The sequence below is a fragment of the Saccopteryx leptura genome, chromosome 2 (genome assembly GCF_036850995.1).
Source record: "Saccopteryx leptura isolate mSacLep1 chromosome 2, mSacLep1_pri_phased_curated, whole genome shotgun sequence".
Classification (NCBI taxonomy): Eukaryota; Metazoa; Chordata; class Mammalia; order Chiroptera; family Emballonuridae; genus Saccopteryx; species Saccopteryx leptura.
In genome coordinates, this window is record NC_089504.1 from 286,095,202 (window position 1) to 286,164,030 (window position 68,829).

The 68,829-nt window shown below is 48.6% G+C and overlaps 4 protein-coding genes, 1 long non-coding RNA gene and 1 other non-coding gene across 7 annotated transcripts; 3 read left to right on the plus strand and 3 right to left on the minus strand.

Moving 5' to 3' along the window:
* Window positions 1-1,235: 1,235 nt before the first annotated feature.
* LOC136390985 (uncharacterized) lies at window positions 1,236-8,465 on the minus strand. The gene is made up of 3 exons (XR_010748797.1): window positions 8,261-8,465; window positions 7,061-7,139; window positions 1,236-1,356 (listed from the first exon to the last, which is right to left on the minus strand). It is a non-coding gene; the product is annotated as an uncharacterized lncRNA (long non-coding RNA).
* A 918-nt stretch (window positions 8,466-9,383) lies between these two features.
* MEX3A (mex-3 RNA binding family member A) lies at window positions 9,384-18,516 on the plus strand. The gene is made up of 2 exons (XM_066362216.1): window positions 9,384-9,898; window positions 13,440-18,516. The coding sequence occupies exons 1-2, from the start codon at window positions 9,445-9,447 to the stop codon at window positions 14,540-14,542; spliced, it is 1,557 nt and encodes a 518-aa protein (XP_066218313.1). The 5' UTR covers window positions 9,384-9,444; the 3' UTR covers window positions 14,543-18,516.
* A 1,175-nt stretch (window positions 18,517-19,691) lies between these two features.
* RAB25 (RAB25, member RAS oncogene family) lies at window positions 19,692-28,010 on the minus strand. Its single transcript, XM_066362217.1, has 5 exons — window positions 27,728-28,010; window positions 22,558-22,753; window positions 21,092-21,285; window positions 20,440-20,520; window positions 19,692-20,039 (listed from the first exon to the last, which is right to left on the minus strand). Exons 1-5 carry the CDS (start codon window positions 27,768-27,770, stop codon window positions 19,912-19,914), a joined length of 642 nt encoding a protein of 213 aa, XP_066218314.1. The 5' UTR covers window positions 27,771-28,010; the 3' UTR covers window positions 19,692-19,911.
* Window positions 28,011-29,462: 1,452 nt separating this feature from the next.
* LAMTOR2 (late endosomal/lysosomal adaptor, MAPK and MTOR activator 2) lies at window positions 29,463-33,187 on the minus strand. Its single transcript, XM_066366100.1, has 4 exons — window positions 33,023-33,187; window positions 32,574-32,736; window positions 29,875-29,964; window positions 29,463-29,658 (listed from the first exon to the last, which is right to left on the minus strand). Exons 1-4 carry the CDS (start codon window positions 33,088-33,090, stop codon window positions 29,602-29,604), a joined length of 378 nt encoding a protein of 125 aa, XP_066222197.1. The 5' UTR covers window positions 33,091-33,187; the 3' UTR covers window positions 29,463-29,601.
* Window positions 33,188-34,221: 1,034 nt separating this feature from the next.
* On the plus strand, window positions 34,222-50,136 carry UBQLN4 (ubiquilin 4). Of its 2 annotated transcripts, none has more exons than XM_066362218.1 (11): window positions 34,222-34,354; window positions 35,845-35,996; window positions 36,387-36,604; window positions 37,120-37,382; window positions 39,298-39,456; window positions 43,376-43,601; window positions 44,619-44,758; window positions 45,803-45,886; window positions 46,055-46,170; window positions 46,369-46,549; window positions 48,291-50,136. In XM_066362218.1, exons 1-11 carry the CDS (start codon window positions 34,247-34,249, stop codon window positions 48,441-48,443), a joined length of 1,800 nt encoding a protein of 599 aa, XP_066218315.1. In that variant the 5' UTR covers window positions 34,222-34,246; the 3' UTR covers window positions 48,444-50,136. The 2 variants fall into 2 exon arrangements, with proteins under 2 accessions (XP_066218315.1, XP_066218316.1); XM_066362219.1 differs by having other exon boundaries at window positions 46,106-46,170.
* A 16,000-nt stretch (window positions 50,137-66,136) lies between these two features.
* On the plus strand, window positions 66,137-66,352 carry LOC136396329 (small nucleolar RNA U3). The gene has a single exon (XR_010749668.1). It is a non-coding gene; the product is annotated as a small nucleolar RNA U3 (small nucleolar RNA).
* Window positions 66,353-68,829: the final 2,477 nt, after the last annotated feature.

Consider the following 68,829-nt stretch of genomic DNA (forward strand, 5'->3'; position numbering starts at 1 on the left):
AGGATATGGAGAAAAGGGAACCTTTGTGCACTGTTAGTTAGAATGCGGACTGGTGCAGCCACTGTGGAAAACAGTATGGAGTTTTCTCAAAAAATTAAAAATGAAACTGCCTTTTGGCCCTGGCCAATTGGCTCAATGGTAGAATGTCAGCCCACCATGTGGAAGTCCCAGGTTCGGTTCTTTTCCTGGTTGGGACACATAGGAGAGGTGACCATCTGCTTCTCCATCCCTCCCCCTTCCCCCCCCCCCCCACACTTATGGTTCATTCAAGCAAGTTGGCCCTGGGGGCTGGGGATGGCACCATGGCCTCGCCCCTGGCACTATAAAAGCTCAGTTGCTGAGCAACAGAGGAATGGCCCTAGAGGCAGAGCACTGCCCCCTAGTGGGCTTGCCGGGTGGATCTCTGTCAGGATGCATGCCGGAATCTGTCTCTCTACCTCCCTACCTCTCATTTAATAATTTTTTAAAAAGAAAAAGAGGCCTGACCTGTGGTGGTGCAGTGGATAAAGCGTCAACCTGGAATGCTGAGGTCGCCGGTTCAAAACCCTGGGCTTGCCTGGTCAAGGCACATATGGGAGTTGATGCTTCCTGCTCCTCCCCCTGTTCTCTCTCTATCTATCCCCTCCCTCTCTCTCCCCTCTCTCTCTAATAAAAATGAATAAATAAAATCTAAAAAAAGTAAAAAAAAGAAAAGAAACTGCCTTTTAATCCAGCAATCCCTCTTCTGGGAACATATCCTAAGAATCCTGAAACATTAATTTAAAAGAATATATGTGGCCCTGGCTGGTTGGCTCAGTGGTGGAGTGTCAGCCTGGTGTGTGGATGTCCCAGGTTCGATTCCCAGTCAGGGTACACAGGAGAAGTGACCATCTGCTTCTCCATCCCTCCTCCTTCTTTTCTTTTTCTCTCTCTACGTCTCCCACAGCCATGGCTCTAATGATTCGAGCGCATCAGCCTTGGGCACTGAGGATGGCTCCGAGGAGCTTCTACTTCAGGTGCTAAAATATTTTGGCTCCACGATTGTGAGCCAGATGGGCAGAGCATAGGCCCCAGATGGGTTGCAGTGGATCCCATGGTTGGTGTGCATGCAGAAGTCTATCTCTCTAACTCCCTTCCTCTCACTTGGAAAAGAAGGGAAAAAATAAGAAAGAATATATGTACCCCAATGTTCACTGCAGTATCATTTTCAATTGCCAAGATCTTTAAACAGCCCAAGTAGCCATCAGTAGATGAGTGGATAAAAAAGCTGTGGTACATTTACACAATGGAATACTACATGACAATAAAAAAGAAGAAAATCTTACCTTTTGTGATGGCATGGATGGACTTGGAGATTATCATGCTAAGTGAAATAAGCTAGTCAGAAAAAGACAAGTACCATATGACATCACTTATATGTGGAATCTAATGAACAAATTAAACTGACAAACAAAATAGAAACAGACATGGATATGTGAACAGACTGACAGCTGTCAGTGGACAGGGGGTTAGAGCAGTGGCCTCCAACCCCCGGGCCGCGGACCAGTACCGGTCCGTGGGCCATTTGGTACCAGTCTGCAGAGAAAGTATAAATAACTTACATTATTTTCATTTTATTTATATTTAAGTCTGAACGATGTTTTATTTTTAAAAAATGACCAGATTCCCTCTGTTACACCCGTCTAAGACTCACTCTTGACGTTTGTCTCGAAAGTTCGACAATTATATTTAAAAATACCACAGTTTTTACGCTGGTCGCATAATTTTATTTTGTGCATTTATCCATCCCACCCTAAAGGCCGGTCCATGAAAATATTTTCTGACATTAAACCGGTCTGTGGCCCAAAAAAGGTTGGGGACCACTGGGTTAGAGGACTAGATGACTAAAGGTGAGGGGATAAAACAAAACAAAACAAAACAAAAAATATATAACACATAGGCACAGACAACAGTGTGGTGACAGCCAGAGGAAAGGAGGGTGTGGGGAGGTGGAGGTGGGAAAAAGCGGGGACAATGGGGACTAAAGAGACTCTGCATGGGGCAATGGGTCATGATGCAGTGTGCAGATGATACTTTATTGAGTTGCATACCTGAAACCTGTACCCCAATAAGATCAATGAAAAAAAAGAAGCCAAGGGTACAAAATAATAGTGACAAGAGCCAACACAGTGCCAAGCACTGTGCTTTATGTATGTCTAGTTAAATCTCACATAACCATCCTTTCTAAATCCACCACTTCACACCTTTCTACCCCCGTATCCTGCTTTTCTTTCTTTTTTCCTTCCTTCCTTCCTTTCTCCCTCCCCCCTCCCTCCTCTCTTCTCCCCTTCCTTCCTCCCTTCCTCCCTCCCTCCCTCCTCTCCTCTCCCCTCCCTCCCTCCCTCCCTCCCTCCCTCCTCTCCTCTCCCCTCCCTCCCTCCCTCCCTCCCTCCCTCCCTCCCTTCCTTCTTCCTTCCTTTCTCTCTCTCTCTTTTTCTTTCTTTTTTTCTTTTTCTTTCTTTCTTTCTTTCTTTCTTTCTTTCTTTCTTTCTTTCTTTCTTTCTTTCTTTCTTTCTTTCTTTCTTTCTTTCTTTTTAGCAGAAGGGTGGGACAGACAGCAACAGAGAGGCTGGGAGAGAGAAAAGAAGCATCAATTTTTCATTGTGGCATTTTAGTTGTTCATTGATTGCTTTCTCATATGCACCTTGACTGGGGGGCTCTAGCAGAGCCAGTGACCCTTGCTGAAGCCAGCAACTTCGGACTCAAGCCAGCAACCTTGGGCTTCAAGCCAGCGACCATGGGGTCATGTCTATGATCTCACGCTCAAGCCAACGACCCCCCACTCAACCCAGCGACCCCATGTTCAAGCTGGTGAGCCTGTGCTCAAGCTCGCAACCTCAGGGTCTCGAACCTGGGTACTTGGCATCCCAGTCCAACACTCTATCCACTGCGCTACTGCCTGGTCAGACTCCTGTTTTTATTTTTCTTAACAGCAATGATCACTTCCAGAAATTACATGTCCTACTTCTTTACTGTCTATCTCCCATCTCCTGCAGACTATCGATTCTGGGAGAGTACAGACTTTGTCTGTCTTGCTCAGTGGTGTTATCTCCAGTGCTTAGAACAGTGCCTGATGCAGTAAATGATCAATACATATTTATTTTAATTGCTTATTAGGTAGGTATTATTATCATTCCCCTCAGACCCAGGTCAGTTAGACTCAGTGCTTGTTTCCTTAGCCTGTCCCCTAAACAGTGTCTCCCCTGGAAACAAAGCCAGTCTTAAGCAGCTGGAGGGCACTAACGATAATCTGGGGAGTGGCTCAGACCATGGGGACATCCAGATCTCAGCCATCTGGTTTGTGGTCCTGAGTTGGAATAGACTGGTAGTCTCTTGTTGTCTCCCATGTGTTGGATGCCCTGCTAGAAAAGGGGAAGGTGGGAGCTTGAAATGACACCTGAGGATGAAAGGCTGGGCATGGAGACCTACCTGATTAGGAAAGAAACTGTGGTCCCTCATATAGGAGCCCAGACTGGAGCCACCTCCAGTAGTTGGCCTGCAATGCCACCTCGTGGCCAAGGTTCAAAGGTGCTTTTCCTCCAACTGTCCTCTGCCCCTCAGGCTCCAGGCAAGCTGGCCACCTGCCCAACCAAGCAAGTTTCCCTAGAAACCTCGGACACCAACTTCTAGTCATCCCTCCAATCCTTTCCCTTTGAATAAAGTTCATTCATCCTTCAGGGACTCCCGATCTACTTCACCCAGCAAGCCTCTCCAAACCACTCCAGCTTTAGTGATCACTCTCTTCTCAGCCTCCAGAAACTCACTAGGTGTCACTGTTTACCTCTGGAGTCCTAGGCTCTAGGGTCAGACAGATCTGGCTTTGAACACTGGAGTGTCCACTTACCAGCTGTGTGACCTGAGCAAGTTACTTAATCTTTTGAGCTGTAAGTCCCTGATGTTAAGCAGAGATGGCAATGCCAGCCTCACAGAGTTGTGAAGAGGATCAAATGAAATCAAGTCTGTAAAGCCCAAGAGAGCCTGGCAATAAACAGGCATTCAGGAAGTGGTAAGTCCCTTCCCACTCTTCTCTCTGACTTCCTCTCTCTTTTCCTGAAAAAGTAAGCAATATGGAAAAAAAGGCACAAGAGAGTCAGGGGACATATTTCTCTGGGCTTCACTCTCTGTAAAACAAGACCATTAGATAATTGATGAACCCATTCATTCATTCATTCATTCATTCAACTTCAATTCCACCTATAACATTCTATACTTAATTCATCTGTGCAGATTGTGCCATATCTCTTGCTTTAGTATCCCCTGTTAGTATCTAGCACAGTGCCTGGCCCAGAAAGGCTCCACAACAACCTACCAACGTGATGTTTATTGCCTCCCCCTCCCTGCCCCAAGAGAGCACCCAGCCCAGGCTGGAACTCCTCCCCCTCCCCCACCTCAGCCCGAAACCAGAGCTGGCGCCACTGGGTGAGGAATCTGGGGACCAACTGTCACAGCTCCAGTATCACCTGCCTCCCGGATGCCTGGGTCTAGCTCTGGGTCCCAGAGGGGCTCTGTTAGCCAGCTGTCCTGGGGGACCCCCGCTCTGCCCCAACCCCTCTGAGCTGATCTCCCTGGAGAAATCAGAGAGTGCAGAAGACCTGGTAAGGGGAGTGTTGGAGTGGTGGTCCCAGAGGAGGAGCAGAGGTGTTTGTCCAAGTCCAAACCTTAGGCTGGGCTTCAAAGTCCTTGGAGATCAGGTCCATAACAACAGAAGGGCCCAAAGTGATCTCATCTCTCTTCCAATCTATAGCCCTCAAAGTCCCACAGACTGTTTTGCCCTCACATTTACTCCTATTTGTACATGTTAACTGCGTCATGTAGACTAGTTTCTGTGTCCTGCTGAGGGCAGAGATCAAGTTTGATGTTTCTTTTGTGTGTACTTAAGAATTTTCCCAAATACATTCTCATTGATTGAAATCAATGAGTTGAACGTCTATTCCGACAACAGAGAGAAAACTGGCTGCACTCTCAGCAGGAAGGATGGTGTTCAGATAGCAAGGTGTACTTCCCATAAGGGAGGGGTATTTAAAAAAATAGAAGCCCCATAAAGCATAGGAGAAGAGGGCCACCTGACTAGGACAGATGGAGAAGGCATCCTGAGCGGAATAGGGAGATGGTGAGATAACCTCTAGAAGGGCCAGCCAGACAGATAAGGCAGCCTTGGTGGGTGTCTCCCTCCTTCCCTAGGGGCTCTAAGAATAGGGCAGGGAGGGGCAGGTGTTAGGTGTGTGCCCCTTCCTTTGGGAATTCATGTGTAGACAGTGATAACAGGTGCCCAGGTTTATTCAGAAAAGAAATCCACACACAGATCCACAAGCAGAAAAACAGTCTGGATTGCCCACCCAACTCCTGTCCTCCAGCTTCCACATGAACCCTAGGCCACTCACTCTCAATTGGGTCACCTTTCCTGCCCTGCAGCCAGGCCTGTCTACACACACACACACACACACACACGCACATGAACACACACTGCACATACAACCAACTCAACAACTCCACAGGGCCCTTTGTTCCTCAGGCTTGAGGCCAGGAGCTTGGTGTGTGTGTGTGTGTGTGTGTGTGTGTGTGTGTGTGTGTGTGTGTTAGATAGTTTGCCTGCATTCCAGTGCTTAACAGGAATTATTTTTGGAATTATATGCTCTTTGTTTGGGATGATCTTATTTCTAGATCTAGAACTGACTTCAAGTGACTTACAGTGGATTAGGATCTCCTCCAGTGCCTGGCACATTCTAAGAGTTTGATAGGAAGTAGTTAGCTGAATAAATTAATTAAAATTATTTAATGAAGACCACAGTCTAGCCAAAGTCAACTGCAAGGGTAGAACAACCAGTGCCAGGAAACTAACATTGACTGAACACCTAAGAGGAACCAGGCACTGTGCTAAACTTAGCTTATTATTTTCATTTTAGTAATAAGAAAATTGAAGTTCAGCAGCAAATAAATGGCCAAGGGGCAGAACTAACAGGCAGCAGTTTGGCTCCAGAGGCCTGCTCCTTCCTCTTACACCATGAAGCTTCAAATCTATAGTTATACTCAAGTCGTCCCTACTGAGCTTCCGGTCTGGGCAGGACCATGTGCTGGCTGGGCACTGTTGGTGGGGGGGGTGAGGGTGAGGGATGGTAACAAAGATGAGAAACACAGTCATGTTCTCCTAGGTACTGACAGGGAGAGCTATGCCCCCTACACAACTTTCTGTTCATAAGGCAGAGTGAGGGGTGGGCTGGGATGGGCAAAGCCATCTATTTCCAAGGAAAATTAAGTAAGGCCTTGGGCCCTTTTGTTATAATTCTAGATTGGGCAGGCAGGGGGAGGGAGGAAAAGGAGGGCCAACACAAGTGTCAGTGGAGGAGGGGAGTCCCCTGAACAAAGCACGCCACTAGCCTCTGGGAGCAAGAGAAGGACTAATCAAAACCCCACCCTAGAACTTGGCTTCTCAAGGTGCCCACCCTTGGGCTTCTTGGCTGTATTGTCAATCTGGTGGTCCTCAGTGTGGATAGACATGCCTCACACAGTCTGCAGGCCCATGCTCCTGAGTGTACACCCATGCCTCAGACCTAAATGCACTCATACATGTCCTGCCCTCCAGGGGCCGGGTCCATAGTTGCCTCTCCCACCTTGGATATCTGTCTGGAGCCTCTGCAGGACACCTGAGGGTGAATGTATGGAGCATTAACTAACCCAGGGGGCTGACTGGTTCTATTGGACCAAGGAGGTGGGTCCAACAGGGACCACTGCCTTCCCGGCCCCACCCCTTTGTCTACCCTTTCCCATCCAGCAGCTGTCTCCCTCCTCACTCATACACACAAGTTTCTGTCCTCTGTTTTCCTTCCTGGCCAAATCCCCAAGGCTTCTTTGGTCATTAACCTCCTGCTTTAATTAGCTTAGTGGGGAGGAAAGTGGAAGCAGAGCCAATTCAGTGGTGAGTATCAAGGGGGAAATCTCATTTGGGTGGGGACAGGAGGGGTCAGACCAGCTGGTGACAAAAATGCCTGGCACACAGTAAGTCCTATGCACTGTTTGCTATTCTATTAATGTGAAAAACAGTCACCTGGTCCACAGAGCAGGAACCTTCCTGCCAATGAAAGCCGCATGGTCCCCAGTACCACAGCTCCCCCAAATCCAGGATCCTAGAGCAGAAAGAGAGGGGATAAGAGTAGAGAATAGCTCACTACCACAGGGCCTTGTCTCTGCATTTCTTCCTCTCCCACTCTTGCTTAGAGGCCGTAGCACCCAATCCCACAATAAGATTGTTGTTAATCTTATGTTAAGTCCCGTCCCTGGTCCAGGGGGCACTCCTCCTCAAATGCAGGGTTTTCCAGGGGTTCCTCTGTTATTTCTCCCCTTCCCTAAATCTTTTGCCTAACAAAGGAGCAAGAGTGCTGCAGAGTGCCAATCCCTAACCTCTCCTGAGATTCTCCACTGGCTCCCAACCTCCACTGGTGTACAAATTCACTCTTTCCAAGAATCAATTTAGAGAACTGGGCTTGGCAGATCAGCCCTCCCTCACGTCCTCACCATGCCAGGTCTATGAAGTCATCTGATCTGTCCCTCTGCCTAAAAACAGGACTTTACCTCACAAACTAGTTTGGAGTTTTTGGTTTCCAAGGCACTCCAGAAAAGGACATCTTACTGCTGTAGCTCACCCACCCATTCTTATAAAACTCTTTGGGGAAGTTCTAATTAAAGTCTGACCTCAAGCCTTCATGCTGCAGCACTATCCTTTCTCGGGAACAACCCAAGCACAAATAGGTGACAAAAGAAATGCTGAAGAGGGTAGGGGAGAAGAAAAAATTGCGTTATACTTCAACTTCCACAAACTCTAAAAGTACCCAGGTAAAAACTTATTTTTACTTTCACCAAATTTCCAGAGTCAAAGTAACTGAGTTAATGGGTTTTCAATGGAGGAGAGGTGGGTGAGTGGAATGATGGTAGAGGATATGGAACAGATCGTCTCCAAGCTGTATGCGTAGCCCAGACCTGAAGGAAGTCTGGGTCCCCAGTCGATTGCATCTCTGTTTCCCTTCTGTGGCACCCAAAACTCATGGCCCTCACCAGAAACTATTCAGTCACATCATGCTTTTAGATTAGACCCCTGCCTTTTAGATTAGACCCCTGCCTCCCCACTCTGCCCCGCGCATCTCTCTTCTCCCCCCCACCCCCTCACTCCACAGCCCTGTAGGCTCCCCTCCAATGACCAGACAATAAGTTCTATGCACTGTTTGCTATTCTATTAATGTGAAAAACTCACCTCCCAGTCGGTGTCTCTCAGATCTCCGTAACTGGGGGGCGGTTGGGGATACGGGGTGATGGCATGCTGCTTGGGTATGAGGGACCCCATCTTTTGTCTGGGGGTCCCACACTCCAGCCCGGCATCCCATCCTGGCCCCCACTGCGCGTAGAGCCGGGTTCTCCCCGCATCCCGGCTGCGGGCTTTGTCTGCTCTGCGGAGAACCTCTCCCCGCGGCCCAGAGCCGGATCGACTCTGGAAGAACGGGAGGGGGAGCGGAGAGCGAGAGCGGCAGGGAGGAGTAGAGAGGAGGAGGAGAGGGCGGGGGGGGGGGGGGGAGAAAGAGAGAGAGAGGGAGCCGCAGTGACCCAGCCGGGACCGCTCCCCGCCTTCACGTCCCTCCTTATTACCATAAGAAAGAGGGACCTGAGACCCGCCGCGACCGCGTGGGAGCCAGTCTTGGGAAGAGGGGGCGGTGCTCCATTAGCCTTTTTTCAAACGTTCCGTTTCTGTATACTGCCTCCTCTTCCTTTGCCCCGAAAAATTAGGGACCTCGACTTTCATCCCACCCCCAGCTTTGCCTCTGAGCCGCGGGTAAAATCCCGATCCTCCCGGGGTCAAAGAATTTGTCCCCGCGCCCCCAAGGGCGGGAAACTACAACTCCCGGCATGCCCCGGGCGCCCCCGGCGCGCCCCCCTCCCGTCAGTTCCATGCTGCTCCATCCAGTTCATTTAAAACAAAAGAGTTTGAGCGCTGGAAGGGGTTGGGCTCTATTGGGGGCCACTGAGCTCTACTCCTGGACTGGGGCTTGGTGCAGGAGCCTAAGGGGGGCGTCTGGACCGCGGAGTCTAGAGACTCCCGGGTCCGAGGAGGGAGGGGTGGGGGCAGAGATCCCGCAGCCCCCCGCCCCTCATTATCCCCGGAGAGGAGAGAAGAGCTGCTTTCTTGGTTTTGTTTCTCTTTTTCCCCACCCCCACCCCGGGGGCTGGGGCAAGGGGAGTCGGGTTACAGGGTGTTTGGGGAGGGGGGCTTAGGGGGAGGGTCTATCTTTCTATCTCGCCGTCTTTCCCCCTCCCCAGTTCTTTGTTCCCCCCTCCCCACACACCCCCTCCTCTCCTCTCCCCTCCCCTCCTCTCTCCTTTTTTCCCTTCCACCACCTCTCTCTCTCTCTCTCCCTCTCTCTCTCCCCCAGCTTTTGTTTCGCCATGCCTAGTCTAGTGGTATCTGGAATAATGGAAAGAAATGGGGGCTTTGGAGAACTAGGATGTTTCGGGGGAAGCGCTAAGGACCGAGGGCTGCTGGAAGACGAGCGCGCCCTTCAGCTGGCTCTCGATCAACTCTGCCTCCTGGGTTTGGGGGAGCCCCCCGCCCCCACGGCGGGCGAGGACGGGGGAGGTGGGGGGGGCGGTGCCCCTGCGCAGCCGTCCGCTCCCCCGCAGCCGGCCCAGCCGCCGCCAACCGCGGCTCCCCCGGCCGCCCCGACGGCGGCCCCCGCGGCGCAGACGCCTCAGCCCCCCACCGCCCCCAAAGGGGCCAGCGACGCCAAGCTCTGCGCTCTCTACAAAGAGGCCGAGCTGCGCCTGAAGGGCAGCAGCAACACTACCGAGTGTGTACCCGTGCCCACCTCCGAGCACGTGGCCGAGATCGTGGGCAGGCAAGGTAAGCGGGTGCCCGGATCGCTGAGACTAGATGGGGGCACCCCATCCCTAGCGCGGAAAGTTCATTTCCTCTGTCGTCCACCTCTGGCTCTGTCCTTTCCCCACAAAGGGGGGCCCTCCTCCTCCCCTGATTTCCAAGTGCCACAAAGTTCCCTGCTACCCCCAGTCCGGACTGTTCTCCAGATCCTTCCTCCCCCACGGCCCTTCCCTTACACAAAGAAATATCCTGTCTTAGAGAGAGGGAAAAGGGAGGGGGATCGGTTTCCCAGTCTAGAGAGGCTGTCCTGAGGGGGGTGTCCACTCTAAACCAGAAAAACTGGCAGAATGTGCAAAGAGTTACTTAGAAGCCCCTTCTCTGGTATCTTCTAGTGGATTGGGGAGGGGTTACCCCTGGGACCCCCAACTGCCTGGAATTACAGACTTTGGGGGAGACCTGGCCTGGGGAGCCAGTCTGAGTATCTGTCTCTTTGTTGGGCTGAGTGTTGGAATGGAAGGGGGTGTGGCTCATGGGAGGGTCCCAGCCTGGGGAGAGATGGGGAGGGGGGGGGGCTCCTGGGAGAAGGGAAGCCTGTGGTTACCCACACACCAAAGTTGAAAGGTCTGTAGGGTTTTGGAAGAGGGTCCTCCAAGGAAGTGCCACATCCCGATGTGGACCACTCCTCCTCCCTCTCAGGCTTTTGTTCTGGGCTGGCCAAGGCCAGGGGCCAGAGGCCTGGACAGGGGTCTCTGGTAGTGAGAGAGTAAGATGGGGGTGGGGGGCATGTTGGGGGTGGTGAGAAACCTTCACCTGGAAATTTGGTGCAGGGTTTGTGTCTGGGTGTGTTGGAGGGGAGGGATGATTAATCCAGTATAGTCTGTCTGATACCACACCCTCCTCTGCTCCAGCATCCCTGGGAGAGTGGGGGTGGGAGTGTTGGTGAATATCCAGATTGAGCAGACGGGATATTGGGGACCCTTTCCTCTCCTGGTTTCCCAAAGGGGAGTTGGGGGGTGGGATTTGGAAATTGCAAGGGGGCTGGGCTGGGGAGGTGGGGGTGGGGAAGGAGCAGGGGAGGAGCTGTCCCACAGTAGGGAACAATAGAGGAGCTGCATTCCGGCTGGGGAGTGAAGGAGGAGGCCCGCGGTTGGCCCAGGAAGAGCGGACGCTAAGCCAGGGGTCCCTACTTTTTAATCCCACACCATCCCCCTTTAGTGCTGGGGGTTGGGGGGATTTTGCTGAGAGATTCAGAATAGAGGAGGGGAAGATGCCACTGGCCTGCACAGCCCTCATCCCCTCCCACCCCCACACTCCATCTCTTGAGATTTCTAGCTTAAAAAGTTGGATTTACTCTTGCTAGAAACTAGGGACCCAGAGCCCTGGAATTGGAATGGGACATTACTATCTTTTCTTGGGTGTGGGGGTGGTCTTGGGAGGCCCTGGAATTTCATAGAGTCATTCTTTCCTCTTCTGCCTCCGCATCAAATGATGCTGTCTTTCATAAAAGTAGGGGGAATTTCTTTCTTTCTTCTTATTCCTTAAGTATTTGGAAGTCCTCCCTCTTGTCTAACCTCCTTTCTCCTGCTCCTATACTTGACCTCTAGGAAGGTGAAGCCCAGTGGCTCTTCCTTTCAAGAGTTGTTCCTTCAGGCTTGCAAAACCTAGGGTCAAGTCCACTATCAGTTCTGTACCTCCAGACCATGAGCTTTTTTCTTTATTCTTATACCATAGCCTGTCCTCCTCACCCCATCCTCAACCCCCAGAGGTACTTAGCTCTCACTTAAGTTTATGGACCCAAAAGTTAGAGCCAGAACCCAGGTGCCTATCAAACACCATAGGGATGTCTCTGTTCCTCCTCACTCCATGCCTCACAAATGGAATAATCAATTTACTGGCATTAAAGCAGCAAGAATGTGAGTTTGACAACAGGTAGGACTCTCAACTGCCAAGAGGTCTAAAGACAAAAAGGGAGGGCCAAATTCCCCCTTCTAAGGTCTCTTGAAGGTGAGAAGAGCTGCCCACAACACACTCTATCCTCTCATATGCCAATCTGCTGGAGTTGGGGAAGAAGCCATATGGAGTGGAGGAAGGAGATAAAATAAAATAAAATTAATAATAATAATAATAATAATAATAACCAGCTCACCTCAGGTCTGTGGTTGGAGATTTGGGGCAGAGTCAGAAAACTAGAACTACTAGTGTTGGTTTTTGGGGGGGGGATAGGTAGTGTGGTGGGGAGTGAGAAAGGGCATGGTGTGAGTGTGTCCATATGTGGATAGGGTAAAAGTTGTGGGCATGTATAGGAATGTGCTGTTTGTGTGCTGGGATGACAGGGTTGGAGGAGTGGGGTGGAGGAAAGGTTGGGACAGGGAACCCATGTGAGTTTGCAGGGTGTATGAAAGTGCCCCACAAGTATTATTTAGGGAAAGGCACATAGTGTATCATGGCTCTCAGGTCCCAGTGTGTGCAGACTCACGCACATGTGGCATATGTGCTTCAGGAAAGGATGTGAGCCTCTGTGAAACTCAGGGCAGAGAGAGGGAATGTGGGAGAGGAGAGAGAAGCTTGTCTCGTCAGCCATTGAGGTCTAACCGCCTTTAGAGATGGTGTTGCCATCCTATCCTTCCTTCTTTTTTCTCTTTTCCCTTCTCCCTCTTTGTCTCTTTGTCTCAGCTTTCTTCTTTCTCTTCCCTGCCTTTCTCCTCAACCTCCCAGCTTTAACCCACTCCTACTTCAAAGTGGGAGTAGGGGTCTAGAATACCTTTTCCCTCACCCTACTCAGCCCCTAGCCCATCACAGTTCTGCTCCCAAGAGACAGGGTGACAGGCATGTGTCCATGGGGTTCAGTGCTGTCCCTCAAAGATCATTATATTTATCTTCATACTCCTCTTTTCCTCCTTGAAACTGATTCTCAGGCCCTTCCCAGTCTCCCACACTCCACTAGTTGCTGCAAACTTGTTATGAATTGGAGACACAGAGATACTAATGGGTGGAAGGCATGGGGGAGGGGATCATAGAACAGATGGGGATCAGTGGTCCCTGAGTAGGTTGGAGGACACTTTTAACTAGTGGAAGTCAAGTGAGGAGTAGATTATGGGGCTACTGAATGCACTGGGGTTCTGTGCAAAGATCAGAGCGAGTGACAGATTTTTGGGGAGGGGTGTGATGAAGTGATTTGAAAGTTTGTGAGTAGCCAGGAGTCAGTAGAGAAATTGAGGGAACAGCACATGGTTGGGGAAGAATTCGTATGTAGATTTGAGGTTAGCAGCTTCTGTGGGAGGGTCAGTGATTAATTCAGGGTTTCAACTAGTAAATGAATTTGGAGGGTCCTGAATGGAATTTGATGGAAAGTTCTTACATTTTAAAAAATGTGGTTGACAGAGACATTGGGCAGATCTGAGATGAGCGGATTGTTCCAGTCAGGGTGGTTTAGGGAGTGGGGTTCAAAGCGTCAATTGAGAGGTTCCTGGGGGTGAGGTATTTGAATAAGGATTGGAGCTTATTGGTTCATGCACAAACCTTGTCCGTTGAGTTTCTTTCTTCTCTCTTTACGTATCTATCCCAGGCTGCAAGATTAAGGCTCTGAGGGCCAAGACCAACACCTACATCAAGACCCCAGTGAGGGGAGAAGAGCCAGTGTTCATGGTGACTGGGCGGCGGGAGGACGTGGCCACAGCCCGAAGGGAAATCATCTCAGCAGCCGAACACTTCTCCATGATCCGAGCATCACGCAACAAGTCGGGTGCCGCCTTTGGCGTGGCGTCTGCCCTGCCTGGCCAGGTGACTATTCGCGTGCGGGTGCCCTACCGAGTAGTGGGGCTGGTGGTGGGCCCCAAGGGGGCAACCATCAAGCGTATCCAGCAGCAGACCAACACGTATATTATCACGCCAAGCCGTGACCGTGACCCCGTGTTCGAGATTACGGGTGCCCCAGGCAACGTGGAGCGTGCACGGGAGGAGATAGAGACGCACATCGCAGTGCGCACCGGCAAGATCCTTGAGTACAACAATGAAAATGACTTCCTGGCAGGGAGCCCCGATGCCGCACTGGACAGCCGCTATTCTGAGGCTTGGCGGGTGCACCCTCCCACCTGCAAGCCCCTTTCTACCTTCCGGCAGAACAGCCTGGGCTGCATTGGCGAGTGTGCAGTGGACTCTGGCTTTGAGACCCCACGCCTGGGTGAGCAGGGTGGGGACTTTGGCTATGGCGGGTACCTGTTTCCTGGCTATGGTGTGGGCAAGCAGGATGTGTACTATGGGGTGGCAGAGACCAGCCCCCCACTCTGGGCAGGCCAGGAGAATGCCACGCCCACCTCAGTGCTCTTCTCTTCTGCCTCCTCCTCCTCCTCCTCTTCCGCCAAGACACGAGCTGGGCCCCCTGGAGTGCACCGCTCTCTTGCCACCTCCTCGGAGCTGGCAGGACTCCCAAGACGCCCACCTGGAGAGCCTCTTCAGGGCTTCTCCAAACTTGGGGGGGGAGGCCTGCGGAGCCCTGGTGGTGGGCGGGATTGCATGGTGTGCTTCGAGAGTGAGGTGACTGCCGCCCTGGTGCCCTGCGGACACAACCTGTTCTGCATGGAGTGTGCAGTGCGCATCTGCGAGAGGACAGACCCTGAGTGTCCTGTCTGCCACATCACAGCCACGCAAGCCATCAGAATATTCTCCTAAACCTCCTGGGGCTGCTCCCCAGGAACCTGCTCCTGGAGCTGTTTTCCACCAGAGCCTTTTGGAAATCAGTAATTGGAGGGGCAAGGTGCTTAGAGATACTCACTGGCTGGGGAGAGGGGAAGGGAGGTGATGGTGGCTGGAGGGTGGGCCATTTTCAGACCCTCTGGTCACCCTATCCTTGAAAGGTTGGGAGGGGGCCAGAGCAGAAATTTTACTAGAGTTACAACTCTGATACCTCAACACACCCTTCAATCTAGAAGCAGCTAAGAGAAACTTTTGTTTTGCTAGAAGTGGCAGCTAAGGCATCCTGACCCCCTTTGTCCACCTCCCCATGTGTGTCACACTATCCCTTCCTCTATGGAGGGGAGGAGAAGGGAGAGGGAGAATTACCATCTGTATATAGAGGTTCTCTCTTTGATCCCCAAGTCCTCTGGTCCTGACCTCCAACCTCCTGACATGACCCTTTGGACCCTCCGCTGCCATATCCTGTCTGGGAATCTGTTTCTGGGTTTCCAGCAGTGGGAGGGGCTTGGGGTCCTTTCAGAAGCCTGTATAGATTGTGTGTGTGTTGGGGGGAAAGCATGTCAATCAATTAAGGGCTCAGAGCTGTCTTACCACAAAGCTGGGCTAGAAGAATCTGGATGGGGCTCCCTCTGCCCCCTTTAGCTTTCCCCTCTACTCTCCTCCCATGTTTCCTCCCTTTGGACTCCCTTCTGCTCTTTCCCAAGCGCCCCTCTTTACTTCCTCTTGGTGGCTGTCACTCCCATCCTGTCTTGCTCTTTCTGTTTCTCCCCTTCTCTCCTCTCCTTCCTGCCCCTTCTAGCCCAGCTTTGGGGACACCATCCTCCTGGGGATAAGTAGTGGGGAGGATATTTTGGTGGTCCTCCCTAATTCCTCTTCTGGCATCTAGAGGCCCTCTTTCCCCACTCCTCCAAAGAAACACCTCAAATTCTTGATGGAATGTATCCCCGTTCTCAGTAAATATTTGAGGAGAGGACTAATACTGGGGTACATAAAGAGCCAACCCTTCACCTTTATTATCTTTGGGCATTACAATTAGGGAGCAGTTCTTGGGCTGGATTTGATGGCAGTGGGAGGAGCAAAGCTAAGTAGTGAGGTCTGCTGTTTCAAGGAGCAGTAGAGGCTGCTCCTGCCCTACAGCGCCCCATTCCCTGCGCCCCTCGCTGGACCTGACACCAACCCTTATTAGAGAGCAAATTATGAAGCCTCTGTCCTACCCATTGTGTTGGTAGAGAGAGTCCAGGTCTTCAGAGGGGTCAGTCCAGGGCTAAGCAGGACTGGGGAGCGGCTGTTTTGAGAATCATATTACAGGCCTCACACCCCCTTTGCTGCTTTCCTACTGCTCACTTGGGGCTGCCACCAGTCTCCCACCCTCCTGGTTCCGCTGGCCGGGCCAGGAGAGGATGGAGGATTGGAGACCCTGGGGGTTCCAGGAGATTCTTGTATATAATGGGGTGGGACTATTGTAAGTAATCTCTGAGCACTTAAGCTCTGGAGTCCCATTCCTGGATGGAGAGAGGGTGCAGGGATGGGGGTACAGAGGGGGTTTCTCCCTCTCCCTCCTGTTGTGAATTAACTCACCTCTCCTTAACCTTCCCCTCCAGACCACCAGCCAGGGAGGGGAGAGGAAGGAGGTCACAGCCAGGAAAACTGGCCTGTGACAACTTCCCTCCTTCCCACCAATGTGAGCCATCCTAACATGTCTGTACAATAGAAACCAAACCAAATGGGCACCCTCGGTTGCTCGAGGGAGGTGGGGGGTAGATGAGATGTCTGTCTGTCGATCCTTCTCCCCCTCTCCACTCCTTACCCACAAAGGCAGAAGACTGTTACACTAGGAGGCTCGGAAAATTCAATCCCACCCTTACTAATTGAGCCAAACCTAGAACAAACGCAAAACACACATAGTGAGAGACAAAATAGAGGTGAGAAAGAGAGCGTGAGAGGGAGCGAGATAGGCGACCAACACAGAGAGAACAAAAATAGCAAAAAAAATAAAAAAAGCAGTTCTTTATAATTTAATATTCTATTTTAATAAAGGCGTTTATTACCGTATAAATGTAGCAAAGAACCTGGGCTAATATGAAAAAAAAAAAAAGACTTTTTATTAGGTAATTTATTATATGAAAAGGATATTTTATTTTATGATAAAGTGATCCTTAAAAAAAAATAAAAAAACTTTAGAAGGTTTAGAATATATGTAGGGAAAGAAGAAGAAAATAAATTTGTATTCAGAGTTAAATCTTAAAAAAGTGTTTTTAATATATGTTGAGGTTTACGTTCCTTTTTCCCCCACTTTTTTTTGGGGAGGAATGTCACTTGCTTTTGGGGAGGGGGAAGCATCCTGGGATGGATAGTGGAGACAGGCTAAGGGGAACCTGGTCCCTCTGGGGCCCTGCAAGTGGATTGGATTTCATTCCATGGGCTCCCTTCTCCTCTCCTCCTCCCCCTTGGGGGAGCTGGCTGAGCCAAACAAAGAAAAGAATTAACAAGAAAGGAAGAAGCTGGAGGACTGAGGATCCTGGGGTGCCTCCCCTCCCCCTGCCCTGTCCCAGGGGCAAGTGAGGAGGAAAAGTCCAGAACAGGCCTAGCAGGCATAAGGGACCCTCAGAGAGGTGTGAGATTTAAGAGAAATAGTTTTTGTTTTTGTTTTTAACCAAAAATGAGAGAGAAGAAAAAAGAAACCGAGAGGTTTAAAAGAAAATACTACAAAATAATAATTATTAATAATAATTCAAATTTATTTCATATAATCCTAGAGAAAAAGAGAATTACTAGTTACTTAGTAGATGGTATTCAAGATAGTTTAAAGTTTAGTAGCATTGCGGGCCCCTGGGTCCAGTAGAATGTATAAAAAGGAAAATAGAGGAGGGAAGTGGCTGAGTCACCCATCTGCAGATATCAGGGTGGAGGCAGATTGCTAGTTAAGGTTGGGAGCTTCTAGTCTGCTGGGGTTGATTCTGAGAATCCTTGGATTTTTAATTTGTAGGACAAATGGATAAGGGGCTCAGTTCCTAGGGTCTTTGAAAGGATGGTCACTAATCATTTCCACCAGGTGGGGGCAGCAGAGGAGGGTGAGCACATTGGCCTGCACCCCTGCGCTCTGCATTCCAGTACCTGGGGCCTGCCACCCTGGCCATTCCTCTGTCTGCTGGGCAGCCCTGACTCCAGAGTGATTATATCCATTCTTGGGGCTCTCAATTAGGCTCCCAGGCCTAACTGAGGAAGTTCTTGAAGTGTAACGTCAAGTGGTACAGATTGATTCAAGAGCCTGGTAGGTGATTCCACAAACATGCCCATGTGCACACTTCTCACCTCAGCTTCAGGGGATTGAGGGGGACCTTAGCTTTTGACAGCAGTGGAAGTAAGTCTCAGTTCTCATTTAAAGCTGTACTGTGTTTTAAAGGTTTGCAAAGTGCTTTATTGTCTCATAGAAGTTAGAGTCCAAGAAGGACTTCCCACCCACTGGAGTGGAGAAACTGTCCTTGAAGGTCTTGGAAAAGGGGCTCCCCAGGGTATAGAGGCAGGGGGAGGGCAGCAGGGACTTTGGGTGACTCTGACCCTAACCCTTTGTTCCAGTCCACCTCCATCTGTAAGTGTTCAGGTAGGGGTCATCCACTGTGCTCTGCCTGGGGGCACATCGCCCTCCCCATCGAAAAGTGGGGAACTTGCTCTTTGCATGTGAGAAATTACATTTTAAGCACTTGCCTTCTATCAACCCCACCTTGCAGTCAGGTCAGGCGCCTTCCTCAGGTTATCCGAGAGGGTGTATGGGCCCCCTTGGCTCTCCACTTGGCAAGAAGAGCCTGTTCCACTACACCAATGACTGTCATGTCCCTCCTGGCCCTAGACCCCAAACACATCTCCCTCTCCCCAATTGACTCTTCTCGCCCCACCTAGGGACAGATTACCCCCTGCTCTTTTTGTCCTAGAAATCCCCATAGTTTGGGAAGGTAGCGTCTGGGGTGGGGAGGGCTTCCCCTTCCCCACCCAAGGGTGCGGGTAGGGTAGGGTGGGTGGGTGGAGACAGCCCTGGGGCAGGGGGGATGGTCTCTCCACTGTAGAAAGTAGAGTAGGATTGTGGTCAGACTTGATTTGAGGCATCTAGTGAGGACACATACAAATCCACCAAGAAAAAATAGTTCAGAAACAAAACAAACCCATGAATAATCGAGTCAAAGTGATGTTGCACAAAATGCAGATAAACCAAGAATGGAGAAGGTTAATGTATTAAATGTGCTATTAAGAAGTTAATTTTATTAAAAGTATTATTACTTAAGATTCTGACTTCTTTCTTTGCATGTGGGTCTGAACCACCTCGGGGTGAGTGTGAGGGGCCCCTGTGGGGATTGTAGCTGAGGGTTTTCTCTAGTGAAATTCTGGGTGCTCCTGCTCACCTTTGGGAAGTAGATGTCTTCTGTCTGCTTTCTACAGCTCCTTACCTGAGTGTCCATGTGCCCAATCCCCTTTTTTATCCATTTTACCCTTGTATTCCTTGGGGGTGCAGTCACAACTCCTACTCTGCCCTGTAGAACGGGGGAAAAATATAGACCCTGCCTGGACAGCCAACTCCTGGGCTGATGGAGATGGGGCAGAGAGTGGAGAGACAGACCCTCCCACTCCTCCCCACCAGATTCAGTCTGTCCCTATACGCCACACCCCCTCTTCTCTGGGGTCAGGCAAAAAACTAATGAAAGACCTGGACCTTCCCCCTCACAATCTTAAACCCCTTTCCCCAGCACACATCAACAGGCTGGCCCTGACTCCCCCTTCTCTACCATCTCCCCTGCCTCCTCCCTTCACCCCGAGCATTGGCATGACCTCAGTTCTTGGCACTAGGGTCTAGGGCACCAGATGGTACCCGCCGATGGTCTCCTTTGTCTTGCCTTCCAGATAACCCCTTCTCCGCTGTGCTGTCCTCTCTCCCCCTCCTGCCCTGGGGGTTGGCAGAGAGAAGGGCAGACACCTCTCATCCCCTTGGTACTGTCCGCAGGCCACAGGACTCCAGATGCCGCTGGCCCTGAGTGAGGAGGATGGAGGGAGGGAGAAGGGAAGGGGAACAGGGACTCAGAGGAGGAGCCAGAGTTGAAGGGGAGGCACAGATGGGAGGCAGCAGGATGGCCAGGCATTGATACAAAACGGCTTTATTTGAAGGCTCTGGTCTGTGAGGGGGTGGCAGATAATAGAGATATGGGTGTGTGTGGCATGAAGACCTTAGAGCTCTGCTGGACTGTGAACAGGGAACAGGCCACTCTGACATCCGGAGCCCCGGGGCAGGTAAAGGTCCTGGAGTGGGGGGATGGGGAGCTCCAGAAAGCTAGTGGGGGCAGAATCGGTGCTAGCTAAGGTCAAAGGCTGATGCAACAGGCCCTCTTCTGACCAGGGCTAGGCTCCTGCCCAGCCTGGGCACTGCCCAAGGTGATGGCACTGGTCCGGGTGCTGTTCTGCCTTTGCTTGGACACCTTTGCGAAAATCTCTGAGAGGGCAGAAGGTAGCAGAGGGTAGTGGTCAGGTCAGAAGAAGCTCACACTCCCCATACTCATACCACCTGCCTCTTTCTGAGCACTGGGTGTGGTCACACTTATAGGAGGTTTTGCTGGAGGGAAGTGGAGTTTGTGTCCCTTGTACTTACCTGGATGGAGAAGATCTAAGACTTAGCTCCCTGGCAAATGTGGCCTTCTGGTTCCCTCCCATAGCTCCAGTTTGAGTCGGGAAGGGGTGAAACTAGGGAACATGGAGGTGGACGGTGGGAGCTTTGAGGAGGCTGGGGGCCCACACAGGAACTGGGGAGCCAGTAGGGTGGAGAGGGCGTTGCTGCCACTGTCACAGGAGCCTCAGGGATGAAATGGGTGCCAAATAGAGGTAGGGATTCTAACCTTTGAGGACAGTCTCAAAGGCCAGCTCCACGTTGGTTGAATCCAGGGCTGAGGTCTCCAGGAATAGCAGCCCATTGGTTTCTGACAAAAAAAAGAAACATCATTAATTGTGGGGTCAAAGGCAATAGTAATAGTATTTACTTAATGTTTACTATGCACTAAATCCTTGGTATGTATACTTCATTTAATTCTTAAGACTACCTGTGAGGTAAGTTTGAATACCATCTCATTTTATAGACAAAGAAACTGAAGCCCAGAAACACAGAAAGCATGAGAAAGAACTTGCTCAGTGTCCCACATGAGGCAACTGGCCAAGAAATGTCAGGCTGGGCTGTGGGACTCCTGAGCCTGCACCCTTATGATGCTGAGTTTAAAGGTCAAGGGGAGCCCACCTGCTACCCTTAGGATCTTTGAGCACTGTAGGGTGGGGCTGTCTTAAAATCAATTATCAACAATTGCCCATAAAGACAATCTCAGGGCAAGTGGTGGGACATCATGAGAAACACAGGGTCATAGGGGGAAGGGCTGATCCTGAGGAAAAGAGATGGAAGTAGGGGGCCCTGTGGAGGAAGTCCAGGGCCCTGGGATGGGAGCTGGTCTGGGACTGCATGGTTTGGTGGAGGGGTCAGACCAGGTCTTAGCAGGCTCTTACCAGCGAACATGCGGGCCTCATCACTGGGCACCTCCCGGGCCTGGCTGAGGTCACTCTTGTTGCCCACAAGCATGACGACGATAGTAGCCTCAGCGTGGTCATAGAGCTCCTTCAGCCAGCGCTCCACTACGGCATAGGTCTGGTGCTTGGTTAGGTCAAACACTAGGAGGGCCCCCACTGCACCACGATAGTACCTGGGTGGGGGGAAAGGAGTGGACAGAGACAAGGTCATGGTGGTTGGGTCCAGCCTCAGAGAACAGTCCTTCAAGTCAAAAACCCAGAGATGAGACTGGGAAATATGAAAACTGGAATCTAGGGACCCAAACCCAAACAGAGTAGTAGCTCAAGGCCCTGGTGACTGGCAGTAAGAGCCTTCGGGAATACTGCTGCTCTTGGAGCCTCCGAATACTCCCCTCCCTGCTCTAAAGCTGCTGGCTCCCTCCTTCCTTCCTAGCCCATCTGCTTCCTCAGGTCCTTTGTTCTGATTTTAGCACCTGCTATCCACCAGCGCACACCTGGGCTCTGGTCAACTCTGGTCAATTCTGTTTCCTGGATGCCCCAGCTCCAAGATTCCTCAGTGGCTCCTTGACCCACAGCACCCTTTACTCCCTTATGACCATCTTTCTAGGACCAGCTAAATGACCCCCCCTATTCAGCAGTCCCTGAGTTGACCATCTGATGCCTCCTTGCAAGCGTCTAGCCTCACTCCTCAAGTTAGATGGAGCTTCTTCACACTGGTGATATATAACTACTCCCATTTTATTGATGAGTCAACTGAGGCTCACAGGTGGTCAGGTGACCAGTGCAAGAGTGATAATTGTGTGCTACCAAAGCCCCACTCCTACTTCCTGCCCCTGGAAGATGCTGGCCCCCACCACACACATAGACCACCTCTCTCACATTTGGCCTGACACTGACTGGGAGACACTGTGTGGTGTCAGGAGGCCTAACTTCTTATGTGTCCTAGAAATCTTTGCAAAATGCAGTTGAAGTATCCAGCCCTTCACCTTTGTGGTTAGATGGTGAAGGTTGCCAAGTGCAAAGCACCGTGCAGAAGTGAGGGGTGCTCTCAGTCCCCAGAGCCTGCCCCCATCCCAGCTCTGCCTGGATTTCACATGCTTGAGCCTCCAGCTTGTATCTAAGCAGGGGTTAATGACAGTACCTTACTCCCATGGTCCCTGGGGGATTGCATAAAATGCCCAATATGAAGTGCCTGTACCTTCCTGGGCACACAGCAAAGGCTAAGGACGTGGTGGCAATAACTCCTGTGTTTAGTCCCAGTAGTCAGCATCACTATTTCTTGTCTCCTATGGCTCTTAGTACTTGTGTCTCCTCAATGGGCACCCTGTGATCACTAGGGAGAACACTGCTGAATGCCTTGCCCCTTCCTTATCCTACATCTCTCCTCCAGAGGTGTTCCCTGACTTCCCCAGCACCCCCACACAATCCCCCAGCTCCAGGCTCACGCTGAGGTGATGGCTCGGTACCGCTCCAGGCCAGCCGTGTCCCAGATCTGAGCCTTGACAGCAGCGGTGCCCAGCATGACAGTGCGGGTGGAGAACTCAACCCCGATGGTGGTGCGGCTGTCGTGGCTGAATTCATTGCGTGTGAATCGGGACAGCAGATTGGTCTTCCCCACGCCTGACTCACCGATCAGCACCACTGAAGGAGTGGAGAGATATGGGCTGAGCTGGTCAGAGAAGCTCCATCAGCGAAGGGGAGCTGAGCTCAGAAAACCAAGGAGGCAGCCGGGGCTCCTGGCAGAGACTGGATGAACTCCACATGCTGCGTCCATCCAGGACAGAAGGGCCAAAAGCTGGACTTGCTAAGGGGCTTTAGTGGTTCCAGGCCTGGTCGGTTGAGACAAGCCTGCAGAGTCAGCCTGTGGTTCTGGTAATGGGTAACGACTATGGGCTGTTTGTGGGTGTTGGTGTTCAGGGGCTGAAAGGAGAGGTTAGCAGGGGTGTGAATGTGAACAGAGATGGGAGGAGGTGTGGGGGAGAGTGCACATTACTGGAATAAGGAGTATGAGCACATTGTGCATGTTACTGTGTGTATGATGTGTGTATGAGTTGGGAAAATAACTGGGAGGAGTGGTGTGTGTGTTTGCATGAAAGCAGAGGTATGACTAGAAGTGTGGATGAGGAGAAAGTTGGCAGATAGCATGTCTAAGGTATGGAAAGGAATGGAGGTGTGTGGTAAGAACTTAGGATTCTTACCTAAGTTGTCCCCAAGGAAGATCAGTCTTTTTTTTTTTTTTACAGAGACAGAGAGAGGGATAGACAGGGACAGACAGACAAGAACAGAGAGATGAGAAACATCAATCATTAGTTTTTCTTTCTCTTTTTTTTTTACAGAGACAGAGAAAGGGATAGACAGACAGGAATGCAGAGAGATGAGAAGCATCAATCATCAGTTTTTCGTTGCAACACCTTAGTTGTTCATTGATTGCTTTCTCATATGTGCCTTGACCGTGGGCCTTTAGCAGACTGAGTAACCCCTTGCTTGAGCCAGCGACCTTGAGTCCAAGCTGATGAGCTTTGCTCAATCCAGATGAGCCTGCGCCCAAGCTGGCGACCTCAAGGTCTCAAACCTGGGTCCTCGGCATCCCAGTCCAACTCTACCCACTGCGCCACCACCTGGTCAGGCAATCATTAGTTTTTCGTTGCACATTGTGACACCTTAGTTGTTCATTGATTGCTTTCTCATATGTGCCTTGACCGCGAGCCTTCAGCAGACTGAGTAACCCCTTGCTTGAGCCAGTGACCTTGAGTCCAAGCTGGTGAGCTTTTGCTCAAACCAGATGATCCCGTGCTCAAGCTGGTGACCTTGGGGTCTCGAACCTGGGTCCTCAGCATCCCAGTCTGATGCTCTATCCACTGCGCCACTGCCTGGTCAGGCGGAAAGATCAGTCTTGCATTGGGGCCTGTATGTGTCCTTCAGCAAGTTATTAACCTCTCTTACCTTTTTCATACGAAAAATGGGAATAACAATAATACTTGTTTTATGTTATTAAAAGAGGGTTGTTATAAGAGGTAAACGAGCCTGACCTGTGGTGACGCAGTGGATAAAAGCGTCGACCTGGAATACTGAGGTCGCCGGTTCAAAACCCTGGGCTTGCCCAGTCAAGGCACATATGGGAGTTGAGGCTTCCTGCTCCTCCCCTCCTCTCTCTCTGTCTCTCTCTCTCTCCCCCCTAAAATGAATAAATAAATAAAAATAATTTTAAAAAAAAGAGTTGATGCTTTCAAAAAAAAAAAAAAAAAAGAGGTAAACGAGATATTGCCTAGGATATAGTGAGTGTGCAAAACTGTTACTCCTATGACCGTTGTTGATAGGCCAGACCAATGCTTTGGGTGGCTTCAGACAGGCAGGCTAGTACCCAAGGATTGTGAGCCACATATTCTGGGGCCCTGGTCCCCAGAGTGAAGAAGTAAGAGAGGTAGGAAGAGAGAGAAGCATCAACTTGTTGTTCCTCTTAGTTGTGCACTCATCGATTGCTTCTCATAAGTCCCCTGACCAGGACTGGAACCAGTGATCCTACGGTCAAACTGGCAACCTCAACATCAAGCTGGTGACCCTAGGATCAAGCCAGCAACCCCAGTGCTCCAGGACAACACTCTATTCACTGCACTATCAGTGAGGGCTGTGACTCACCTTTACTGAATCTCAGTTTTCTTGTTTATAAAATCTAGAAAGATTCTTCTTCCACCTTAAAAAAACAACACCCTTATTTGTATAGGGCAGGAAAGAAAGAGCTGGGGCCCTGGCTGGTTGGCTCAGCGGTAGAGCGTCGGCCCAGCGTGCGGAGGACCCGGGTTCGATTCCCGGCCAGGGCACACAGGAGAAGCGCCCATTTGCTTCTCCACCCCTCCGCCGCGCCTTCCTCTCTGTCTCTCTCTTCCCCTCCCGCAGCTAAGGCTCCATTGGAGCAAAGATGGCCCGGGCGCTGGGCATGGCTCTGTGGCCTCTGCCTCAGGCGCTAGAGTGGCTCTGGTCGCAACATGGCGACGCCCAGGATGGGCAGAGCATCGCCCCCTGGTGGGCAGAGCGTCGCCCCTGGTGGGCGTGCCGGGTGGATCCCGGTCGGGCGCATGCGGGAGTCTGTCTGACTGTCTCTCCCTGTTTCCAGCTTCAGAAAAATGCAAAAAAAAAAAAAAAAAGAAAGAAAGAGCTGGGAACAATATGGTGTGTGTGGTAAGAGGATGCGTGTGTGTGTGTGTTTTCCCACTGAGGACCCAGTCTGCACTCATCTTCCCAGAGGGTGGGCACCCAGCACTATCCTTAGGCCCCAAAGGTGCTCAGGGCAAGGGCTTTGGAGTCAGACAGATCTGAGTTTGTGCTGACTTTGTGACCTTTTGTAAGCCACTTTGTTTTTCATTCTCATCTGTGAAATGGAGATATTGTTAAAGTTTATGGAGCACTCCCCTGGCCAGGTAGTTCAGTTGGTTAGAATGTCATCCTGATATGCCAAGGTTGCAGGTTCAATCCCCGGTCAGGGCATATACAAAAATCAACCAATGAATGTATGAGTAAGTGGAACAACAAATAAATGTTCTCTCTCGTCTTCCATTCCTCTCTCTCTAAAATTAATAAATTAAAAAAATTTAAATAAAATTACTTTTATGGAGTGCCTACTAAATACCACACACTGTGCTACAGTCTTTACACATATTAACTTATTTAATCCTCACAACAGTGCCGTGAAGCAAATGCCATTATTATTATTATTATTATTATTATTATTATTGCATTTTTACAGATAAAGAGGGGGTTAAACAACTTGAGCAAGATAACACAGCTAGTGTGGTAAACACAGGTGTGCTGCCCAGATATGCCTTCCTGAAAGGACTCGCCCCAGCCACAGAGACGCAATCAGTAGACAGCCTCCAGCTGTCTGCTCCTTCAGAGAGCAGCCTCACCTGAGGTCATGCCTCTCCTGGGCAGTCCACATCTAGTGCCCAAGCCGGGTAAGGGTATCACAAAGCTCCCCACCTTTGGCCAAGGCTTGATGATCCTGTCTTCCAGTTTAACTTCTCTCTCTGCCCAATCCTGTTGCCTCCCCCTTCCTTTCACTGTTGTTGATTCATAATATTTTGTACCCCAAACTTCTCCGTGTCTGCTTCTGGAGACCCCAACCTGCAATAAGTAGTAAGTGGCAGGGCTGAGATCTGAATTCTATTTATTATTATTTTTTTCTCCTTTTCCAAGTGAGAGGAGGGGAGATAGAGAGACTCCTGCATGTGCCCTGACAGGGATCCACCCAGCAACTCCTTTCTGGGGCCAATGCTCTGCCTATCTGGGGCCATGCTTGCAACCCAACTATTTTAAGCACCTGAGGTGGGAGGCTTCAAGGAGCCATCCTCAGCTTCCAGGGCCGATGCACTTGAACCAACTGAGCCATGGCTGTGGGAGAAGAGAGAGAGAGAAGGGGGATGGGTGGGGTGGAGAAGCAGATGGTTGTTTCTCCTGTGTGCCCTGACTGAGAATCAATCCTGAGACATCCACACACCAGGCAGACACTCTAAGACTGAGCAAACTGACCAGGACCTGAGATCTGAATTTTGACTGGCTTCCAACCATTATGCTACACTGACCACTATGCTTTCAAAATGAAAGATAACATTTTGGGGTTATTATGGTGATTAATAAGCTCGTGTCTGGCATATAGTAAGAGCTCAGTATATGGTTGTTACTAGTAGTATTATTGGCCCAGACAACTGCTAGCTCATACCTGATCTTTTCTTCCTGGGAAAGATGCTGGGAGTACAGGTTCTCCAACCCCTGGTTGCCCGAGTTCCAATGAAGGTGGGGCCGCAGCTGGGAGAGGCAGTGGAGTGGGGTGGCTGGACAGGAAATCATAGCTTTGCCAGTCCACCCTGCCTTAAAGGAGGTATGGAGGTATGGAGGTGAGGGTGATGTGGGGGGTGGGGAACAAAAAGGGAGCTGAACTTAGGGGTTTAGAATAAAGAGTGGGAGATATACATGCACACCTCTACGGACAGCCAAGTTGAACCCAGTTCCTGGTACTTGGGCCCAAGGGGTCTGCCTGCCAAGGGACAGAAAGAAGGCAATGTGCCTAGGAGTCCTCTGAGTCCTATTAGACCCTGTTCCCAATTCATTACATCTTCCCTATATCTTCTATCAAGCATTATAACAGGATAGATCTCTCCTCTCTACTTTTCTGTACATCTGCCCAGAAAGATGACTTTCTTCTTCTTAAGTCTGCCAGTTTTCCCCTCCTCTTAGGAGGGAAGCTGTCTCCCAAGAAGTGTGACTTCTATCTCTCCTGCTACAGCGGCTTGACTATTACTAGGGATTTATCCTTTCATTAGGAACAAAGCAGAGGAGCCTAACTCGGCACTATTAGAGAGCAACACCATTCATTGTTTACAAGAGCAGAGCATTTGGCAGCCGCAAGAATTTCAACTCCAGTAACCAGACCCTTCCCGATCTTTGCTGCTATTTTTTTCTTTTCTTTTCTTTTTCTTTTCTTTTCTTTTTTTTTTTTGCTGCTTTCTTTTTTAGATGAACCCTGGGGGGAGATTTGAAATTAAAAAAAAAGAGGGGCTGCCTCTATTGATCTCTTTCTGGGTCTCACCCAGGCTTCCTCTTTCATTATGAACCCCAACTTACCCTTGAAGACAAAGTTATAATCTTCCTCAGTTCCATTCCCCATCTTGGCTCCGCATGGAGGGTGCAAGTGCCTTCAGGGACAGACAGGTGCTGGGTCTCTGCGTTGGCTTAATGCCCTCAACCCTCAGCTCTTAAGAGACCTGGATCCACCCCTTCTCTCATTGGAGGTAAAGAAACTTCTGCAGTCAGAGGGATTGAGGGACAACTTAAGGCTAGGCCAGGCCTGGGGAGGCTCAGCTCTGGGGGTGCTGCAAGGAAGCTGAGGACGGAAGCTGAAAACAGGAAGAGCAGGGCAGCTGGAAACCTGGGGCCCAGGTGGGTGGAGACGATGACGTCAGACAGGTTAGACAGGTTGTGTGTCTGCTCTCAGCCTGGGCTCCCACAATTAGGTGAGCAGGCTCCGGAGGGTGATAGTAGAGGAAGCTGGGACAGGGCCTTCAGAGAGCCAGCTGAGGACTGAGTGCATGTCGCTAGGCTCCTGGGACCTGTGGTGAAGACGGGCCTAAGTGCCACTGAGAATCTGTCCCTCAGGGAGCAGAAATCTACTTGGCCTTTTGCTTTTCCTTTAGAGCCTCTGGTCGGGGGCAACTCCGGGAACCAGAGGGAAGGCTGATAGGATGGCTGTCACCCTGCTCAGTGCAGAGCTCTGGGAGTTGCATCTGAGGTACAGCAACTTCTGCTCCTCCCTAACAGCCCAGAGCCTGGGAAGGGCAGCGTTTCTTAACCTGGGTGGGGCTAGAACTTGCAATTGCCTACTTCCCTAGGATAGGTCCCTTCCTAGAGCACTGGGAAAAGGGCTGGGAGCTCCCCGCCTAGACCGGCTCTAAGGATACTGGGTAGGGGGAGACCTGGGGCAGAAACAGCCAGATGGGGTGAGGGGCCTGAGTATAGGGGAAGGATCTGGAGGTGAAAGCCTCTGAGAGGTTTTCCGGGTTTCTTCAGATCACTGGCCAGGACCTGAAGCCTCACAGCAAAGGGCTTCAGGATCTGGAGGTTTGGGTAAGCTTGTGACTGCCTGGAAGAAGAGGAAAAGGGTGGCCCTTCCCAACCCAAAGAGTAGAAGAGGCACCCCACCAAAGTTGAGACTGAAGTACACTGAAATCCCAAGCCCCACATTATTTTTGCCCAACATGACCCCCACTGACTCCCTGCTCCTTGGAGCTCACTTCCAAGGTTTTGCCAGCCAGGTGGGTAAAATTCTACTCTGAGTAGTGGGGGCCAAGTCACATCACCAGAGAGGCCAAGGGAGCTGAGGCACTACTGCCCAAAACCATTTATATTATTATCATTATTTTAGCAAGAGAGGGAGAGAGAGAGAAAGAGACAGGGACAAACAGAAAGAGAGATGAGAAATATCAACTCATAGTTGCAGCACCTTAGTTGTTCGTCGATTGCTTTCTCATATGTGCCTTGCTTGGGGGGCTACAGCAGAGCCAGTAACCCCTTGCTCAAGCCAGTGACCTGGGGCTCAAGCCAGTGACCCTGCGCTTAAGCTGGTGAGCCCCTGCTCAAGTTGGCAACTTCTGGGTTTTCAAACCTGGGTCCTTAGTGCCCCAGGCCACACTCTATCCACTGCGCCACCGCCGGGTCAGGCAGCCCAAAACCATCTCGCTGCTGGAGGTTCTGGTGCCGGGGCAGGTGGAAATCTGTTCTTGCAGGATCAGAATTCTATAAGCCATCCCTGTTCCTTCCCATCTCCTCTGACTCCTCCCAGCCAAGAAAATAATAGCCAAGACACAAGACAGGAGTAAAATTTATTCTTGGAAAAAACAAAGTCCCACCCTCCCACAACAATCCAGGAAGGTTTCCCCAGGGGGCCTTGACCCTCCAAATGGTCATCTCTCTCGTCTGACCCCTACTTCCACCAATGCACATTACGATGCTGCTACTTGGGTGAGGGGTTCCTCCAGGTACTGTACCAAAGCCTGAGCCTGCGAGAGAGGGAGAAAAAATCAGTGCCACACATGGCTTGCCATGAGAGGGATCCTGAATCCAGATAGACTCCCAGTGCTGAGCACCCAGCTCCTAGCCCTACCAGACAGGAACTGGATGGCATGAGGACTCCAGGAAGGTGGTGGGGATGGGAGTGACAGTGATGAAGAACATAGGCTGGGCTTAGGGTTGTAGAGGGATGAGCACATACACACCTTGGCTTTGAGCATTCCGAAGCCAACAGTCTCCTTGGCATACATACATAGCAGAAGGTTGGCCACTCGGGTGATGGCTACACGGCCCTCCTGGTGGGGTGATATCATAGGATGTGATGTTCTGTTTGGCACTCTTAGCCCCCTCCTTCCTCAAGGAGTCCTCTTGAGAAAGCTTATATCATCCTTCCCTGACCAGGGCATGGCAGCTTAAGCTGGGGGATTACAGCCACAGCCCTGGACATGGTGTCCTATGCCCAGATTCCAGCCTCAGCACAGCTACCTACTAACCAGGTTACCCTGGGAACCTCAATTTCCCAGAAACCGAGTTTCTCTTCCTGCAACCTTTATCTCTCCCTATTTGGTGAGGGTGTTAGTATACAGGAAGGAGTTTTATATCTGCAAAGAGCGATCTAAACAGGTGATGTGATTATGGGTTCACCTGTAAGGGGCTTGGGTTGAGCAGTAACCAACTTATATTTCTTCCCTTTTCCCATGGTAATGTTTTTCAAACAGCAGGTTTGATCCCAGGGTTAGATCAATTAGGAAGGTTGATCGATATTAAAAAAAAAAAAAGGAAAGAAGAGAAATAAAGTACATTGCACTGTAGTAAGGGAAGTACTGTTTCATGAAACTTTTGTTTTTGTTGGTGTATCTGTATACTTGCCTTTGACTTAAAGTGTTTCTTGTGGTTGGACTGTGGTCAAATGTTTGAAAGCTATTGTTGCCCTATGGCAGCAACTCTACACTAGGTACTGGCTAGGAGTCATTAGTTGAACTAAATGCATCCTTGGTTGGGCAGGGGGTGAGAAAGAGATAGGCAGCTGAGTTACAGTGGAAATCCTTCATTCTTGGGGCCTTTTCAATTTGGTTCAGCAAATTTTCACTAGGTCATTATTGTTCCGGGAACCAGGTGCTGAACTCCTTGCCTTTCTGGCTTCATCTCCTACTAACTAACCCCTTCCATTCTCATGCCCATCCACCCACGTCAATCTTGTTGATCCCTGACCAGGCACCATTTCACCTCGGGGCCTTTGCACCTGCTTTTTGCTATAGCAGAAATATTTTCCCCTTAGACAGCCACATGGCTTGCCAACTTCCTTCAAATCTGTGATGAAATGTCACCTTTTCAGTGAGATTGTCCCTGGCACATGCCCCCCTCTATCTCACTTCATTTCATTTTTCTCCATGGTGTTTTTAATATCTAATGTACTATTTGTTTTTAAGTGAAAGAGAGGGAAAGAGACTGAGGGACAGACAGGGAGACAGGAAAGGAGATGAAAAGCATCAATTCTTTGTTGCAACACCTTAGTTGTTCATTGATTGCTTTCTCATGTGCCTTGATCGGTAGGCTCCAGCCAAGCCAGTGCCCCTTGCTCAAGTCAGTGAGCATGATCATGTCTATAATCCCACACTCAAGCCAAATGAGCCTACGCTCAAGCTGGCGACCTTGGGGTTTTCAACCTGGGTCCTAAGCGTCCCTGGCCAATACTCTACCCACTGCGCCACTGCCTGGTCAGGCCTAATATACTATTTTTTTAACTTACGTATTTTACAAAACATATTTACAGACTTACTTTATAAAACATACATAGTTTACTAATTTTAAGACGTGTAAAACTAAGTTTCATTAGGGCTGCAATGTTTTTCTGTCCTGTTTGCTACTTTATCCTCAGTTCTGAGAACACTGCAGGGACCTAAATATCTGTTGACTGAACAAAGCTGATTGGGTTTTTGTTTCCGGGTAGTTCACAACCTAAAGGCCACTTCCCCTTTCTGGACTTCATCTTCTTTCTCTGTAAAATGAAGGGATTAGGCCCTAGCCGGTTGGCTCAGTGGTAGAGCATTGGCCTGGCGTGCAGAAGTCCCGGGTTCAATTCCCGGCCAGGGCACACAGGAGAGGCGCCCATCTGCTTCTCCACCCCTCCCCCTCTCCTTCCTCTCTATCTCTCTCTTCCCCTCCCGCAGCCAAGGCTCCATTGGAGCAAAGATGGCCCGGGCGCTGGGGATGGCTCCTTGGCCTCTGCCCCAGGCGCTAGACTGGCTTTGGTCGCAGCAGAGCGACGCCCCGGAGGGGCAGAGCGTCGCCCCCTGGTGGGCGTGCCGGGTGGATCCCGGTCGGGCGCATGCGGGAGTCTGTCTGGCTGTCTCTCCCTGTTTCCAGCTTCAGAAAAAATACAAAAAAATAAAAATAAAAATAAAATAAAATGAAGGGATTAAACAAGAGTTTGGAGACTCTGTCACAGTTCTCTAAGTAAATGAATCTGGGATGCCAACACTTTGTGTGCACCTCACTCTACAGTTTCTATCCACTCTTTTTATTTGATCTTCACATCAACTCTGTGAGATATGTGTGTGTGGAGGGGGGTGGGGGGAGATTATTGTTTCCACTTTAGAACTGAGGTAAGGAAGCTCAGAGAGGTTAAGTAGCTTATGCAAGGTTCCACAGATGGTTAAGTGGCTGGCTGAGACCAGAACCCAAGGCAGGACCCCCCATCCCCCCACCCTCCGGCTCCCGCCCCAGCCCCGGGTCCATGGCTCCTTCCTCACCACCACTCGATGCATTAGGTCCTGCCTGTTATAAATGCTGCTGCGGGCCAACTCTTAGCAATCTTCCATAGATCCCAACCATCCAGGATGGAGTATAGGCCACCCCTGGGGATCCCCTTGGGGGACATAGGAAGTGGCTCTTCTCTCCATACCATGCAGTCCATGAGGATGAATTTGAGATTGTCTTCATTAAATGCTTGGTTCCCGTTCCGGTCGTAAGCGGCCCAGATATTACTGGCGATGGCTGCGGTGACCCGGGCGTCCGTATCCCCATAACCAGAGTAGGCCAGTAGAGATCCTTCGTTATTCAGCAGCCTGGCGAGGGACAGGGAAGCATAGCGACGTACTCAGTATGGGGAGTAAAAGGCTTGGGTTCGCATCACAATCCCCCGTCACTGACGCTTCTATAAAGCAAGGGTCTGGGCTGAGTGCGTCCTGGAACATGACCCGAACACCCAGCACGTCACTTTCCCTTTTTCCAGAGGAGGACTCCAAACCGGTTGCCCTAGCTGCTGCCCCATCCCTTCCCCACCCCTCCCTCAGAGAGCCGCGCGCTGCCCCACTCCTGTGCTCGCCGCTCGGGTCCTCGGTCCGCACTCACAAGGTGCTCTGGACACCTCCAGTGTTGGCTTGACTTAGCACTTGGGTCAAAGCCTTGGGACGCAGCATTCCTGCAGCTCCTAATCCTAGGCTCTTACACCCAGACCCACGAATTGCCTCCAGCGGGCTCCGCCTGCCGATTCCGGTATTCCACCGACCCGGTTCCGGAGCGCGCTGGGAGTTGTAGTTTCCTCCGCCTGGCCTTGCCGTTCTGACTCAACCCCGCCCCACCGCGGGGGCCACTAGGAATTGTAGTTCCTTAGGCTTCGCGAGGCACCTTGGGAACTATAGTTCGCCTTTACGCTGAGACCAAATGCTTAGGCGGAAAAAGAGCGGGAGTGAAACGCCAGTGGTGGTATTGGAAGAACGTTTAACTCCTTCGGGGAGAGAAAAGTTATCATGGTTCGCTTAACAAGCCACGATTCAGTAATTAAAAAAAAAAAAAAAGAATCCCTGTATTTGTCACATACAACTTGGGTTATTTTCAAAGCAACTGTCTGCACAATTCTGTGAGATGGGGTAGAATAGATACTATTGAGGAAAGCACGGCTTGGAAAGACCACGCAGGCAAAACGCAGGTCTCTGGAACCGTGCGTCATGGAGTTCGTTCAGACCACACCCGAGGGGACATGAAGTCAATCCTAGGGATGAAGTTTTAGGTGGACGTCCAGAAGTGAGAAAGTTTAACCTCCCCAGTCGGCAGAGGCTCCAGGCTGGAAAGGATTTGGACTTCCCGAGAAACACAGCTATCGCAGGGAACCGAGAGAAAGTGGCGACACAGAGAGGCCTTTGTCCCGCAGCAGGAGTGACCCGTGGAGGGGGCAGGGCAGCTTTGGGCCCCGGAGGGGACCTCAGGTCCGCTCGGGCCTTCTCGGATGGGCCCCTGGTCTCCGGCGGGGAGCTCGCCCCCGGCCCCCACCAGGGAAGGACACGCCCTGCCCCCGCCTTGAGACCCCCAGGGACCGCGGTCCAGCGAGGCCCCGTCCACGCTGAGGGACCCCGGGTTCGGCCCGGGGTGGACTCCACTGCAGTGGCCCCCCCAGTCCGCCCGGGGCGCTGTGGCTGCGGCTGGTCCGGAGGGGGTGTCGAAGCCTTGGGGAGGGGAAAGGTGGGAAGGGAAGAGGGGAGTGTGCTGGAGGCGCCGGAGCCGAGCCGGGTCAGCCGGGAGGGCGGGGAGGAGGAGGAGCCGGGACGGGCTGGCGGGCGGCCGGGTGGTGGCGGCGGCATGGCGGAGCTAAGCGGGGCCGAGACGAGGCCCCCCATTCGAGTCACCGTCAAGACCCCCAAGGACAAGGAAGAAATTGTGATCTGCGATCGAGCCTCGGTCAAGGAGGTAGTACAGGTTGAGGGGAGGCGGGGAGAGAGGTACGCGAAGGGAGGGGGTGGTTCTGGACGGTCCGGCGCACGGGAGGGCCTCGGAGAGAAGGGCGGGGGCCCAGCGGTCACTTGGAAGAGCGGGAGGGAAGGAAAGGCGGGTAGGGGGCGTCCTGCGAGGGTAAGGTGGGCGAGCGTGGCGCGTGGTGGGCAAGGAAGGCCAGGGTTAGTCTTGTGGCCTGGACTGGGGGCGTGGTGGAGAGTGGGGTGGGGACACCTTGCGCAGGGAAGGGGGAAGGACCCTGGGTTTGAAGGGAGTGTGCGCTCCGGAAACTGGTCGGGGTTGGAGGCGCCGAGGCAGGTCCTGGGTCCGGAGAGAGGGGTCGCGGTGCCTGCTTTGCTCCTGGAAGAATGCCCAGCGTGTTCTGCCGCCTGGGCATTGGGGGCAGGATTTTCCTCTGCCCAGACTCTCCTTGCTCTTTCAAATCTAGGCGGTTACATTTGGTTCTCAGCCCCTCCGGGATTTACACAGAGTGTGTAGTAGGTGTTCAAGAAAACCGTGGAATGAGAGAATGAACATTGCCTGTGTTCGCCACCCCACCCCTCACCCCCGGGTGGCTGCTCCAGAATTTCACATAGGAGGGGCTTAAGATAGGCCTTCTGGGTGGGAAGGAGGACCTGGAAGCTGCCTTTGCTTATAGCAAGTGCACTATTTTTATTTAGAGTGTATGTTTGGTTTGATTTTGGGGGAGGGTGATAGATTTGGGAGTCTGACTTCGCAAGCCAGCCTTTAATATCATCACTGCTCCCTCCAACCTTATAAAATGACTACATCCCAGAATTTAAATCCTTTTCTCTGCAAAGCTGGATTTGAAATGAGCTCCAATTGAGAGGCAGTGTTTTTGTTAAGAGGCTGGGGGCTTTGGTGTTAACACCTGAGTCCAGTCTGCCCTGGAAAGTACCTAACCATTCTGATCCCCGTTTTTTCTCATCTTTAAAATGAAGATAATAATGTGTATCTCATGGGACTTAGCCTCTTAACTCATGAATAATTAGTGCCATTATAAATAACTGGGATCTATGTGTTGTAGTTGTTACAAGCATGCTGGGAATAAAGAGGGAAGAGAAACTTGGGATCTGAGAAGAGAAGGCTGAAGGAGACAGGTCCTGGGTCCGAGTCTGTTGCAGGAGCTGAGATGGAGAGTGCTGCCCAGGCAGTACCCTCACAGGGAACCAGTCAGAGGGACTGAGGAGGGAGGAGCAGATAGCAGCAAGGGCTTTCTGGGGTGGGAGACCCTGGGAGAGAGTTGAGAGAGGAGCCTCTGACTGGTCCATCTCCTTGGTTAAGAAAGGAGCTACTTATTACAGCTGGAGGGATGGGGTCAAGATTGCAGAAAGGACTTCTCACAACTAGAGGTGGGAGCAAAAGAATGCTGAGGCTCTTGAAGAAGGGTCCCTAGTGATGGAGTCCAGGCAACCTTTGCAGTGACCTCTGCCTCTTGATCACAGTTCAAAGAGGAAATCTCCCGGAGGTTTAAGGCTCAGCAGGATCAGCTGGTCCTGATCTTCGCAGGCAAGATCCTCAAGGATGGGGACACACTGAACCAGCATGGGATCAAGGATGGGCTCACTGTCCATCTGGTCATCAAGACCCCTCAGAAGTAAGTTCAGGAGAGTAGCAGGTCCAGTTACTGATTGGACCACTTTTCCTCATCTGATACTTTCTCACCCATCACTCAGTATGCCTAGAGGGTGTATGCCAAAGCCTAGGAAAGTAGCTCCTGGATGGGTTGTCAAGCAGGCTTATGGTCTCACCTGTAGGGGAAGGGATCCTGACTTACATCTCCCAGAATGCCCTAAAGATAGATGATACTAGCTCCTCCTTCCCTCTATCTGATTTACTGACTATCCCCTAGATCACCCCACCCTAGCCTCGGTGTTGCTTAGGATATGGCCTGGGCTGGGGCAGAGGCTGCCCAGCAAAAACAGAGATGGTTATCTTCCTTCTTCTTGTGTTCATGTAAACTAGGATCATCTTTTTCTGTTCTCAGGGCTCAAGATCCAGCTGCCGCCACTGCTTCTTCCCCCTCCACTCCGGATCCTGCTTCAGCACCCTCCACCACGCCTGCTTCACCTGCCACCCCTGCCCAGCCCTCCACCTCTGGCAGTGCTACTTCAGAAGCTGGCAGTGGAAGCCGGAGGAGCAGTGGGGGAGGGCCCTCGCCAGGGGCTGGGGAGGGCCCTCCCAATGCTACCGCATCCATACTCTGTAAGCCCTTAGGGAGAAGGACACTGTCCAGTTTGGGACTGGGGATTGGGGGAAAGCCAAAAGAAGGGATAAACATGGTTCCCACTCATGGAGATAGAGGACCCCTGGACATAGGGCTTCCCAAATAAAGGAACGATGGGCAAATGTTAGAGTGAGGGGAGAAATGGGGCTGGAGACATGGGGAACCCTAGGCGAGGATATTGTAGTTAAAGGCAAAAGTGGGTCCAACAGTAGCCAGTTGGGGATATTGATTTAGTCTTTCAAACAGCCATCAGTGGTTGCTCTCTCTGTGCTCAGGACTGTGCCTGGCCCCCAACTTCTGCCACCAAAGAGGGTTAGGTCTAGCAGGCTGACTTCTCTGCCAGCAGTGGATCAGGGCTGGGGCTGTGGGAGTGACTGAAAAAGGGAGATGCAAGAAGCGGAGGGGGCCCATCCTGGAGACCCGAGCTCAGTGGCTCTGACCAGGTTGGGGAAGGGCTCCTGCAGCAGACTGTGACTCTGCCCCCTCCCTGCAGCTGGCTTTGGGGGCATCCTAGGCCTGGGCAGCCTGGGTCTGGGCTCTGCCAACTTCATGGAGCTACAGCAACAGATGCAGAGGCAGCTGATGTCCAACCCTGAGATGCTGTCACAGATCATGGAGAACCCCCTGGTTCAGGATATGATGTCTAACCCTGACCTGATGCGCCACATGATCATGGCCAACCCCCAGATGCAGCAACTGATGGAACGGAATCCCGAGATCAGCCACATGCTCAACAACCCTGAGCTCATGAGGCAGGTGGGTGTGAGAGAGGTTGGGGTTGGGGTGTGGGAGACACTTGGCACCCAGACATGCCTGCCTGGCCTTTCCCCACCCTGTCCTACCTTGATTTGTTCAGTAGCCATGTTTTGTACACTCGGAGTACCATAATGAAAAGATGCAGGCCTAGCTTTCCAGGAACTCCTGGTTTCCTAAAGGGAAGTGGGACAGATAGGCAGGCAATTATAATATAGTGTGATCAGTACTATCATAGAGAGAGTCAGAGGATTTCCACAGAGAGTAGGTCTTGACTCTATGCTGGGGCTCCAAGGAGGCTCCCTAGAGGAACTGTCACCCAATCTGAGACCCAAGGGAGTTCCTGGGAATGAACCAGAAGAAGAAAAAGAGAAGAGTGTTCAGGGATGAGGGGCAGCAAGTACAGAGGCCTGGGAGTAAAGGATGTTTGGGGAGCATTGTGTCTGGACAGGGGCAGGTGGGTCAGGGAGACCCAGGGGAGGCAGTTTTGTGTTGGTCTGTGGGAGCTTTATTTCATGGCTCAGTCCACTAGGGCACAAGGAAAGATGACCTCAGCAGAGTTGTGGACACCACTACTGGACTCACCAGAAGATAAGTTCAATTATGGCAAAGATTTGCAAGCGTTTTGTTCACTGTCTAGAATAATGCCAATGTATAGTAGTCACTCAATAAATACTTATTGAATGACTAAATTATGGGATAAGAGCTCGTAGTTGTGTCTTAGACATAAGGTGTCCTAGAAGGGGAAAGTGTGGAACAAATTTTGGAAGAAAGACAGGAAAGGCATTGGATGGGAACAAGAAGTAGTCATGCTCATTTTCTTTATCATGTACTGCTGTCCCCTGGAGATGACACAGTCCACCCCTTATTGAGAGTGAGCCATTGGCTGTAAAGAAAAAGCCCCCATCCTGTGTCTCAAATGCAGTCAGGCCAGAGAGGATGTTGGTAGCATTGTCCCAGTTGAATCTTTTCCCTCTTCAACATGTCATCGACCAGGAAGCACAGTAGGGCATTGATCAGAGAGACCAGCCTAGCTTTGAAAGCTGGCTCCCTCCTCAACTTGTCATTGACTGGGAAGCACAGTAGGGCATTGATCAGAGAGGCCAGCCTAGCTTTGAAAGCTGGCTTCACCACTAACTGGCTCTGCATTCCCAGGCAGTGAGTCTCTGAGCCTATTTTCTCAGCTGCAAAATAGTGACAAGAAATACCTATATGGGACTATTATTTTGGAGATTAAATGACCTGAATTCTGTAAATTATTTAGTCTAGTGCCTATGTCATAGGTGCTCAATAGATGTTAATTTTCTCTTCTGCCTCCTCCCCTTTCTCATGTCCATTCTTTTTTTTTTTCTTTTAAAATAAAGAACAAGTAAATTTATTTTATTTTATTATTATTATTTTTAATATTTTATTTATTGATTTTTAGAGAGAGGGGAGAGAGAAAGAGAGAGAGAGAGAGAAAGGGGAGGAGCAGGAAGCATCAACTCCCATATGTGCCTTGACCAGGCAAGCCCAGGGTTTCGAACCGGCAACCTCAGTGTTCCAGGTCGATGCCTTATCCCACTGCACCACCACAGGTCAGGCTCTCATGTCCATTCTTGATTTCCTTGTGTTCCCTGATCCCTGATACTCCTGAACCTGTGGGAGGGAAGCTACTGCCCTCACCGCTTCTGATATCATTGTACCTCACTAGAAAAGCCAACCAGAATGGGGAAAGCCACAGGAAAACAGAGTTGGAGGCAAGATGACAGTACTTAGGAAGGAGGTGTAGTTAACCCTACTCTCTGTCACTGTAGGGCAGATCCGGGGCTCTGGATCCTGGTCCTGATGCACGCCTTCTCCTTAGGGCCTACCCTTTGCCACATTTGGTGCTTCCCTGGTTCCAGGGCCCATTCTGTGTCTCTGCCTTCTCCACCAGACGATGGAGCTTGCTCGGAATCCAGCCATGATGCAGGAGATGATGCGGAACCAGGACCGGGCCCTCAGTAATCTGGAGAGCATCCCTGGAGGGTATAATGCTCTTCGCCGCATGTACACGGACATCCAGGAGCCCATGTTCAGTGCTGCCCGGGAACAGGTGGGCCCAGGGGCAGGGGCAGTGGGATGGCTCTCTGGGCCCAAGATTCCCTACCTGCAGACCTAGGTGAGCCTGGGGTACTGTCCGCTTCTCTTTCCTTCCCCAGTCACCCCACCCCCACCCTGAGGGTGGATCTTGACTTGAAAACAGTTCTCACAATGCCTAGCCAGGGATGGTCCAACTTGGCATGGGAATAGGCACTGGGGCAGAAGGTAGCAGAGTTCCCCAGGGAAGTGGGTGGAGCATAGAGTCCAAGGGATTCGATGTTGTTCTCACACACTTATGGCACCAGAGGCTCAGAGGTTGTGGGGCAGGTCTGGGGTCAAACAGCCAATCCCAGAACAATGTCTCAAGCGTAGTCCATAGATCACCTGTGTCAAAATCACCTGGGAAGCTTGTTAATGATGGGATTCCTGGTCCCCACCTTTGAGCTACTTATTGACTCAATCTCTGGAATCAGCTTCTGGGAATATGTACTTTAAAAAATGCTTTATGAATTCTTTTCAAATATATAACAAATATAGATTTAAAAATAGAGCATTCTGTTGTATCTATGTTGCTCTAATGTTGCCATATATAGTTTCAGTGCCTTTTTTGGTTCTTTTTTCAAAGTTAATTTGCATTCAATATGTTACACATTTATATGTTTCAAATTAAAAGGTATACAAGGTAAATAAAATGATATTTTAAGAGTATGGAAAGGAATACAAGCTCAATAAATTATGCAAAAAGAATCCTATTTTCTTCTTCCAACTACCACTTTCCTATCCCAAGTTAACAAATGTTAATATTTTGTATATTTTCCTAGACATATTTAATATTTGCAAATAAGACATTATAGATAGAATAGCAGACTTTATCCAGTCTTCCCCCACCTTAGGGCTTTCTTTCCTCCTCCAGAGCTAATTACCACTCTGAAGTTGGTGTTAGTCATTTTGATTCTATTACCTACATATATATCCATGGACAAGCTGTAGTTTTGTTTTTCAACTTTATAGAAGTGGTACCATGCTGTTCATGTAATTTTTAACTTGCTTTTAAATTTTTAAAAAATGTTTTATTGAAGTGACAGAAAGGTGCACATAAGTGTATAGCTTGAAGGATTTTCACAAACTGAACACTGCCCCCTCCCACACACACACAAACACACACCAGTGCTCAGGTGGGAGGGTGGGATCTCATGTTATTTTTTCCTTGTGGAAAGGAAAAAGCACGATATCCCAGGTGGCCTGTGATATTCCAATGCCTCTGTCCCACATCAGGTCTCCACAAATGAGTGTGTGTCTTTCTGACTATGCAGTCCCACTGGTCTGGTTGTCTGTCCCTGTAGTGATAATCTTGTCTTATTTAAGTCTGAGCATCTAGTGGAGTGAATCCCGACCTTATTCTTCAACATCATCTTGGTTATTTTGGAGATTGCTCTTTCAAATTTAAGAAACTGCTTGTAGGGATCAATTATGAATTTTTAAAGGAATTTATTTGTTTATTTTAAATTTTATTTAAGTATTTAAAATGTATATCAAAGTAACGCATTCATCTAGTTTAAAAATGGTATTGTTGAGAGAGGCTTGTAACAATCACTCTAGCTGATTCTGATGCACACTCAGGTGTGAGAGCCACTGGTTTAGTGAAAAGAACGTAGCATTTGGCATCAACAAAGCTGGGTTCAAATACCTACTCCACCATTTTCTAGTAATAAGATTTTTTTTTTTTGTATTTTTCTGAAGTTGGAAATGGGGAGGCAGTCAGACAGACTCCCGCATGCGCCCGACCAGGATCCACCCGGCATGCCCACCAGGGGGCGATGCTCTGCCCATCTGGGGCGTTGCTCTGTTGCAACCAGAGCCATTCTAGCGCCTGAGGCAGAGGCCACAGAGCCATCCCCAGTGCCTGGGCCAGCTTTGCTCCACTGGAGCCTTGGCTGCGGGAGGGGAAGAGAGAGACAGAGAGGAAGGAGAGGGGGAAGGGTGGAGAAGCAGATGGGCGCTTCTCCTGTGTGCCCTGGCCGGGAATCGAACCTGGGACTCCTGCACGCCAGGCCGATGCTCTACCACAGAGCCAACTGGCCAGGGCTAGTAATATGATTTTAAGTGACTTTCCTAACTTCTCTAAACCTTAGCCTCCTCATTTTCAAAATGGAGGCAATACATTATAACAATGGTTTTCAGTCATTTTGGTCTTAGGATACCATTATACTCCTAAAAATTATTGAGGATCCAAAAAGCTATTGCTTTCATGGGTTGGATCTATTGGTATTCACTGTATCTGAAATTAAAACTAAAAAATTTTAAAAATGTATTTATTCATTTAAAAATAACAATAAATTAATGATGCATTAACATGAATAGCATATTCTTTTGAAAATAACTTTATTTTCCAAAATGAAACCAGAGAGGAAAGAATGGCTTTGTTTTACACTTTTGCGGATCTCTTTAATGTCTCGTTACAAGACAGCTGGATTCTCAGATCTGCTTCTGCTTTCCGTCTGCTGCAATGTCACATGTTATGTATGTAGCCTTTGGAAAACTCCACTCAGTACTCATGAGAATGGAAGTGAAAAAAGCAAACAACATCTTAGAATTTTATAAAAAAAAAAAGTTTTGAACCTTGCAAGGGTCCTTTGAACACACTTTGAGAACTGGCGTATTGGAGGGATAGTGTAAACATTACAATAAATGTAGCAGGCACATTGTCGGTGCTCAATGAATGGCAGCTGTTATCACTATAGGGCTTTCAGAAAAAGAGATTCAGACCTTAGGGTGAGCCACGAGGAACAAAGCAGGGCTCAAAACTAGGTGAGGTTGGGTGCTAGGCAAGTTAACAGAACAGGAAATCTGAAACAGGGACAGAGACTGAAACCATGGTGCACAAACCCTGGCCTGCAAGCCCTGTTATCTGAACAAGCATCTGGTAGGTGAAGGAACCACAGCTCAGAGAGCAGGAGAGTCCTTGGTCAGCCCTGGTCCCCTGACCCACTTGGAATAAACAGAAAAAGTGACTGGATGTGAAACCCCACAGTGGGGAGGGGCTGAGGCTGCTTAGAGAACTGCTTAGGTCAGGACTGCCTAGGAACTCAGGAAATAGAGACTGAGCAAGGGAAATAGGGCCTAGGGCTTTCTCAGCAAGCACACTCCTCAGACAGCGCTCTTTCCTGAGTGTCGGCAGGTCCAGAGGGAGGAGGTTTGAATGCTGTCTTGGGCAGCACACCGTATGGGGGTACGGATGCTGAGATAATCCTGAGCGACACAGTGGGAGCCTGGTGAGGGAGAACTGTTTAGCTGAGGAAGCCTGGCTGAGCAGGCAGGCTGGGGAGGGGGGTAAGGAGGAGATGGAAGACGTAGGGAGGACTGCTCTGCCAGAAATGTGCTTCATTGTGGTGTGCCTGAAGGAACAGAACCCACTTAAGGGACCCAGGCAGAGGGCTCTGGGGAGTTAGTATTGGGCCAAGGTGATTGGAAAAGGGGAAGCTGGAGGCAAATCAGCGTTGAAGTAAAAGCCAGCACTTATTGAGCACCTACGAGTGTCAGGAACAACTTGCGAAGGTGAGTCTGATGTCTCTGTGCCTGAAGAGCTAAGGAAACAGTATCACACTGCACACTGGGACCGAACTGTGTCAAGTACTGTGGGTCACAGAGGAGGCTAGAGACCAAACATTTAGAGCCACCAGGAGAGATGGGAAGTTTCCAGTTATCTCAGGGGTTCAGTTATCCAGTCATTAGCATCATCCAGCTCCCACGCTGCAGGATAGGGGAGGGGCTGCTCATTGTGGAGCTAAAAACTGAGCCGAGGACTTCCAAGGTTTTAGCTGTCTTTCCCTTTCCCAGGGAAGGGGAGGCTACTAGGTGAGAGGAAGGAAAGGGCGCAGCCCTTGTCCCTGATTTGTTTCAGTCCTTAACCCAAAACCTTTCCCTCCTCCCAGTTTGGCAACAATCCCTTCTCTTCCCTGACCGGGAACTCCGACAGCTCATCTTCCCAGCCTCTGCGGACTGAGAATCGAGAGCCCCTCCCTAACCCCTGGAGCCCCTCGCCCCCCACCTCCCAGGCCCCCGGGTCCGGTGGGGAGGGCACCGGAGGATCGGGGACCAGCCAGGTGCACCCGACAGTCTCGAACCCCTTTGGGATCAATGCGGCTAGCCTGGGGTCAGGTATGTCCTAGGGTGGATGGAGCTTAGTGGGGTCACCAGGGCAGTCCCTCTGGCCCAGGACTGAATGGGGTTCATATTGTTCCAGAATATTGAAGACGGAGGTGAGACTGTTGAAGCCAAAGAGGGGGCTCTGCAGCCTGGCATAGTGGCTCCACCCCTCAGAGGGTGATGGCTGGTTCTGACCATGCTCTGATATCGCTGGGAGTGATCTAAGTAATGGCTCATGAATAAAGCAGGCCCCATCTTCTACGCTCTTTCAGCATGGGTGGTACTATCCAGGGTAAATGGGTCAGACAGGGGATGGGGTGTGGGACAGGAATCAGGGAAGACCTGGGACAAGCAGCTATGAGTCTGGGGGGAGGATGTGCAGAGCTGCCATGAACAGAAGTGCAGGTTCTGGGGATGCCCCATTTATCTGGACTCTGACTGCACATACCACCCTGGGATGTCTTTGGTAGAAGCCCTGATTTCTCTCTACTGTGGAGGACATCTTGATTGGGCAAGTCCCTTCCCATCTGTGTGCTTCCATTCCCTTATTTATAAAATAAGGGACTTGGACCTGATCCATGGTTTTAAAAGTATATTTCTGAATCCTGGGGTGTCTGGACCATCTCTAGGATGAGGAAGGACCAAAGGGAGAGGCTCCAGGCTTCCTGCTCCAGCTCCAAGCAGACCATTTACATGCTTGGCTTCTGAGTGAGACTTGGTTTGAGGAAGGGGTGATCTTGAGTCAGATCCTTTCCAACTCGGACATTATCTGAGCTTGTGGAAGGAACAGTCCAGAGGAGCATGAATCAGACCCAGTTTACAACTGGCTTATCCTTAGCAGAGTAAATGGGAAAGGGAACAGGCCAAAGCAGAAGTCAGGAGAGACTTGGATCATGCTCCAATGCCTGGGTGCTGTTTTACTGTTGCCTTTCTGAGTTTTGTAACTACTCGGTGTCTAAAGTAAGGTGGATTTGCATGAGGCATCTGATTTCCATCTGGACCTTGGTTTGCTTTTCCTCCTTGCCTTAGGGATGTTCAACAGCCCGGAAATGCAAGCCCTGCTCCAGCAGATCTCAGAGAACCCCCAGCTGATGCAGAATGTGATCTCTGCCCCCTACATGCGCAGCATGATGCAGACACTTGCCCAGAACCCTGACTTTGCTGCTCAGGTATGGAACTGGTTCCACAGGAGTGCACTGGGGGCAGTTATTTGTGGTTAAAACACTCTGGAGCCAGATGCCCTGGGTTTGTATCAAGCATAACCATTACCTAGCTGGGTGAGTGATGTAAGTAGTTTTTTGTTTTTGTTTTTGAGAGAGGGAGAGTGGGAATGAAGGAAACAGGAAGGGGGAGAGATGAGAAGCATCAACTCCTAGTTGTGGCACTTTAGTTGTTCATACACGTCTTGACGGGGGTGGGGGGTTCTAGCCAGACAGTGACCCCTTGCTCAAGTCAGCGACTTTGGGCTCACGCCAGCGACCTTGGGATCATATTGATGACCCATGCTCAAGCTGGTGACCCTGAGGTTTTGAGACTTGTTTGGAGGATCTAGCAGGGGAGCGCAGCTACTCGTATACCCTTGACCGAAGAACGGTCCTCTCCTCTAGCGGGGAAGGTCGTCCTCTTCGACCGAGCATGCAGCTTCAGGAGGGACGCACATGGAGCGGTGAGGGAGGAAGGGGATACCCACCTAGCCAGCCAGATCAGCCAACCCTGGCGATCAATGGGGTGACAGATGTCGCAGCCAGATCGCCCTCACATCCGACCCTGAGGTTTTGAATCTGGGACCTCAGTGTCCCAGGTCGATGTTCTATCCACTGCACCACCACCAGTCAGGCGTAAGAAGTAGTTTAACCTCCCAGTTTCCTCATCTGTAAATTGGTAACAGTAATAGTTCCTCATAGACTTGTGAGGGTGAAATGAGTTAATGGCATATAAAGTGCTTTGAACTTGGCATGGCACATTGTAGGCAGTGTACTTGGGAATGTTAGCCCTTGTCACCATCAGACCCAGGCTCCTGATATTCATTTTTACCCAGAATATAGTTCCATTTCCTCTCACTGTCCCACTTAGGCCTTCAGGATACTTTGAGATCCTTGGAAAAGCTGGCCAGATTTCCTGCAGTGGTAGGGGTGCCAAGGGAGACTGAGGCTGTGGGGGAATTCTTAGGGTGGGTAGGCCCAGGCCTCCCCCTACTACCTTGACCCTGGCAGATGATGGTGAATGTGCCGCTCTTCGCGGGGAATCCACAGCTTCAGGAGCAGCTCCGCCTGCAGCTCCCAGTCTTCCTGCAGCAGGTGAGTGAGGAGCCTAGAGGGGTGGAGATTGAGGCCAGGGGTTGGACCTGAAGCCCACTGGGTGGAACTTACGGGGAGGGGGGTAGAGCTTGGCCTTGGCCTTGGGGTTTAGGCTGCTTCCTGTCTGCTGCCACCTCCTGTTGCCTTTCTCTGCTCATTTCCCGCCAGATGCAGAACCCGGAGTCGCTCTCCATCCTTACCAATCCCCGTGCCATGCAGGCACTGCTGCAGATCCAGCAAGGATTACAGACCTTGCAGACCGAGGCCCCCGGGCTGATACCCAGGTGAGGGTTGGGGGCAGGTAGGCAGGCAGCAAGTTTCTGTTTACTTCTCTAAATCCCTCCCTCTGCCGCTCTGAGCAGCCATTGTATCTCTCAGGGTCTGTTTTTCTCTTCCCTCCAACTGCTTTTCCTTCTGGATCTCACACTCTCATCCCTTTGCTCAGAGGCCATCTCCCGCCTTTTGTTCTCTCCTGCCTGTAGCCTTGGCTCCTTCGGGATGTCCCGGACCCCCATACCTTCAGCAGGCAGCAATGCCGGGCCTGTGCCTGAGGCCCCCACCTCCTCGCCAGCCCCACCAGCCACTTCTCCAACTGGGGCTTCCAGTGCTCAGCAGCAGCTCATGCAGCAGATGATCCAGCTTCTGGCAGGTGGAAACTCACAGGTACATGGGGCAGCAGGGCTGGTACTGGGACCACCACTTCCATCCTGGTGGTGTCAGCGGTCGCAGTAGAATGGAGACAGCAGAGCAGGCTTTGCAGTCAGCCCAACCAGGCGCAGGGGTAGTCAACCTTTTTATACCTACCGCCCACTTTTGTATCTCTGTTAGTAGTAAAATTTTCTAACCACCCACCGGTTCCACAGTAATGGTGATTTATAAGGTAAGGAAGTAACTTTACTTTATAATATTTATAAAGCAGAGTTACAGCAAGTTAAAGCATATAATAATAATTACTTACCAAGTACTTTATGTCAGATTTTTGCTAAGTTTGGCAGAATAAATCTTTATAAAACAACTTACTATAGTTAAATCTATCTTTTTATTTATACTTTGGTTGCTCCGCTACCGCCCACCATGACAGCTGGAACGCCCACTAGTGGGCGGTAGGGACCAGGTTGACTACCACTGGTTTAGACCCTGGTCTGCCACTTTCTAGCAAGTTGCTGATCTTCCCTAAGTTCAGTTTCTTCAGCTGTAAAATGGAGATGAGAATAGTAATAACACCATGTGCTAGGTACTGTTCTAAGTGCTTCGTTTACTTTATTCCTTACAACAATCTTGTGAAGAAGCTATTACTATAATTTCTGTGTTACAAAAGGAGAAAGCTGAAGCCCAAAGATTCAAACTGAGCCATACTGGCTCCACTTTAAAAGTTATACTTTAACTGCTATGTTATACCACTTCTGCTTATATCATGGGATTCTTTTGATAATCGAAACAGCTTCCATCTTTGAGACCTGAGAGGAGGATTATGGAAGGTGAGGTAACTAAAGCCCTGGGCTACAAAGTCAAGGCTAGGGGTTTGGAGGAGTAAGGGTGGCCTTGGGGCGTGGGGATGACCTCGGGTGAGCCCCTTAACCTTTCTCCAGCCTCTGTGATTCATCTGGGAAAAGCTTTTCAACAGAAGTGTATGTATGCCCAGCTCTGTGCAAGAGCGGAATGAGTGATCGCCAAGGTTCAGTCCAGCTGAAATTCTGTAGATGGTGTGGAGCACTAGGTGGGGCTTTTGTACTGCATGGCAAGGGGCCTCTGTGGCCCTTGGGCAGGTCCTTTCCATCTCTGGATCATACTGTCCTCCTGTCACAGCCAGGTGGCCTGTGACTGCTGAGCTCCTTCCAGCTCTGAGAGTCTTTTGTTCATGATCTAGGCTAGTGCTTCTTAAACATTCCCTGGGAAAACACTTCCAGGATATGTTCATAGAAGTGTCAGATATGAAAAGCCTTCTCTTTTGTAAATAACTGTATTTGTTGATTGGTTAAAATGAAGCAAATTATTTCTCTCCTGGGCCATTCTGTGGCCTTTAATAATATGGCTGTATGTGTGATGAAGGTTGGGAGGGAGTTTACAGGTGGTGTTTAACGTGCATCTTATCGACCACAGAGCATTTGTCGTTTGTTGTACCTGTTAACGTCTCCAGACTGTTGATGGAAAACAGGAATATAGGCGACCAAAGCCTATCTGTTACTTTCACATTTTAAGAAAGACACCCTCACCTTCTAGTATACAGTTTTTTAGTGACTTGGGGCTCAGGCTCCTTGGTCCCCATTTGAAGCTCACCTCACCATGTTCCACTGATGAACTCTGAGGATGGTTGAGAAGACCTACAAGTTGTCTCCTCTCCATTATAACCCCCCAGCTTCTGACACTGGTCCTGTGCCCACTTCACAAGGCCTGTCCCCTGTAGGTGCAGACGCCAGAAGTGAGATTCCAGCAGCAGCTCGAGCAGCTCAACGCCATGGGCTTCATCAACCGCGAGGCTAACCTGCAGGCCCTGATTGCCACAGGAGGGGACATCAATGCGGCTATTGAGAGACTCCTGGGCTCTCAGCTCTCCTAATCCTGTGGCCCATGCCTCCTGCTTCTCCTTCCCTGGATGCCAGCCTTTGGTTCCTGCCAGCTCCTTCCCTCTGCAGTTTGTCGTCCCTTCTGTCTTCTCCCTGTCCTCTCAAGACTGCAAGGTGGCTTTAGAGGTGTGGACCCTAACCGTACAGCTCTGAGAATTTTGGTTCTACTTCTCCATCTCTTACCGAATCTTCTCTTACCGACTCTTCTCTCCTGCTTGAGCAGAACTATTTAAACGGTTTTCACTGTTTTGTTGATTAGCCCCACAACCACCTCCGCAATCTTCAGACCGCTCAGCGGCAGTGCAGAGGGAAGGAGAAACCAGCTCTCTGGTTTACTGGAGGTCTTTTTAAACTGGAGGTTTACAGGGTCTTTCATCTGTACCACTAGGGTTTTGCTTGTCATATATTTTTGCCTTTGGTAACTCTCTTCCTTCTTTTTTCCCGCATCCTCTGTCACCTCCAGCCTAACCAATTCTAGAACTTCATACTCTGAAGAAGAGGAAGGTGAAAGAAGCAGGCTGGGACTTTCCTCCTCACTCCCTAGCCTGGGCACTTCATCCAGCACTTTTTAATGGGGTCTCTTGGGATTTCCTTAGGGAGGAAGATGCCTGTTCTCCCTGTCTGAAGGAGGAGATAAGACACAGCTCTTGGAACAAGGAATTATCAAGCCCTGGACTAGCCCAATAGAGATTGGTGCAGAGGAAGGGGGCATGGGATTTCTGGAGGAAGGGAAAGGGGAAAAGAGCCTGAGTAAAAAGGCTCGGATGTTGGAATGGACAGTTAGGGAATGGAAGCACTAATTGCTCTTTTAGGCAGGCAATCCAGGCTCAGACATGGCAGAAGAGACTTAAGAGATACCAATGGAACGTGAGTTGAAAGGGCCTTGATGAAGCTAAGTGATATGGCTCACGAAGGGCCATCTTGGCTTCATTTCCTCAAATACACATGCTTATGTACACACTCATACACACATTTCCATGAACCCAGGACCTGCCTCTGTCCCCAGGTATCAGTGGTTTGAGCACCCCTCAGAAGACACGAAGTGAATTGGGGTCTGTCTCAGCAGTGGGTGTGTGTGCGGGTGGGTGCATGTGGGTTGAGTGGAAGCGTGGATTCTTTGCTGATTTCTGGTTCAGAGCTCTTTCCACCAGAAAAGTGGGCAAAAGGGCTAGTCTTGGGCAGGAATACACACAGCCCAGGGAGTGAGGTCTTAGGCCTCTGGATGCTGAGTAACCTAAGGGTATTGTGGATACCCCTTCTGAGCTGCCAGAGCTATGACCAGCACCCTCACACCCCTCCCTCATTGCTTTGAGGGAATGAATGGTAGAGGGCCTTTACCTCCAGCGCCTCGGGCCTTTGGCACCCTAGCCCCTGCCCTTTGAGTTCTTCACTATTTCCTTCCAGGCCAGAAAGTCCTATCTGAGGAAGGAAAGCAGAGGGTAACAATTCTGCCTTTGATCTGGAATTGATTATTGGAGCACAGAAGAGGCTCAGATCACCTCCTCTCTGCTACTTAGCCTTCCTGCTTGAAGGGTCCATGGCTGAGAATAGGGAGGCATGAGAAACGGAATTTTCTCCAAGTGGGAGAGGGTCCCAAGCAATCCAGAGAGGATGTCTGTGTGGCTTCCCTCCACCCTTCCCTCAACTCCCACACTGGCCTTTGTAAATAAATGGTGTGGTCTTGGTTGTGAGTGTGCCTTGGTGTTTGTTTTGGGGGAGAGGAGGCTGACTGAAGACAACTTCTTGGTTTTAGAGGGTTTTTATAAAGTAGCTCCAGAGGAATTTAAAGTTCTGAATTTTTTTTTTTTTTTTCGGAAGCTGGAAACAGGGAGAGATAGTCAGACAGACTCCCGCATGCGCCCGACCGGGATCTACCTGGCACGCCCACCATGGGGCGATGCTCTGCCCACCAGGGGGCGATGCTCTGCCCACCAGGGGGCGATGCTCTGCCCACCATGGGGCGATGCTCTGCCCACCAGGGGGCGATGCTCTGCCCATCCTGGGCGTCGCCATGTTGCTACCAGAGCCACTCTAGCGCCTGGGGCAGAGGCCACAGAGCCATCCCCAGCGCCCGGGCCATCTTTGCTCCAATGGAGCCTTGGCTGCGGGAGGGGAAGAGAGAGACAGAGAGGAAGGTGCAGCGGAGGGGTGGAGAAGCAAATGGGCGCTTCTCCTGTGTGCCCTGGCCGGGAATCGAACCAGGGTCCTCCGCACGCTAGGCCGACACTCTACTGCTGAGCCAACTGGCCAGGGCAAAGTTCTGAATTTAAACTGAATTTAGGTTCAGTTACCACAGATGTTAAGAAACATTGAAGGTTAAGGGATAGCTGGTCATAGAGATAACTATAGTCCATGATTTAGGAATGGGAAGGATTACATTTTTCCATTCGCCAGACCATAAGATATCAGATTCCTCACCTCACCCCCGCCCCCATTGTTCAGCCTGGGAGAGGAATGTATGAAGGTATTGGGAAGTTGCTAGGTCATTACTTCCATCATCTGATCTTTTGGCAAGACTGCTCTCCTTACCTCAGGTAAAAAGGTCAAAACAAAATAAACCCTTGCATCCAGATCTTATGCAGGTGGAGTTTTGTACTTCTTATCTTGAGCCCCAAGACTAGACCCAGCTCTACCACTAATTGTGTAAACTTAAGTCTTTCATGTCTGTGAGGTTTTATCTTGTATAGTGAGGTTACAGCCTGCAATTCTGTGATATATAACTAAACCATGGTGGGAGGTTTTTTGTGGGGTTTTTTGGGGGTAGTTTTATCTTCTGATAACGCTAGTCTGGATGTTTCAGACTGACATTCTCACTAGACATTTTAAAAGTTGGGGGCAATATTTATTTTTAAAATGTAAAAAATCAAAGGGCCAACAAAATTGGCTGGGAAACCAGAGGAAAAAAGGCCCTAAAGGCTGCCTTTGACCTGTGGGATTTTTGCTACTTGGGAAAAGGTTGCTAAGAAGATTTGAGGACCTTGAAAGATAGGAAGCTAGAGGAACAAAAACTTGGAATCTGGGGCAGCTAAAGATAAGGATGCTGGTAAAGATCCATCACTTGGTCTAGAACCTTAAGGATAAGTAGGAGGTAAGCCAGTCCTCATATTCTGCAGCCTAGCCTCCTGCCGTGTGGGTAGTCCAGAAATTCTCAAGCCTCAAGCTGAGGAATAAGATGACCCCAGATTGCTAGCATATCTAGATGCTTGGTAGAATCAAGCAGAAATCTTGAGGAATATAACATCAACCTAGACTTCAAAAGCATTATAATAAATTATGTTTCAAATACACCACCAACCACAGTAAAAATTAAGCAGTTGAAGACATAAGGTGCCTGACTTGTGGTGGCGCAGTGGATAAAGCATCAACCTGGAACACTGGGGTCGCCAGTTCAAAACCCTGCACTTGCCTGGTCAAGGCACATATGGGAGTTGATGCTTCCTGTTCCTCCCCCCTTTCTCTCTCTCTCTCTCTCTCTCTCTCTCTCTCTCTCTCCCCTCTCTAAAATGAATAATAATAAAAAAGACAAGGTAATATAAGTAAAACCAAACAAATGACAGACAATAAACAGACCCACAACAGTTCCATGTACTGAAATTACAGGCAGTCCCCTAGTTATAAAAGATAGGTTCTGTAGGTTTGTTCTTAAGTTGAATTTGTATGTAAATTCAAACAGGTACATTTGCCTATTAAATACAACTTAGATGTTTGTTTATCATAGTATTTTTATCTTTCTGTGCATATAAATACTTAAACATTTTCAAACTTACAGAACCTATCTCATTTGTAACCAGGGTGCTGCCTGTATATACAAATGAAAACAACTGTGCTTAGTTAGTATTTCAAGAATATAAAAGCCAAGCTTGGAAATTTCAACAGAGACCTGAAACTACAAAAATGGACACAGCACAATTGGAAAAGGACCAAAGAGAAATTTTGGCTAGAGCCTGACCAGGCGGTAGCGCAGTGGATAGAGCATTGGACTGGGATGCAGAGGACCCAGGTTGAAGACCCTGAGGTCGCCAGCTTGAGCGCGGGCTCATCTGGTTTGAGCAAAGCTCACCAGCTTGAACCCAAGGTCGCTGGCTTGAGCAAGGGGTTACTTGGTCTGCTGAAGGCCCACAGTCAAGGCACATATGAGAAAGCAATAAATGAACAACTAAGGTGTCACAACAAAAAACTGATGATTGATGCTTCTCATCTCTGTTCCTGTATGTCTGTCCATACCTATCCCTCTCTGACTCTCTGTCTCTGTTAAAAAAAAAAAATTTTGGCTAGAAATATATAATAAATGAAGTAAGGTCTCACTAGATGAGTTTAATGGCAGGTTAGACATAGCTGAGGAAAAAACTGGTGGATTAAGAAACAGATTAAAAGAACTATACAGCCTGACCAGGCAGTGGCACAGTGATAGAGTTTTGGACTGGGATGCAGAGGACCCAGGTTCAAATCCCCAAGGTTGCCAGCTTGAGCACAGGCTCATCCGGCTTGAGCATGGGCTCACTAGCTTGGGCGTGGGGTCGCTGGCTTGAGCGTGGGATCATAGACATGACCCCATGGTTGCTGGCTTGAAGCCCAAGGTCGCTGGCTTGAGCAAGGGGTCACTTTGCTGGAGTCCTCTGGTCATGGCACATATGAGAAAGCAATCAATGAACAACTGAGGTGCCACGATGAAGAACTTGATGCTCTCACTTCTCTCCCTTCCTGCCTGCCTGTCCCTCCCTATCTATCCCTCTCATTGTCTGTCTCTCTTTCTCACTAAAAAAAAAATAATAATAATAATAATTAAAAATAAGAGGATGGAAAATCCAGAAGAAACAAAGTAATTTGAGCTAACATGTTTAATTGGAGAGGAGAAAGGGGAAGAAGCAATGTGAAGAAATAATGTCAGGATTATCTAGACTTGATGAAAATCATTGATTCACAGATTCAAGAAATCCAGCCTGACCAGGTGGTGGCACAGTGAATAGAGCGTCGGACTGGGATGCAGAGGACCCAGGTTCGAGACCCCGAGGTTGCCAGCTTGAGCGCGGGCTCATCTGGTTTGAGCAAAAAGCTCACCAGCTTGGACCCAAGGTCTCTGGCTCGAGCAAGGGGTTACTCGGTCTGCTGAAGGCCCGCGGTCAAGGCACATATGAGAAAGCAATCAGTGAACAACTAAGGTGTCACAACGAAAAACTGATGATTGATGCTTCTCATCTCTCTCTGTTCCTGTCTGTCTGTCCCTATCTGTCCCTCTCTCTAACTCTCTCTCTGTAAAAAAAAAAAAAAAAAAAAATCCAATAAATTAAACTTGCACTCTGCAAAAAGGCAAAAGCAAAGAGACAATGTTTTAAAGCAATTAGAGAATAAAGACAGCTTATGTTCAGAGGAGCGACAGACCACTGCTTACAACTCAACAGCAATATGGAAAGCCAGAAGAATGGAACTCTATCCTCCCTGTGCTTAAAGAAGAAGCAGAAAAAGAATAATAGGTAAAGAAGATAAATGCAATCTAGAATACAAAGCCCAGTGAAAATATTTTCCAAAAATGAAGGTAAAATAAAGATATTTTCAGATAAAAACCGAGTCCACCACCAACGTACTCAAAGGAAATTCTAAAGAGAATCTTCAGTCAAAAAAAAGGAGGGGGGCCCTGGCCGGTTGGCTCAGTGGTAGAGCATCGGCCTGGCGTGCGGGAGTCCCCGGTTCGATTCCCGGCCAGGGTACACAGGAGAAGCGCCCAACTGCTTCTCCACCCCTCCTCCTCTCCTTCCTCTCTGTCTCTCTCTTCCCCTCCTGCAGCCGAGGCTCCATTGGAGCAAAGTTGGCCCGGGCACTGAGGATGGCTCTGTGGCCTCTGCCTCAGGTGCTAGAATGGCTCTGGTCGCAACAGAGCGATGCCCCGGATGGGCAGAGCATCACCCCCTGGTGGGCGTGCCAGGTGGATCCCGGTCGGGCGCATGTGGGAGTCTGTCTGACTGCCTCCCCGTTTCCAACTTCAGAAAAATAAAAAAAAAAAAAAAAAAAAAAAAAAAAAAAGGAGGGGGGAGAGCAAGGAAGAACAATGAAAGTGATAAATATGTGTGTAAATCTAAATGACTCTAAAACAAAAATGACAATTTCTCATGACATTTAAAATACATAGGCCCTGGCCGGTTGGCTCAGTGGTAGAGCGTCGGCCTGGCGTGCGGGGGACCCGGGTTCGATTCCCGGCCAGGGCACATAGGAGAAGCGCCCATTTGCTTCTCCACCCCCCCTCCTTCCTCTCTGTCTCTCTCTTCCCCTCCCGCAGCCGAGGCTCCATTGGAGCAAAGATGGCCCGGGTGCTGGGGATGGCTCCTTGGCCTCTGCCCCAGGCGCTAGAGTGGCTCTGGTCGCGCAGAGCGACGCCCCCTGATGGGCGGAGCGTCGCCCCTGGTGGGCGTGCCGGGTGGATCCCCGTCGGGCGCATGCGGGAGTCTGTCTGACTGTCTCTCCCCGTTTCCAGCTTCAGAAAAATACAAAAAAAAACCCAAAAAACAAAACAGGGAAATAAAATTTGTGACACAATACAGGAGTCAGACTGGGAAATGGAGTTAAAGTGCCAAAGTCTATTATGCTGGTAGAAAGCAAAGTGTCACTTAATGTTAGACATTGGCAAGGCAAGAATGAAGGTTTTGCTAAACCACTACTTAGAAAAACACAGGGGAAGGGGATGTGGGGAATGGAGAGGGGGAGAGAATGAAGGGAAGGGTGCGAAAAGGGACAAACATAAGGTGACAAAATGATTTGACTTTGGGTGATGGGAATACAACATAATCAACAGTTCAAATGCCATAAAGATGCTCACCTGAAACCTCTGCACTCATTGATCAATGTCATCCTGTTAAAGTTAATTTTCTAAATAAAAATTAAAAATTACTTATTTTTATGATTTTATTTTTTGATTTTATAAACAAGGTATGCAAGGAATTTTTATGTTGTTCATTTTTTGTTAAACAGTGAAAGCAATAAAATTTAAAAATTAAAAAAATAAAATAAAAACAATGTATAACTACTAAGCTAACCAAGGAGGTTAAAATAAAACTTACTATTAAAAAAAAGGACAAAAAATTAAGAAGTACAAGGTATTTTTTAGAGTAGTGAAACTTCTGTATGTGCTTGTCAAAACCCATAGAACTTTACAGCATACAGTAAAACCCTAATATATGCAAACAAAAAATAGGTATCATTTAGGAAGTCAGGAGATCCCAGGATAGAATTAAGAATGTTACCAGAGACTGACCAGTGGTGGCGCAGTAGATAAAAGCATCGACCTGGAATGCTGAGGTTGCCAGTTCGAAACCCCAGGCTTGCTCCTTCAAGGCACATATGAGAAGCATATGTAGTAGTAGTTACTACAAGTTGATGCTTCCTGCTCCTTTCACCCAACCCTTCCTCTCTCTCTTAAAAAAAAGAAAGAAAGAAAGAAAAAGTTAACCAGAGAATCTATTACAAATGTATGAAAAAACATCACTGAAAATGGGTGGGGTAGATGATGCTGACCTAAGTAACTTGCAAATTAGTGGAAACTGTAAGACTAAAGACAAAAGAAGCTGTACATAAACACTACTGGACTTGATACAGTTGATCATGTATCTAGTTTATGCATGTCCCATGAGTGGACTGTGATACTACTGTATATGTATACTAGAATTGAACAATGAAGTAGATGGTGGGAGCTAGGTTTCTCACTGGAGTGGGAGTTTACAGAGAAGCAAGGGGATGAGACTAGAGTGATTTATGCCATAATGGGTTAGAGGTGGAAACAAGCATATGAATTCACGTTTAGCTTAATACAGATACAGATATTTACAAATAGAACTATTAATAGATAGGTGTTAGTACACATATATTTTCTTGTTCTGTCAGCTGATACAGCCCAGGAGTAACAACATGTAATGGAAGCATGCAAACCCAGTATCCAAATCTTGGTTTCTAATACCATTCTTCTATAAAAGGAACCAGGGCTCCTAAGAGAAATGGCTGATTCTAGAAATGGGGAAGGACATGTACAAGATGTGGTTGGACCATCTTGTAGTGCCAGAAAGGAAGTGATTTAAAAAATTATAATGATGGGGGCATCTCAGAGGGACCACGAGTTACCAAGGTTCACAATGGCCAAAGCTGGGACAAGTTGAGCAGCAAAATAGAGTAATATAGGATTATAACACAAAGTATAAAATACTCATTAAATAAATAAATGGTCTGACCAGGCGGTGGTGCAGTGGATAGAGCTTCGGACTGGGATGCCGAGGACCCAGGTTCGAGACCCTGAGGTCGCCAGCTTGAGTGCAGGCTCATCTGGTTTTAGCAAAAGCTCACCAGCTTGGACCCAAGGTCACTGGCTTGAGCAAGGGGTTACTCGGTCTGCTGAAGGCCCACGGTCAAGGCACATATGAGAAAGCAATCAATGAACAACTAAGGTGTCGCAACGCGCAACGAAAAACTAATGATTGATGCTTCTCATCACTCTGTTCCTGTCTGTCTGTCCCTGTCTATCCCTCTCTCTGACTCACTCTCTGTCCCTGTGAAAATAAATAAATAAATAAATAAATAAATAAATAAATAACAAGACAAATTTGTGCAGAAAATTTCCAAACGACCTATGTAAATATTCTGCCCTCCAGAGGGTGGATAATAATACCCCATTTCTCAAGTGTGGGCTGCACATGTCTTCCTTCCAAAGAGTACAGTGTGACAAGTGGGCAGGGCAGGAGTGACTTGAGAATGGACACTACCTCAGCCAGGTGATCAAGGTCAAAGTTAAATCATGTTGATAATATGTACTCTTTAGATGAAGTAATGAAAATGGCATTTTAACTCTGTTATCTTCCTTCCCAAAATCCTTAACCCCAGTCTAATCATGAGAAAGCACCAGACAAATCCCAACTGAGGGGCAAATTCTACAAAATTCTTTTTTGACATTATTCCTCAAAACTGTCAAGGTCATCAAAAACAAGGAAGGTCTGAAAACCGTCACAGTCAAGAGGAGCCTAAGGAAACATTACAATCAAATGTTATGTAGCATCCTAGAGAGGATAAAGGTTACAAAATACGGATAGTAAGTAAAAACTAAAGAAATCTGAATAAAGTATGGACCTTAGAGAATAATAATGTATCAGTAGTGGTTCATTAGTTGCAACAAATGTACTAACGTAAGAGGTTAACTGGATATGGGATAAATGGGAACTCTACTATCTCCACAATTTTTCTATAAATCTAAAATTGTTCAGAATAAAGTTTTTAGTTCAGACAAAATGAGAGAAAATTGAATAGATAAAACAAATATAAATTGCACATAATATGGCATATTTAAACCCTAATATAATTAATTTTTAAAGATTTATTGATTTTAGAGAAAGAAAGAAGGAAAAGAGTGAAAGAGAGAGAGGAACATCTATTTGTTGTTCCACTCACTTATGCATTCATTTTTTTATTCTTGTATATGCACTGACCAGGAATCGAACTTACAACCTTGGCATATTGTGGTGATGCTCTAACGGTAACCAACTGAGCTACCTGGCCAGGGTATAAGTAATTTTATTAAATGAAAATGTAAATGCTTCAATTAAAAGTCAAACAATGCGAAGCTGGATCAATAAAATGAAAATCTACTACAAGGACCTGAGGATCCTGGATGTGCAGGTTGTGATGTGAGCCCACAGGACAGCCCAATCTGTATTCCAGCCTTGGGTCCCTCAGCACATCAAATGGGGACCTCAAAGCCAAGCCCAGGAGGCCTGGGGTCCACTAGCTGTCTCCTCTGAGAGGACGTGAGGGCATTGAGCCTGCCCTGAAGCTAAGCAGAGGCTAGGAACCTCCAAAGGCTGGGAGCAGCACTCACAAGGCCTGTGTCAGGTGGAGAAGAGACATTACCACAACCCAAGTCTCAGCACAGCGATAGGGGTGTAGGGATATGTACTTGCCTAGAAAAGAAACTGATGTCCCAGAGAGGAATTCCAAGGGGCTAATTTTATTTTTTATTTTTGAGAGAGACAGACAGGAAGGGAGAGAGATGAGAAGCATCCATTCGTAGTTGCGTCACTTTTAGTTGTTCATTGGTTGCTTCTCGTATGTGCCTTGACGGGGGTGGGGGGCTCTAGCTGAGCCAGTGACCCATTGCTCAAGCCAGCGTTCTTGGGCTCAAGCCAGTGACCTTTGGGCTCAAGTCAGTGACCTTGGGATTATGTCGATGATCTCACACTGAAGCCGGTGACCTCAGGGGTTTGAACCTGGGACCTCAGTGTCCCAGATTGATGCTCTATCTACTGCACCACCACCAGTCAGGCTATTTTAAAATTTTTTATTAACTGAGAAGCAGGGAGGCAGAGAGACAGACTCCCACATGTGCCCTGACCGGGATCCACTCAGCAAGCTCCCTACCAGCTGATGCTCTACCCATCTGAGGATATTGCTCTGTTGCTTGGCAACTAAGCTATTTTAGCACCTGAGATGAGGCCATGGAGCCATCCTCAGTTCCTGGGGCCAACTTGCTCCAACTGAGCCATGGCTGCAGGAGAGAGAGAGAAAAAGAGAGAAGGGCGAGGGGTGAAGAGGCAGATGGTCGCTTCTCTTGTGTGCCCTGACCCAGAATCAAACCCGAGACTTCCACACACCGGGCCAATGCTCTACCACTGAGCAAACCGGCCAGGGTCAACTTTTAAATTTTTAATTACATTAAACGTCCAATATTATATTAGTGTCAGGTGTACAATATGGTGATTAGACATTTATATAACTTATGAAGTGAATACTCCAATAAATCTAGTACCCATTCGATAACCTATATAGTTAGTTACTATAATATTATTGACTATATTCCCTATGCTGCATTTTACATCCTCATGACTATTCTGTAACTACCAATTTGTATTTTTTTTTTTATTGATTGATTTTAGAGAGACAGAGGAAAGGAGAGAGAGAGAGAAGCATTCATTTGTTGTTCCACTTAGTGGTGCATCCATTGGTCTCTTCCCACACATGCCCTGAGCAGGGATCAAACCCACAACCTTGGTGTTTTGGAACAACACTTAACCAACTGAGCTAACTGTCCAATTTGTACTTCTTAATCTTTTCATATTGTCACCCAGTCTCCCCAACTCCACTGCCATCTAGAAGAAACCGTCAAAATGTTCTCTGTATCTGTGAATCTGTTTCTGTTCTGCTTGTTTATTTTGTTTCTTAGAGTCCACATAAGTGAAATCATATGGCATTTGTCTTTCTCTGACTTATTTCATTCAGCACAATACCCTCTAGGTCCAGCCATATTGTTGCAGGTGGCAATATTTCATTTAAAAAATTTTACATTATGGCCCTGGCCAGTTTGCTCAGTGGTACAGTGTTGGCCTGGTGTGTGGAAGTCCTGAGTTCACTTCCTGCTCAGGGCACACAAGAGAAGCAACCATCTGCTTCTCCACCCTTCCCCTCTCCCTTCTATCTCTCTCTCCTGCTCTCTCTCTTCTCCTCCTGCAGTCATGGCTCAGTTGGAGCAAGTTGGCTCTGGGTGCTGAGGATGGCTCCATGGCCTCATCTCAGGTACTAAAATAGCTCAGTTGCTGAGCAACAGAGCATGCTCCAAATGGGCAGAGCATTGTCCTATAGAGCAGTGGTCCCCAACCTTTTTTGGGCCAGGGACTGGTTCAATGTCAGAAAATATTTTCACGAACCGGCCTTTAGGGTGGGATGGATAAATGTATCACGTGACCGAGACAAGCGTCAAGAGCTTGTCTTAGACGGATGTAACAGAGGGAATCTGGTAATTTTTAAAAAATAAAATATCGTTCAGACTTAAATATAAATAAAACGAAAATAATGTAAGTTATTTATTCTTTCTCTGCAGACCGGTACCAAATGGCCCAGGGACCAGTACTGGTCCATGGCCCGGGGTTTGGGGACCACTGCCATAGAGCGCTCGCTGGGATGATCACAGTTGGGTGCTAGTGGAAGTCTGTCTCTCTGCCTCCCCACCTCCCACAATAAAAACTTTTAAAAGGATTATTTATTTAGTTAGTTTATCTTAATATTTCATTTTTATGGCTAATATATATGCAATACTTTTTTTTTTTTACAGAGACAGAGAGAGAGGGATAGATAGGGACAGACAGGAATAGAGAGAGATGAGAAGCATCAATCATTAGTTTTTTTCGTTGCAACACCTTAGTTAGTTGTTCATTGATTGCTTTCTCATATGTGCCTTGACCGGGGGGCTTCAGCAGACCGCGTAACCCCTTGCTCAAGCCAGCAACCTTGGGTCCAAGCTGGTGACCTTTGCTCAAACCAGATGAGTCCGCGCTCAAGCTGGCAACCTCGGGGTTTTGAACCTGGGTCCTTTGCATCCCAGTCTGACGCTCTATCCACTGCACCACCGCCTGGTCAGGCCTAAAGTAATTGTTGATAGATATGTATTTATTGCTATTTTGGTGTTCATAAAATTTTTTATCTTCTCAAAGAAGGCCCTTTAGCATTTTTTGTAATACTGGTTTGGTGATGATGATCTCCCTTAGTTTTTCTTCTCTGGAAAGGTCTTTATCTGACCTTTGATTCTAAATGATTGTTTGTTTTAAATGAGAGAGAGAAAGACAGACAGAAAGACAGGAAGGGAGAGAGATGAGAAGCATCAACTTGTTGAGGCACTTTAGTTGTTCATTGATTGCTTCTCATACATGCCTTGACTGGGGGGCTCCAGCTGAGCCAGTGACCCCTTGCTCAAGCCAGCGACCAAGGGATTAAGCCAGTAACCTTGGGCTTCAAACCAGTGACCTTTGGGCTCAAGCCAACGACCATGGGGCCATGTCTATGATCCCACACTCAAGCCAGCATCCCCTCACTCAAGCTGGTGAGCCCATGCTCAAACCGGCAACCTTGGGGTTTCGAACCTGGGTCCTCTACGTCCCAGTCTGAGGCTCTACCCACTGCACAACCACCTGGTCAGGTTGACTGTTTCTATTTTATGTTTTTTGTTTCTTTTTTATGTTGTTGAAGTTCTCACTAAGTTCCTTGATCATCCTTATAGCCATTGTTTTGAAGTCTGTATCTGGTACTTTGCTTGGCTCCATTTCATTTAGTTCTTTTTATGGAGATTTCTTCTGTTCTTTCATTTGGATTGATTTTTTTTTTAAGGTTTTTTAAAAAAAATTTTTAAAGACTTTATGTATTCATTTTAGAGAGGAGAGAAAGAGGAGAGAGAGAGAGAGAGAGAAGAGGGGAGGAGCAGGAAGCATCAACTCCCATATATGCCTTCACTGGGTAATCTCAGGGTTTTTAACCGGCGACCTCAGCATTCCAGGTCGATGCTTTATCCACTGCACCACCACAGGTCAGGCTGGATTTTTTTTTTTTTTTAGCTTGAGAGAGACAGAAACAGAGACAGAGACAGAGACAGACAGACAGAAAGAGAGAGAGATGAGAAGCATCAACTCATAATTGCATTGCTTTTTAGTGGTTCATTGATTGCTTCTCATACGTCCCTGGACTCGAGGTCTCCAGCCGAGCCAGTAACCCCTTGCTCTAGCCAGTGACCTTGGGATCATGTTGATGATCCCAGCTCAAGCCATCAGCCCCATACTCAAGCTGTTGAGCCTGTGCTCAAGCCAGATGAGCCCGTGCTTAAGCCGGATGAGCCCGCACCCATGCCAGAGACTTTGGGGTTTTGAACCTGGGTCTTTAGCATTCTATATTGATGCTCTGTCCACTGTGCCACCACCAGTCAGGCTGTTCTTACATTTGGGATGTGTTTCTTTGTCTCCTCATTTTGACTGCCTCCCTCTGTTTGTTTCTATGTATTATGTAGAGCCGCTATATCTTCCATCTTGACAGAGTGGCCTAATGTAGTAGATGTCCTATGGGGCCTAGTGACATAGCTACTAGTTTCAGAACTGGGGTCACTTAACAAGAAGTATGAGGCACACTGAAACCTGATGCTGCTTGTTTGGGGTTTGTGAACCTTTGAGAAATTTTAGGAAATCCTCTCAAAGGGCTGGTTTTAATCACTCCCATTTATTTATTTGTTTGTTTGTTTTAATGTGTTCATTGGTTGCTTCTTATATGTGCCCTAACCAGGGATTGAACCTGTGACCTTGGTGTGCCAGGACAACACTCTACCCACTTAGCTACCCAGCCAGGGCCAATCACTCCCTTTTAAATGAAACATTCTGAATTTCCCATAGGTTGGGCTGGGGGTGAGGGCAGTAACCTAACTATATGCTGACCAGAAGACATTTATAGAACATAAGAAAACAGAACGATTAAAGTAAAATCTAGAATAAAAGATAAACTGTACAAACACAAACCAGAAGAAAACTAGGATAGTTACATAAATAATAGACCAGATAGAATTTCAGACAGAAAGTAACACTAAGAAATAGACTGACCTGTGGTGGCGCAGTGGATAAAGTGTCATCCTGGAACGCTGAGGTTGTCAGTTTGAAACCCTAGGCTTGCCCAGTCAAGGCACATACAAGAAGCAACTATGACGAGTTGATGCTTCCTGCCTCGCCCCCCCCAATTACTCTCTCTCTCTAAAAAAAAAAAAAAATTAAAAAATAAAGAAGGCTCATTCATAATGATAAAAGGTAACATTCACCAGGAAAATATAATAATCCTCAATATTTATGCATCTAATAGCATGGCTTGAATATATAAAAAGAAAAAATCCAAAGTACAACAAAGAGAATTAGAAAAACCCTCAACCATAGATTTGAATACACCTTTCTGAATTGATAGAATAAGCAAGGGAAAATATCAATAAGAATTAACATGTATCATTAATTCTAAAAAACAGATTTTTTCATATTTTAACATTTCTGTAAGAAGAATTTTTTAATAACTTTTGGAATTGAGTCATAGTTTTATTGGCAGCATTTTAAACATTTTTGGTGGTAAATAAAGTGTATTATGGGTTGGATCACATCCCTCAAACATTCATATATTGAAGTTCAAACACCCATACCTCAGAATGTGACCTTATTTGGAAAGATGGTTTTTGCAAATGTAATTTATTAAGATGAGGTCATACTGGAACAAGGTGGGCTCTTAACTTGATTAGACTGGTGCCCTTATAAAAAGGGAGTACCTGGACAAAGACAGGCTCACAAGGAGAACCTCATCTGAAGATGAAGGCCGACATTGGGGTGATGCTTGTACAAACCAAAGAACACCAAAGAGTATTAGCAAACTATCAGATGCTAGGGGAGAGGCATGAAAAAGATTCTTTCTTCAGCCCTCAGAAAGTACCAACGTCACCAACACTTTGGTGTTTGACTTCTAATCTTCAGAATTGTGAGACAACAAATTTCTATTGTTTTTTGTTTTTTTTTTATAAATAAATTTTTATTTTAATCAAATTTCTATTGTTTAAGACACCTGGCTTAGTGGTACTTTGTTAAGATAGCCTTAGGAAACAAATACAGGAGCATCTTAGGTTCAGTGAAATAAAATATATATAATGTTGCATCCAATAAAGTAGATATTTTTAAGTATGCATGGAACATTTACAAAAATTAAATATATACTGGGAAATACAATAATTTTTACTGATTTTTAAAAAACATTATTTATTTGTTTGTTTGTTTATTTTAGAGAAGAGAGAGAGAGAGAGAAAGGGGGGAGGAACAGGAAACATCAACTCCCATATTTGCCTTGACCAGGCAAGCCTAGGGTTTTGAACCGGCAACCTCAGTGTTCCAGGTTGACGCTTTATCCACTGCGCCACCACAGGTCAGGCTTTACTGATTTTTTTTTTTTTTTTGTAATTTTGTATTTTTCTGAAGCTGGAAATGGGGAGAGACAGTCAGACAGACTCCCGCATGCGCCCAACCAGGATCCACCCGGCACGCCCACCAGGGGCAACGCTCTGCCCACCAGGGGGCGATGCTCTGCCCCTCCGGGGCATCGCTCTGTTGCAACCAGAGCCACTCTAGCGCCTGGGGCAGAGGCCAAGGAGCCATCCCCAGCGCCCGGGCCATCTTTGCTCCAATGGAGCCTCGGCTGCGGGAGGGGAAGAGAGAGAGGAAGGAGAGGGGGAGGGGTGGAGAAGCAGATGGGTGCTTCTCCTGTGTGCCCTGGCCAGGAATCGAACCCGGGACTTCTGCATGCCAGGCCGACGCTCTACCACTGAGCCAACTGGCCAGAGCCTAGCTTTACTGATTTTTTTTTGTATTTTTCTGAAGCTGGAAACGGGGAGAGACAGTCAGACAGACTTCCGCATGCGCCCGACCGGGATCCACCCGGCATGCCCACCAGGGGCGACGCTCTGCCCCTCTGGGGCATCGCTCTGTTGCGACCAGAGCCACTCTAGCGCCTGGGGCAGAGGCCAAGGAGCCATCCCCAGCGCCCGGGCCATCTTTGCTCCAATGGAGCCTCGGCTGCGGGAGGGGAAGAGAGAGACAGAGAGGAAGGAGAGGGGGAGGGGTGGAGAAGCAAATGGGCGCTTCTCCTGTGTGCCCTGGCTGGGAATCGAACCCGGGACTTCTGCACGCCAGGCTGACGCTCTACCACTGAGCCAACCGGCCAGGGCCGCTTTACTGATTTTTAAAGGAAATAATACCAAGTATGACCTCTAATCATAGTGCGGTTTTTTAGAACTCAAAAAGATTTCTGGAAATAAGATGTACTAGTAAGTTTATCATGTGTCAAAAAGTAAATAATAATGTAAGCTATAAGATATTTTAAAACTGGCCCTGGCTGGTTGGCTTAGTGGTAGAGCATCAGCCTGGTGTGTGGATGTCCTGGGTTCAATTCCCAGTCAGAGAACATAGGATAAGTGCCCATCTGCTTCTCCATCCCTCCTCTTCTCACTTCTCTCTCTCTCTCTTTCTCTCTCTCTCTCTTCCCTCCTCCCCTCCTCCCCTCCTTCCCTCCTCCCCTCCTGCAGCCATTGTTTGATTTCCCTGGGCGCTAAGGATAGCTCCATGGCCTCTACCTCAGGCACTAAAAAATGGCTTCAGTTACAATGGAGCACTGCCCCAGATGGGCAGAGCTTTGCCTCCTAGTGGGCTTGCCAGGTGAATCCGGTCGGGCACGTGCGGGAGTCTGTCTTTGCCTCCACTCTCACTAAATAAAACATATATATATATATATATATATATATTTTAAAACTAAACAATAACAAAAATTCAGAACTGGTGGAATACAGTTAAAGCAGTATGTAGAGGAAAATCTGTAGCCTTAAAATTCATATATTATGTAGCCTTAAAATTCATATATTAGAAAAGAAGAAAGGTTAGAAATCAATGAATTAAGCAACTATCTCAAGAGGTTTAAAAAAAGGAATAGAGAAGATAGAAAAATAGAAGATCAAAAAGGAATGAAATAACACAACAAATCATATACCTGATAAAAGGTTAATATCCAGAATATATAGAAAACTCTTAAAACTCAACAGTAAAACATGCAAACTAATTCAAAAATGGGCTAGGGACTTGAATAGACATTGTTCCAAAGAAGATATACAAATGGCCAAAAAGCACATGAAAAGATAACTAATCATTAGGGAATTGCAAATCAAAGCTACAATGAGATACCACCTCACACGCATTAGGTTGGCTACTATAAAAAAAACACCCAGAAGTACAAGTGTTGGCAAAGATGTGAAGAAATTGGAACACTTTGCATATTGGTGAGAATGTAAAATGGTATAGCTGCTGTGGGAAACAGTATGGCGGCAGTTCTTTTAAAAATTAAAAATAGAAAGACTATACTTTCAGGGATCATTTCTATAGTTCGTTACTAGAGAAGTTTCTCTGATCATGTAGAGCACCTGAAACCACAAGGAGGAGTTGCAGTGTTCTCTCCTGAGCATGAAGCCAGCTCTTGGTGTTGCTTGTGCAACTGCCTTTTGCCATTGATGATCGTTCTTCTCTTCCTTTGGGAGAGTAAGAGGGAGAGAAGGTGCAGTCTGAGTGGTAGAAAAAAAGAAATTAAAAATAGAGCCTGACCAGGTGGTGGTGTAGTGGATAGAGCATCCGACTAGGACATGGTGGACCCAGGTTCAAAACCCCAAGGTCACCGGCTTGAGTGTGGGCTCATCCAGCTTGAGCAAGGCTCACCAGCTTGAGCACGAGGTTGCTGGCTTGAGCATGGGATTGTAGACATGACCCCATGGTTGACAGCTTGAGCCCAAAAGTTTCTGGCTTGAAGCTCAAGGTGGCTGGCTTGAGCAAGGGGTGACTCACTCTGCTGGAGCCCTCTGGTCAAGGCACATATGAGAAAGCAATCAGTGAACAATTAAGTTGCTGCAATGAAGAATTGATGCTTCTTGGTCCTGGCCGGTTGGCTCAGTGGTAGAGCGTCGGCCTGGTATGCAGGAGTCCCGGGTTCGATTTCCAGCCAGGGCACACAGGAGAAGCGCCCATCTGCTTCTCCACCCCTCCCCCTCTCCTTCCTCTCTGTCTCTCTCTTCCCCTCCCGCAGCCAAAGCTCCATTGGAGCAAAGTTGGCCCAGGTGCTGAGGATGGCTCCATGGCCTCTGCCTCAGGCACTAGAATGGCCCTGGTTGCAACAGAGCAACGCCCCAGATGAGCAGAGCATCACCCCCTGGTGGGCATGCCAGGTGGATCCCGGTCGGGCGCATGCGGGAGTCTATCTGACTGCCTCCCCGTTTCCAACTTCAGAAAAATACAAAAAAAAAAAAAAAAAAAAAGAATTGATGCTTCTCATCTCTCTCCCTTCCTGTCTGTCTGTCCCTATCTGTCCCTCTCTCTGACTCTCCCTCTGTATCTGTCAAAAATAAAAATAAAAAAGGCCCTGGCTGGTTGGCTCAGTGGTAGAGCATCATCCCGGCATGTGGAAGTCCCAGGTTTGATTCCAGTTAGGGCACACAGGAGAAGTGACCATCTGCTTCTCCACTCCTCACCCCTTCTCTTTCTCTCTCTCTCTCTCTCTCTCTCTCTCTCTCTCTCTCTTTTCCTCTTGCAGCCATGGCTCTATTGATTTGATTGATTCATGCATATTGGCCCTGGGCATTGAGGATAGCTCCACGGAGCCTCTGCCTCAGGCACTAAAAATGGCTTGGTTGTGAGCATGGCCTCAGATGGAGGTTGCTGGGTGGATCCCAGTCCAGGCGCATGCAGGAGTCTGTCTCTCTATCTCCCCTCCACTCACTTAAATAAATTTTAAAAAAAATTAAAAATACAATTACCATATGATCCAGCAATTCCACTTCCAGGTATATACCTCAAAGTATTGAAAGCAGGATCTTAAAGACTTATTTGTACACCCACATTCATAGCAGCATTACTGATAATGGCTAAAATGTGGAAACAACCCAAGTGTCCACTGATAGATGAATGATAAACAAAATGTGGTATATACATAATATTCAACCTTAAAAAGAAATGAAATTCTGTCCTGGCCAGGTGGCTCAGTGGATGAAGTATTGTCCTAGCACCCTGAGGATGCAGGTTTGATCCCCAGTCAGGGCACATACAAGAGGCAATCAATGAGTACACAACTAAGTGGGACAACAAGTTGATGCTTCTCTCTCACTGTCTCTCAAATCAATGAAAAAAAAAATTTAAGAAAGAAATTCTGATTATGCCATGACATGGATTAACTTTGAAAACATTATTCTAAGTGAAATAAGCCAGTTACAAAAAAACACAAATATCAAATACTGGCCCTGGCCACATAGCTCAGTTGGTTAGAGCATTGTCCCAACGCACAGAGGTTGTGGGTTTGATCCCTGGTCAGGGCACATGCAGAAACAGATCTCTCTCTCTCTCTCTCTCTCTCTCTCTCTTTCCCTGCCACTTCTTTTCTCTCTAAAATCAATCAATCAATCAATCAATCGATGAGACAAATACTAAATGATTAATATAAGGTACGTAGAGTAGTCAAAATCATGAAGATGGAAGTATAGGGTGGATGCCAGGAACTGGCAGGAAGGGAAAATGGAGAGTTATCATTTAATGGGTATAGAGTTTCAATTTTACAAGATGAAAAGACTTCTGGGCAGTGATGGTTGTACGACAATGTGAATATATTTAATACAACTGAACTGTGAACTTAAAAACAATTAAGAAGGTGGCCCTGGCCAGGTAGCTCAGTTGTTTAGAACATTATCTCCATACATCAAGGTTGCAGGTTTGATACCTGGTCAGGGCACATATAAGAATCAACCAATGAATACATAAATAAGTGGAATAAGAAATCAATGTTTCTCTCTCCGTCCCTTCCTCTCTCTCTAAATCAATTTTTAAAAAAAGGTTAAGAGGGTAATTTTTATTTTATTTTTTTGTATTTTTCTGAAGCTGGAAATGGGGAGGCAGTCAGACAGACTCCTGCATGCGCCCGACTGGGATCACCCGGCATGCCCACCAGGGGGCGATGCTTTGCCCATCCGGGGCATCGCTCTGTTGCGACCAGAGCCAGTCTAGCGCCTGA

Coding starts and splice junctions, on each gene's coding strand:
- MEX3A (XM_066362216.1), top strand. CDS start 9,445: ATGCCTAGTCTAGTGGTATCTGGAATAATGGAAAGAAATGGGGGCTTT. Junction 9,899..13,439: donor CGAGATCGTGGGCAGGCAAG/GTAAGCGGGTGC, acceptor TATCTATCCCAG/GCTGCAAGATTAAGGCTCTG.
- UBQLN4 (XM_066362218.1), top strand. CDS start 34,247: ATGGCGGAGCTAAGCGGGGCCGAGACGAGGCCCCCCATTCGAGTCACC. Junction 37,383..39,297: donor ACCCTGAGCTCATGAGGCAG/GTGGGTGTGAGA, acceptor CTTCTCCACCAG/ACGATGGAGCTTGCTCGGAA. Junction 46,171..46,368: donor GCCCCCGGGCTGATACCCAG/GTGAGGGTTGGG, acceptor TCCTGCCTGTAG/CCTTGGCTCCTTCGGGATGT.
- RAB25 (XM_066362217.1), bottom strand. CDS start 27,770: ATGGGGAATGGAACTGAGGAAGATTATAACTTTGTCTTCAAGG. Junction 22,754..27,727: donor TTATAACTTTGTCTTCAAGG/GTAAGTTGGGGT, acceptor CCACTCCTTCAG/TGGTGCTGATCGGTGAGTCA. Junction 20,521..21,091: donor TGAGGCCCGCATGTTCGCTG/GTAAGAGCCTGC, acceptor TTTTTTTGTCAG/AAACCAATGGGCTGCTATTC.
- LAMTOR2 (XM_066366100.1), bottom strand. CDS start 33,090: ATGCTGCGTCCCAAGGCTTTGACCCAAGTGCTAAGTCAAGCCAACACT. Junction 32,737..33,022: donor GGAGGTGTCCAGAGCACCTT/GTGAGTGCGGAC, acceptor GTCCCTCGCCAG/GCTGCTGAATAACGAAGGAT. Junction 29,965..32,573: donor TCATCCTCATGGACTGCATG/GTATGGAGAGAA, acceptor TCACCCCACCAG/GAGGGCCGTGTAGCCATCAC.